Genomic DNA, 59,466 nt, shown 5'->3' with positions numbered 1-59,466 from the left:
ACTGTCGGTAGCATTGGGTTACTGGAAAACAACCGTTATTTTTAACAGCTATCCGAAAGCCCCGTGCTGCTGTTAAGGTGTCAGGGGGAGGTTTGGCAACCGTTGCAGTACACAAAGGCATGCTCAGATGAGTTTGGTAGAGAAGAACTAGAGGACTTGGTGGTTGAATGCCTTCTCAGAAGCTGTTAGCTTCCAAAAGAGGAAGTGAGTCATATACGTACACAGTGTATGTCCATATGAATGTTACTAATCTACGTTTAGGATTTCAGCTCTATTAATAGCCACCTCACACACACACACACACACACACAGGCCTCAAATATCACATCCACTGCCACAAAGTGAAAGCCGTCGCCCTCACTGCCTCACTATTTTTGTCACGAGCACAAAGAGCGGTTTGTTTTGTAGGTGGCCAGCTGGTGTTTTGATGGTTCTCCTGTCGCTTTTCCTCGCTTTCACAGACGTGCCAGACTTCAGAGGAGATCCCTCCACGCTCACCCTGCTGTTGATTCGGCATCAGGGAGGGAAGCTGGTGTGCTGGCCCGGCGTCACCACTGATGTCACAACTCCTTTCTCGTCTTCCTCTCGCTCGCAGGTTCAATCCCACCCACCCCCACCCTGGCTGCCGCAGCCTCAGTCTCTTGCAGAGGAAAGGTGCTTGAATCCCTCACATCTCCTCCACTGCCGCCACTAGCAACATGTCGCCCTTCCTGCGCATCGGATTCTCCAACTTTGAGATTGACCCGGGTCTGGCGTACCACGAGGAGGTCCTGAGCCCCTACTGTGCCGTCTACATGAAGGAGGCCGTCGACACAGGTGGGCAGCTGTCATATGTACCATTTCCTATTATTAGTTATTGTTGTTAGTTTTTATTGTTGTCGTAGTAGCAGTTGTATTATTTAGTTCAAAACTGAAAGTTTTAAATAGGGAATAATTCACAAACAAACAACAAAAAATAAGCAGGAAAAAACATTTAAATAGGATGTTTTATTGGCTGGCACAGTCTTTGTGAACGTGCTCATCCTTTGATTAATGCTGAAAAATGAATGTTTACATCATTGTCGAGTATTAGGTTTTGATAAATGGCGTGTCTAATAAATAGCGCAGTGAGTCAAACAAAAAAAAATCACAAGTGATTAAATCTTTGCTGCTTCACATTTCTCATGTCAGTTTCCCCTTTTGTGTGTGTGAGAAATGTGTTTACGGAAAAACAGGGTACAGTCAAACTGACAATCCCTGTTCATAAACTTCCACTTTATAAATAAAGTTTAGTCCTCTAGTGTTGCTCCAAGACTGAAGCTAAAGCAGTCAAGAAGCACGTTGACATCGTTCAAAGCCTTGAAGCTTTTTCACAGAAAAGCACAGGAAGTGCAGGCCGACAACGGGTCTCGTCACCTACTCCAAAAAGACGTCGTCAGCAGATGTTTTCAGGCACACATGGCAGCTACAGCGGCATCGGCGGGGGGATGAGCCGATGATGAAGACCACTTTGGGAGTCAGAGGCTTAGCGGGTTTTATTGTGGAGGCATGTGGCCGTTATGCAAGTGGATCTGTGCAATGTTATGCGCAGGAAAATGAGCAGATGTCAATGAGAGCCGATAATCATGCGGATCTATCGGGCAGAAGGTCAAAGGTTTAGACGGTGTGTTTGGCAACCTGTGAGGTTTAGCTATGTTAAATAGATCTGCCTGCTCCTCACCAGTGGAAGATTGTTCTACTGTATTTCAAACAAGGAAGGACATGACCAACATCAAACCAAATCAATAATTATTATAACCCTTTTAAAACTGCTGTGCTCCCCCCGCCCCCAGAAAAGGGTCAGGTTTACAAGCAGAAGAAGCCCACCATGTACCCCCCCTGGAGCAGCACCTTTGACGCGCACGTGCACCACGGGCGCATCATGCACGTGATGGTGAAGGACCGCACGGCCGAGCTGAAGTCCGAGGCCACCGTCGCTCTGGACTCGCTGGCGACACGCTGCAAGAAGGAGAGCGGCACGCTGGAGATGTGGGTGCGTGTTTGTTTGTCACACAAACCTTGAGATCATTTTATTCCATTGTTTAAACTGTTATTTACTGGAATATTAATTGGTAGTGCTTGGAATAGATAAAGAAGCCTTGGGAGCATATTCATCTTCACTGTCTCTATCCTAGAGCTAAAATTGAGTACAAGAACTTGACCATGTTGAATATCATTTCTAATAACTTGGTTTACCTTAACATAATTGGCAATGAATAGTTTGTCCATTTGTCGTGTTAAATTAACCCCGTAGATATTTTATGGTTTGCGCATCCCATTTCAAGTCATATTTATCATGTATGGCCTTAGTTGGGTGGTAGTTAAATGTTAAGATTTGTGTTTTCCTTAGATTAAGCTTATATCCTGAGTAAAAACCAAACATTTCCAAATGGTTTATCAGTCTTGGCAGGCTCTGATCTGGGCCCCCCATATAGCAGATGACATCATCTGCAAAAAGTCCAATAATATGTTTTTCACCATCAATCCGTATTCCAGTTAATTCTGTGCTTTGTCTAAATTGCTGTGCCAGGGGTTCAATAAAAATTGCAAAGAGGGTTGGTGAAAGGCAGCAGCCCTGTCTGGTGGACCTCTGAAGTGCTATGCTCTCAGTTAGGCTACCATTTATTTTTATTCGTGCAGTTGGTTTTTGGTACAATGTTTTAATGCATGTGATTGCCTTCTCATTTAATCCAAATATCTTGAGCACTTGGAAAAGGAAGGACCAATTCACACTATTGAATGTCTTATCTGCATCCAGGCTTATTAATGCAGCTTTAATATTATGATGCTTGACATGGTCAATAATGTGTAGTGTTCTACTAATGCTGTCATGAGCTTGATAAAGCCTGTTTGGTCCTCGTCTAAGAGGTCACTCATAATTTGTTCATATCTCTTTGCTATGATTGACGTATACAGTTTATAATCAACATTTAGCACTGAGATGGGTCTATATCCTGAGCAGGTCTGATTATCCTTTCCCTTGGAAATGACTGAAATCAAGGCCTCGTTCCATGATGGTGGGAGTACACCGTGCTCAAGTGTATAGTTAAAGGAGGACTGTAACAACGGAACAAGCTGCGTCTCAAATTTGTTGTACCATTCGGACGGCATCACTACCAGGAGATTTTAGGTTTCCTAATGGCCTTCTCTATTTCTCTATTAGAAATAGGTGCTGTCAAAAAGGCATTCTGTTTTATCCCTATTTCAGGTAAATCCAGTGTTTCCAAAAATGATCATTTGATCAATGTTTGCTGACAGGGGTTGACCATAAAGATCATTATAGTAAAATAGTAAAATACTTTTAATCTCTTTTAGGTTATAAGTCAGGTTATTTGTAGATGGGTCTCTAATTTTATAAATCGTCCCTCTTTGTCAATAATTACTTTTGTACTTTCAAATCTCACCGACTTGGATATGAGTATGACCACACCCCTCCTGTTACTCTGCCAAAAAAATCTATAGAATACACTCTGATAACCAAATCCTTTTAGCTTCTCATTTTCCTGTTGAGACAGATGAGTCTCCTGTAGATATATAATATGAGCCTTATTCTTACGCAATTTGGTCATGACTTTGCACCGCTTAACTGGGCTATTTAGACCGTTCACATTTAACGTTAATATTTTTGTTAATATTTTTGTAATATTTTGCATTCTGCAGTCAAGGCCCCAAAACGTAGAAAACATATGAACCATCACACAAAACCACACAAAACCCTGAGATACCGAAGAAAGGGGATGTACCTAGCCATCTCCCTTGGTCCCTGTTGGTGGGAGGAGGGGAAAAAACTTCCAAAAAGAAGTGCCCCTCCCTAGCACACCCCAGAAATGGGGATTCACTAGAAGGGTCCAACATTCAGCACCCTGCAAGTAAATTCCCACCATCAGCTCCATATTTATGTTGCTGTTAGTCATCAGTTTTTTCGTACATTGATGGCTCTTGAACATTAGCCATTCCTAGTTATTTAAACTCCCTGGCATCATCAAAAGTGCGTGCCTCTAACACAAACAGCTACTGTGGCTTTATAACCACGAGTGCATCGAATAACTTTATACCAGACTTGAGAGCATCTATCACAACCAATAATATCAACCTGCCACCAAGGTAGTATATGAATATGAATGTAACCAGCTGTTCTACTTATCCAAGGTTTAGAACTTTGATTGATTGTTGGATTCTTTTGAATTCCGTGAGCCTTTCCTTCGCCCCTTGTGCAGTTGTGCCTGCCGCGCCGATCTGTTTCCATGGCAGCAGCTTCCTCAATTGCCCCTCCACTGCGGTCGCCACATCCTCCCTCGTTATAGTCACCTTGATGCCCCGTTTATCCAGATCCTGGGCTGCCTTCCTTGCACTCTCGTAGATTTTGAGGCCCGTTTCCCAATGCACTCTCATCTTCGTGTAGGGTGTCTGGAAGCTGATGCCTCTCTGCTTCAGAGCTGCCTTTATTGGACCATATGCCTTGTGCTTTTCCAAAACATCAGCAGCGTAGTCGTTGTCAAAGTAGAGTCGCCTGCCGTCGAAGTCGATCTTACTCTGCCAAGCCTTCCGCAGCACCATCTCCTTCACTCTGAACTGTAGAAAATTCACCACGATTGACCTGGTGGCTGCGGGCGTGTTGGATTTAGGGCCGAGTGCCCGGTGAGCTCGCTGTATTTGTAGGTCGACCCCGTCCGGCAGCATGAGGTGTTTTTGGAGCAGTCTGTTCACAAATTCGACAGTTGACATCCCCTTCGCCTCCTCTGGCACCCCATAAATTGGAATATTGTTTTTCTGCGACCGGCTCTCCAGCTCAACAATTTTTTTCCGCATGCCGTCTCCTTCCTCTTGGCTAGCAGCATGTCCTTGCTCTGCAGCTCTTTTATAACCTCGTTTTTAAAATTTGCTTCATTGCTTTCTTAAGCCTGCTTTTGAAGTCACCGAGCCGCTGACTCAAGGTGTCTTTAAAGTCTTTAAACTCCTGCAGTGCAAGACCTTGGCCCCGCTAGCTTCTGTAGTTGTCGTCGTTGTCGTCGTCGTCGTCGTCGTCGTTTCTCCATTCATCTTTCTCCGCCATTTCCTGTGTTTCAGTTGCCTTCTTTCTAGTTAAATGACTCCTTTGCTTATTCGCTCCTTTCATAATCGAGTAGAAGCAACTACATATAGTGCCAGTTTAAATTAATTGGAGGTACTTTTGAATGCCGATGGTGGGGAGCTCACACTTACACGTCCATCTTGCTAGCGTGCCACCGGAAGTCCTCCCAAGTTCATAATTTTATAAGGTTAATAGATTATTAGAAAACCTATCTAAAAATCAAAACTAAAATCTCTTCCTGTGCTGTTAACTACTCACTTCAGAGAGCAGCACAAACTGGGTCTAACAAGGACAGAAAAACGATGCAGTTCCGTTAGTAAGTGATAAGAATATCCACTTATTGTTTTTCTTTGTCTTTCTGTTTATTTAGACACATACACAAATGCACATAATTAAGACATTGTGATTTTCAGGGTGTCCATGAATGCATCTCGCGTCCGTCTCGTGAAAATTAGGAAGTGTTGTCCCGAGGGGGACTCAAGACGTGTTTTGTGCATTGGAGATGCAGATATGTTGTTGTTGACGGCTGTTTAATGAAGTTGTAAAAGAGCGTCACACTTTGTTTGAATGTGTGGGGAACGACACTGTACTTCCGTCTGCCGTTATTACAGAGAGCTATGGTTTGACATGATGCTCATGCATTCATACCCCAAAAATGTTAACATGGTTAATTAAATAAATTAGTTACACACTATTTTGACAGCTGTACTTATAATACACAACCGAGTGGTATGTAGTATGCGCTTAAGAAGCGTTACAATGCCATCTACAAACAGAGTTGGAACGACAAGCTAGACATAGAGTATAATATATAGACATACTGCGTATAGCCTTCTAATGTTATAATGTGTTTATGAGCGAGGGCAAACAGGTAACGCCAAAAAACCCCCCAAACAGTGGCAAATCTATCTGTGGCGGTCCAAATGTATTTATGGCGGGCCACCACAAATAAACTAGCGAATGGGAAACATGGGTTACTCACGTTCAACCTCAGACTGATTCATGAGTTGATGAAGAGGTGCATCCTAACACTTGCATGCCGCACATCAAACATCACCACTGCGCTTTTTAATCGCCATCTCGTCTCTTTTTCTGTCTCAGTTGGACTTAAAGCCACAGGGCCGCTTGTTAATGGAGGCCAGATATTATCTGGAGAAAAGTGGTGAGTGTCTTTACAAACACACACACACATTTTTCTATGTTTGGATTAAATTACGTAATTCATACCGTGAATAGCTGTTAATAATCCAATGTCGTTTGGTTGCCAGATAGAGAAACTAAATAAAGTTTTTACCTACTTTTGAAATAATTTTTATAAATAATGTCATAATTTCATAGTTAATTTATAATATTATTAATATACATAATATTTATATTATATAATGTATATTAATATATATTTTATAATATTTTAAATTATGTTAAAATCCAACAATTATAATAATTATCTAACCAAATGGGCAAGTACAGGGTTAAAACAAGAATATTTAATATTTTTATAGGTAGTGAATTCCCCCCACAAGAAATTTTCAAGATACGATATTTCATGGAAAGAAACACTTTTGGGCAAAAATCATTCCATATGGAGTAATGCAATTCTGAGGCAAAAAAGAGCAAATATTTACCTGAAAGGACAAAAAAAAGTCCCCAGGTACCTTATAGGGTTAAATAACAAATAAATCTATTGAGTTGTGTCAATCTAAAAATAGAAATTATTGCTTGCGTGTTCCCTGACATTAACAACAGGCTGAGCAGGTTGCTGGAGCAGAAGCCAACCCACAGCATCACGGCTAAGATGAGCAGGTTCCATGGCGCCCTTCTGTAGCGCGCCACTTCCTGTGGGACTTGTGAACAAATAGTGCCACTCTGCTCGGAATGATGCCAACTTCTTTGAACGTCTGCGTTTCAGACGTGTCGGGGCAGGCCGAAGGCGAGCCAGAGCGAGAGGGTCTGTTTGCTCTCCACCAGCGACGCGGAGCCATCAAACAGGCCAAAATTCATGTGGTAAAATGTCACGAGTTCAGCGCCACCTTCTTCCCTCAGCCCACCTTCTGCTCCGTCTGCAAAGAGTTTGTCTGGTACGCCACTACCGTCTTTTTACTCACACCAAAGAAAACCAATACATGATGCTTGTCTGCCTGCAGGGGGCTCAACAAGCAAGGTTACCAGTGCAGACGTGAGTGTCACACAGTGTTTTACGTTGGTTTGATCCATGAGCTATCTGTCAACGCACCGTCTGTCTTGTTGGTAGAGTGCAACGCAGCCATCCACAAAAAATGCATCGACAAAGTCATCGCCAAATGCACGGGGTCGGCCATCAACAGCAAGGAGACCATGGTAACCGTGAGCTCGAAGCAAGTATGTCGTTCACTCTCTTACCTTGTCTGTGTGTCAGATCCACAAGGAGCGCTTCAAGATTGACATGCCGCACAGGTTCAAAGTGTACAACTACAAGAGTCCCACCTTCTGTGAACACTGTGGGACCCTCCTGTGGGGGCTGGCCAAGCAGGGGCTGAAATGTGAAGGTGAGAGCATACACGTGTGCATACGTACGCCACCATTTGGGGCACATTCATCATCACCTGCAGGTGTTTGTGTGCAGAGTGTGGCATGAATGTCCACCACAAGTGTCAGAAGAAAGTGGCCAACTTGTGTGGTGTCAACCAAAAGCTGATGGCAGAAGCTCTGGCCTTAATCGAGAGCAAACAGCAGGCCAAGAGCACTAGAGAAACGGACATTGTTGGTCGGGAAGGCCCGGTAGGTGTCAGCCAGCCGGGAATGATCCGAGCTCTGAGTGCAGTCCACGTGAATTCAGCTGTTTCAGTGTCGCCTGCTAGCAAAGGTACGCCCTTTGACCCTGTTAGTGGGGTTCCAGAACGCCTCCAACACTCCGCTTCCTGCAGAGTTGCAGGGTGTTTCCTGGGAGGGGCCAGCAGACACCAGCGAGCTGCACGTCGACGAGGAGGAGCCGCTGTACAATTTTCCCAAGAAGGATCAGCCCAAATTTTCCATTGATGACTTCGTCCTGCACAAGATGCTTGGGAAGGGCAGCTTTGGCAAGGTGGAGATTCCCAAACCAAAGAGTCCTATTTTCGGAAAGAAGACGTCAATGTTATTGTTTTTGCAGGTGTTTTTAGCCGAGCTGAAGAAGAGCGGGCAGTTTTTTGCTGTCAAAGCTCTGAAGAAGGACGTGGTGCTGATGGACGATGACGTGGAGTGCACCATGGTGGAGAGGAGGGTCCTCTCTTTAGCCTGGGAAAACCCCTTCCTCACACACCTGTACTGCACCTTCCAGACAAAGGTACCCTTGTATCCCCCAAACCCCTTTTCTTCTGCCCTGAAGTCACACTCTGGTGCCTGTGCCCAGGAGAACCTGTTTTTTGTGATGGAGTACCTGAATGGAGGCGATCTCATGTTCCACATCCAGAACTGCCACAAGTTTGACCTGCACAGATCCACGTACGTGGCCCGTGCCGAGACACACCGTCCTCCAGAACTGGTCCCCCACGGCCCGCATTTCTGTCTTCCTCTTCCTGCAGATTCTATGCGGCTGAGATCGTCTGCGGTCTTCAGTTCCTCCACTCCAGAGGCGTCATTTACAGGTTGGGATCAATCGGCACTCAGACAAAATGAAAAGATTCTTACCCGCTGCGTCTCTGCAGGGATCTGAAGCTGGACAATGTGCTGCTGGACTCCGAGGGGCATATCAAGATTGCAGACTTTGGCATGTGCAAGGAGAGAATGCAAGAGGAATCGAGGACGTCCACCTTCTGTGGGACACCGGACTACATCGCCCCCGAGGTTAGGACACACAGTGTAACAGTTAATCAGATGATCGAGTTGGAACGTCCCACTGTGGGGTGTGAGTGTCTCTTCAGGAACATTGGAGCACAGGTTGTTGCTCCTTCCTGAATGAACAATCGTGTTTGTGTGCTGGGTGTCAGATCCTGCTGGGTCAGAAGTACAACAGCTCAGTGGACTGGTGGTCGTTTGGGGTTCTGCTGTATGAGATGCTCATCGGTCAGTCTCCCTTCCATGGCCGGGACGAGGAGGAGCTCTTTCAGTCCATACGCACAGACAACCCCATGTACCCCCGCTGGCTCACCAAAGACACCAAGGACATCCTGGTCAAGGTCAGATTGAGCAGTGGTTTTGTCCTTATTCCATACTGTGCCACATCAGTACTTATGTGTTTGTTGTGCAGCTCTTTGTCAGGGAGCCTGAGGGGCGTCTGGGAGTCAAGGGGAACATCCGGAGGCACAGTTTCTTCAGCGCCACCGACTGGAACGCGCTGGAACTACGGCAGGTGGAACCGCCCTTCAGACCAACCTTGGTAACTCTTCCTGTTGTGAATCTGCCATTGCTGTGGCTCCTGTAGTCTTGCACTTGTGGCGCCACCCATTGCTCTCACCATCTTGTATTATGGACAGAGACTTTGTGTGGATGGAAGCTTTTCCACCCCAGAGTGGTAATGACATGTGGCACTGCCTGAATGTCTGTGTGCTTGCAGACATCGCCCAGCGACTGCAGCAACTTTGACAAGGAGTTCATCAACGAGAAGCCTCGTCTGTCGTGCGCCGACCGGACACTCATCAACAGTGTGGACCAGACCATGTTCTGGAACTTCTCCTTTGTCAACCCGGGCATGGCTCATGTCGCGGTGCATTGATGAGACTTTAAACGCTCCATGATGTGACAACCACCGAGTGAGTGGTGTGACCCGTGATGTCTGGAGCCAAGTAAGACAAAAACTGACACAAGTCATAAAGAATGTCATTAAAGTAGAAACTACTATATAACCTTTGTTCTTATCAATGATGCTACATGTGGACTCATTTACCTCAGGTCGTTTGTCTGTTGATTCTTAGTCACACAGGTCGTGGTGGTCTACAAAGGTTGACTGGTGGCGACTGGACTCATTTCATCATTTCATTTTTAGTCCAAAAGGCTTCTTCAGTTAAAAATGTAGGATGGAGTAGGAGTCCTTCCTCCATCGTTCCTGGAGTAGGAAGGATGGAGTTTCCCTATTTATGTCTGCTGGGGGTGGTCACAGTCGGGTGGTTGTTGTGCTGGGTGCCTGTCACAGCTGGCGAACGGCCGCCCTGCAGAAGAGCTCGTTGGTGGCCTCCCTTCCCGTGCACTGACCGTTTTTGCGGGAGCGATATTGGGACATACAGTGCATCGGGAAAGTATTCACAGCGCTTCACTTTTTCTACATTTTGTCATGTTACAGCCTCATTCCAAACTGTATTAAATTAACCTCTTACCTCAAAATTCTACACAAAATACTCCATTATGACAATGTGAAAAAAGGTTTTTTTGACATGTTTTGAATTTATTAAAAATAGAAAACAAAAAAATCACATTTACATAAGTATTCACAGCCTTTGCCATGAAGCTCAAAATTGAGCTCAGGTGCATCTTTTTTCCACTGATCATCCTTGAGATCTTTCTACAGCTTAATTGGAGTCCACCTGCAGTAAATTCAGTTGATTGGACATGATTTGGAAATATAATAACTGTCTACATAAGGTCCCACAGTTGACTGTGCATGTCAGAGCACAAACACCAAGCATGAAGTCAAAAGAACTGTCTGTAGACCTGCGAGACAGGATTGTCTTGAGGCACAAATCTGGGGAAGGATACAGAAAAAATTCTGCTGCTTTGAAGGTCCCAATGAGCACAGTGGCCTCCATTATTCGTAAATGGAAGACGTTTGGAACCACCAGGACTCTTCCTAGAGCTGGCCGGCCTTCTAAACTGAGCGATCGGGGAAGAAGGGCCTTAGTCAGGGAGGTGACCAAGGCCCCGATGGTCACTCTGTCAGAGCTCCAGCGTTCCTCTGTGGAGAGAGGAGAGCCTTCCAGAAGGACAACCATCTCTGCAGCAATCCACCAATCAGGCCTGTATGGTAGAGTGGCCATTAATTTAATTCAGTTTGGAATGAGGCTGTAACATGACAAAATGTAGAAAAAGTGAAGCGCTGTGAATACTTTCCGGATGCACTATATCTGCTCATAAATCGGATGATAATTGATGGCGGTATGTTGTCCTCAACAGACAATAATAAGAGTCCACTTTTCTTGATTCAACCTTTTGTGGATTTACCTCGGGTGTGTTAGTAATGGATGTATAAATAATCCTGTTCATGTCGTTGACCTGTTTACATTTGATCTGCTACTGTTCCTCAGAGGGTTGCACCGAGTCATGGGAAATAAAATGTCTTTTTTGTTTGAACAAAACAGCTAAGCGAAGCAAGGATGGTGTATTTGTGCAGAAGTAAGATTCCCATGCCTCAACATGTTCATGTTTTGTGAAAAATAACTTGAAGCAAAGCTATTCCGCAGGATGCAGTGATGTGATTTGGTGAGAAAAGGTGAGTGTTTAAATAATAAATGAGTGATGTTGACACCTACAAGCAGGCACAATATAATGATCTCTAATGAATTCTCTTTCTTTCCTCGTCAAAGTGCAGGTGTCATCAACTCCAGCCTCCCTGTACAGTAGGTCAGCTCACAGTAGTTCACTCATTTCCAGTAGGGGGAAGCAGATCCACACGATTGGACTGTGCTGTTTATAGAAAACCATTATTGGCTAGCTGAAATTAAAAATAGTGGTTTCGGAGAAGAGATTGTACAAATAATGACTATATTCTTAATTACAAGTTAAGACTGAATGAGATTTTATGTGTTAATGTCTGTCACTCACTCATGGCTTATGCAAAGCGGGTGCTCAGGGTTTCCAGGCTCTGAGCAGGAAGAGGGGTGGGAAATAGGGTGCTGCCACGATGCCCCTTATTGCTATAGCTTAGAAACTTCAGGACTTACAGACCCTTTAACACGCACAACAGTCTACATGATTTTTAGAACTGTTTAAACACAAACATCCACACAGTAGTAGCATGTCCTTTACCATTTATTGTGTTTACATTCCTCAAGGTGTTCAACAGTCGGGATGCTAGGTTACATGCTCTGCTTGGGAGAGCCTCAAACAGAAACGTGTGTCACATGTCTTCCCTTCGTGGCATAGAAACAAGTGGATGGCTCAGGGTTCCTTCTTTGTAGGTTCCTATCAGCGTTTGGTACGGTTCAGACAGACCTGCATAGGGAAGGAAAAGCTCAGCCAAACACTGAAGAGACTTTGCTCAATATTCAGGAGGCAACACGGTGTGACTGACTGTAGGCAGGTTCTCAGCGCCTCCTGGTGGTGCCAGGAGCGCTGCTACAGTTGCGGCTCAGCTGGGGGAAGTGGACGGTGGGCGTCCGAGAGGTCGGGCCGTACAGGCCGAGGTTTCGGGCTGCTGCGGACTTCCTGGGCATCTTCACACAAGGGAACGGCGAGAAGACCTGCGCTATCGTAGTGGTGGCGGCGGACGTGAAGGATGGTGCGGACAGGGATGGAGGGATGCAAGTTCGAGATGATGAGCCGATGGACGAAAGCGATGGCGTGAAGGGGGAGGCTGTTTTGTAGAAGCGGGAGCCCTGGAGAGGTGTGGATGAAGTGGGGTGATGAGCGGGGCTTCGGGTTGGGGTAGAAGGTGGCGTGGAAGAGGAGGACGGCTCTGCGGATGCCAATGTAGACACCGATGAAAGTGAGGGACTCGGAGTGGAAGGTGAAGTGACACAGGGGTCAATGGAGGTGTGAAGCGGCGGTGGAGGCGCAATGGCGGCAAAGTGTCTGTTGGAGCTCTCAGAAGTGCTCGAGTCCTTGTGTCTGCTGGAAGATGGAGGCGGCAGCAGAGGGACAGGCTGTGTATGAGAGGTCATGTTTGTAGGTTTGTCCTCCAGGTCCATGGAATCCAGTTGCACCTCCACCTCCCCCACCTCCGTCCCATCAGGAAGATTCTGCCCAGGATCTTCACATGGTGGGCCCGGGGGTGAAGACTCGGAGGAGACGCTCCCCTCCGCCAAGCCCTCACCGCCTCTCCCCTCCTCTGGCTTCACATTCTCCTCATCCAGTTCCTCCGAATTGCCAAACCCCAGCTGAGCTCGAGCCCTCGCCACATTCCTCCGATGAGCTCGCACGTGTGCTCGCCAGGGAGACCCCGCCCCGCCTCCCGAGCTCCCTGAAGACACGCTACTGTTGGAGGGCCGAGAACCGCAGTGCTGCCTGCATGGAGAGCCTCGTGTCTGGGATGACGGAGCAGGTGGGATCCCCGGTAGAGTGGAGGTGGAAGTCCAAGGAGCGCCGATGGGCTTCCGACCCAGAAACAGATGGTTGATGACGGTGCTGGAGGGGTTGAGTTGGGAGGCCAGGACGCGTGTGGCTGGACACTTGTCTGTCAATCAAACAAGGGACAAAATTAGCCCCTAAATCCACCACCAGGTGGTGCACTCACACAGAAGATGACTTCTTTTGTAAATGCAGCAGCAGATTAGTGGGAGACATTTTAGTTTTGTACCATGTGACCAGTAACAGGACCACATTGGGGAAAAAAAGGAGATGACCAGAATAATATATGCACATAGAAGCTTGCCTGAGAGAAGAAAGTCCTACATTTACAAGAATAAAGCCACCCATTTAGAAAAAAAATAGTCCTAAATTTACGAGAAAAAAAGTTGTTGACCAAGGCCAAAGGTCACATAAGGCCCCCCTTTCATAGGTGTCTCAGGCTATGCCTGCAACAAAGTTACAAGTTTTTTTTCACATAAATGTGCAACTTTATTGTTGTAATAATATGAGTTTCTTCAGGTAAATTTACAACTTGGTCTTATTTTGGAAATCTGAGATTACTCTGTGGCAACAAGCATTGCCAGAGACAGATAAGAAAAGGCGGGGCCTAATCTAGGGGGCGGGGTAAAGAAGGCAGACAAGCTAATTGGTTTGTGCTCAACTGCTGTTTTGCTGCCACGTTAGAAATAAAAGCTTGCCGAAAGCAGGAAGGAACGTTTCCTTCCTGAAGAGTCATGCTCTATTTTACCTCTGACATGACTTTATTGTCGCAATATTACAATTTTACTTTACTTTTCTTTATTCTCATAACTTTACGACTCTTTCCATCCATGAGAGAGACGTCAACAAACTCTTCAGGAGACAGAACCCCCGGAAAGCAGCTGGACCGGACTCTGTGTCTCTGTCCGCCTTGAAGCACTGCGCTGATCAGCTGTCTCAAGTGTTCACAGATATCTGCAACACCTCACTGGAGACATGCCACGTGCCTGCCTGCTTCAAGACCTCAACCATCATCCCTGTTCCCAAAAAGCCAAGGACCACAGGACTTAATGACTTCAGACCCGTCGCCCTGACCTCCATGGTCATGGTCCTTTGAGCGCCTTGTGCTCTCACACCTGAAAGTCATCACTGACCCTCTCCTAGACCCCCTGCAGTTTGCCTACAGAGCCAACAGGTCTGTAGACGATGCAGTCAACTTGGCCCTCCACTTCATCCTCCAGCACCTGGACTCCGCAGGAACTTACGCTAGGATCCTGTTTGTGGATTTCAGCTCTGCCCTTCAATACCATCTTCCCAACTCTGCTCCAGGAAAAGCTCTCCCAGCTGAGCGTGCCTGACTCCACCTGCAGGTGGATTACAGACTTCCTGTCTGACAGCTGGGGAAGCTGGGGAAACACGTCTCTGATACAAAAACCATCAGCACCAAATCCCAGGGCTGCGTTCTTTCTCCTCTGGTCTTCTCCCTGTACACAAACAGTTGCACCTCCAGTCACCAGTCTGTCAAGCTCCTGATGTTTGCGGACGACACCACCCTCATCAGTCTCATCTCTGACGGCGACGAGTCCGCCTACAGGTGGGAGGTTGACCATCTGGCAACTTGGTGCAACCTGAACAACCTGGAGCTCAACGCCCTAAAAACAGTGGAGATGGTTGTGGACAACAGGAAGAACTCAGCCTCTCCTGTCCCCATCACCCTCTGTGACTCTACAATTGGCATTGTGGAGTCCTTCCGCTTCCTGGGTAACATCATCTCCCAGGACCTCAAGTGGGAGCCGAACATCAGCTCCCTCATCAAGAAGGCTCAGCAGAGGATGTACTTCCTACGGCAGCTGAAGAAATTCAGCCTGCCAAAGACAATGATGGTGCACTTCTACACCTCCATCATTGAGTCCATCCTCACCTCCTCCATCACCATCTGGTACGCTGCTGCCACTGCTAAGGACAAAGGCAGGCTGCAGCGTGTCATTCGGTCTGCAGAGAAGGTGATTGGCTGCAAGTTCCCGTCCCTCCAAGATCTGTATGCCTCCAGGACCCTGAGGCGTGCAGAAAAGATTGTGGCCGATGCCTCTCACCCCGGACATAGAATCTTCGAGACGCTCCCCTCTGGCAGGAGGCTGCGGTCCATCAGGACCAAAACCTCACGCCGCAAGAACAGTTTCTTCCCGTCTGCTGTCATCCTCATCAACAAGGCCCAGAACCCCACCTGACACTCTTCACACCCCACCTCTGCCTCATCCTGCAACTTTGACACTCACTCTATGCGTTACATTAACGCTCAGTTTGGACTCTTTTGAAATAACTATCAGACTGTGTTTCCGGAATAAAAAACAAAAAACAGACTGTGTACATATATTTATACTGGATATTTTGTATTTTCATTTTTAATAGATTTGTCTGCACCTACTTCACCAAAACAAATTCCTAGTATGTGTTTGATCATAACTGGCAATAAACAATTTCTGATTCTGATTCTTTACCGCTTCATTCTCGTATATTTACGACTTTATTCTTGTAACTTTAGGACTTTTTTCCTTTGTGACTGTCATCACCGTACGACGTTATCAGAACTCTCGTAAATGTATGACTTTATTGTCAGAACTTTATGACTTTAATCTTGAAAATTGTTGATTTTATTCTCCGAACTTTACGACTTCTTCTTGTAACTTTACAACTTTATTCTCATAACTTTACCACTTCATTCTCGGATATTTACAACTTTATTTTTATAACTTTAGGACTTCCTTTGTGACTGTCATCACTTTACGACTTTTTTTATCAGAACTCTTGTAAATTTATGACTTCTCAGAACTTGTCGACTTTAATCTAAAAAAAATTGGGTTTTATTCTCTGAACTTTACGACTTCTTCTTGTAATTTTACAACTTCATTCTCATATATTTACGGCTTTAGTCTTGTAACTTTCGGACTTTTTTCCTTTGTGACTGTCATCACTTAACAACTTTTTTTTATCAGAACTCTCGTAAATGTATGACTTTATTCTTAGTACTTTACGACTTTAATCTTGAAAATTGTTGATTTTATTCTCCAAACTTTATGACTTCTTCATGTAACATTACAATTTTATTCTCATAACTTTATTCTTGTATATTTACGACTTTATTCTTGTAACTTTGACTTCTTTCTTCATAACTTTACAACTTTTTCTCAGGAATCTTGTAACTGTGTGACTTTGTCATAACTTTACGGCTTTTTTTAAAATCACAACTTTGCAATTTTATTCTTGGAAATGTATGACTTTATTCTCCCAACTTTACCACATCATTGTTGTATATTTACTACTGTTTTCCTCATAACATTACGACTTAAATCACGTAAATTTATGATTTTATTCTCCAGACTCTACAACTTTATCCCGTATCTTTACAACTTTATTGTCATCACTTTACCACCTCATTCTTGTATATTTACAATTGTACAATTTAAAATTGTAACATTGACTTTTTTCCTTATAACTTTAGAACTTTATTCTCCTAACTTTGAGTTTTTCTTGTAACTTTACTACATTTTTTTATTGTAAATTCACTTAATTCTTGAAACTTTACAACTATATTGTAATAACTTTTTTCTGGTAAAATAACGATTTTTGTCTCTTGTAATCTCTTTTCTTTTTATGTGGCCCTAATCCTCCCTGGTAGGAAAGAAAGGCTGTTGATTATATGAAATTTGGACCCGATGGAGTTAAAAATGATTTTTGTGTTTGTTAGCTGCAGTGAAGACCGTCTCCATATGATAGAAACCACTTTTTAAGGCCTTGGAGAAGTGGAAGGTGTTGGTTATTTCACTGATTTACAGCCTTTAGTTAGGATCAGAAGCCGCCCTCACACACCTACTTTAAGTCCACCCACTGAAGCAGACCGGCCTCTCACCTGTGCGTATGCATAGCTGCATGGCCTGCTGCTGCTGCCGCCTCTTGATGCGAGTGTACTGCTTCTTGAGCGCGCTGATGTCCGTGCTCATCCTCTCCATCATCATGCTGTTGATGGCCGCCTGATGCTCCGCCCTGGCGCCCCCAGCTCCTCCCACCGCTCCCGGACTCAGCTCTGCGATGTTCCCGAGCTCGACTCGCTGGTCTGGAAGGAAGCAACAATCAGTTGCTCGTCTTTCTGCACATATAAAAAAGCGATGCGCTGACCTTTCAGGTGTTTGTGGTAGCGCTGGAGCTCTGGTGCCAGCAGGCCTAGCGGGCCCAGACAGCCCAGCGCCGTCATCATGGAGTCTTCATCGGCCACGTTGACATCGTCGTCATCACTCTCCCGGCCACTGTGATTGCTGCTGATGAAAACACACAAACCTTGTCACTTAAACGCACAAGTTCCTGTTTCATGTGCGACCTTGCTCACCTTCCGTTGGGCCTGACCGACATGGGGAAGGGCGTGATGTTGTAGGTGTATTTCTCCCGGAGCTCAGCCAGCTGAGGGAAGGGGAAGGGCGCCATGCAGTAGACCTCCTTAAAGGATGGAGAGATTGTAATAGCACCACCTGTTACCCAAGTCTGTTTATTTGTGTGACTTCACCTGTATGAGCTCAGGAGGATGAATGAGGTTGTGATCCAGCATCTCCTGAGTCAGACAACCCATGATGCTGTAGAACTCATCAGCCGTCTGACAGTACATGATCCTCCTGGACGGACAACATAATTTCATTCACCGATGTTACAATGATGGTCAGAAGTGCAATGAAGTAGAAGCGAAATGATCCACCCACTCTCCCAGTCTCTCCCAGATGGCGAGGGCCACCCGAAACAGCACCTCCGAGCCCTCAAAGAAAACCGAGTCCCATATCTTGAGCACGGTGGGCGCTGGCAAGCAGGTGGCAAACATGGTGAGGAACCACTGCATGGTGAAGACGTTGGTGAGCGGCGGCTCGTAGCTGCCTGGTGAGTGGGACGTTAGTGCCGGGTGAGTTAGCACCACGCATGGGTTCCCAAACTCTGCTATACCCCTCCAGACATTTGACCTGAAGTCCAAGCGCACTGTGTAACTCCAGTCATGCTGTTTTTCCATCTTTATTCCCCTTCCCCCTGTAACAATTGACATCCGCCACTTTGGAAGCTAGGTTTTAGAGGAAATGATCGTGACATACCACCCGCCTCCCTGTTGGCCGCCCTCTGGAGGTGGTGCAGGTGCTGGGACAACCTGGGAAGCTTCACTCGCAGCAGGTCTCGGAACACCGCCATGTCCACTGATGGAGACAGATACCGTTTAGCCACAAACGTCCTGACAGGTACAGTGGTGTGAAAAGTGTTTGGCCCCTTCCTGATTTCCTCTTTTTTTCGTGTTTGTCACAAATGTTTTAATGTTTCACATCATCCAAGAAATGTAAATATTAGTAAAGAACAACACAAAATGCAGTTTTCTCGTGAAACTTTTTATGAAGGGAGAAAAAATATCCAAAGCTACATGACCCTGTGTGGAATGCTGAATCCTATTGAGATGCTGTGGCATGACCTTCAAAAGGCTTCATGCTGGAAAAGCCTCCAATGTGGCTGAATGACAACAATTCCTTCACAGCGCTGGAAGAGACTCATTGCAAGTTATCACAAACGCTTGATTGCAGTTGTTGCTGCGAAGGGTGGCCTTACCACTTATTAGCTTTAGGGGGATATCACTTTTTCACACAGGGACACGGAGCTTTGGACTTTTTCTCCCTTCATAATAAAAAGTTGTATTTCAAAACTGCATTTTGTGTTGAGCTGTGTTGTCGTGGACTAACTATTCATTTTAAAATGTGTTATAAAATATGAATAGATTTGTATTTACCTGACAGCGCCCGCAGGTTGTTAGCAAAGTAACTCTCAGGAAGCACTTTGTCAATCAGGTAGATCATCACCTGAGCACACAACAGAAGGACTTGTAGTTTGGATGAAAAAAAGAGTGTAGATAAAAAGTTGAGGTCACCTTCAACGCATCGCTCTCGCCCCCCTCCGTCACCTCCAGAATGAGCGCTGCCAGCACGTTGAAGCCTTGGCAGTAGCCCACCGTTTTGTTCCAGCGGGCGTAGGCCAGCAGCACACGCTTTAGCACCACCCTGTCCTGCTCCCCCTCCTGGCCACAGTAAGAACTGCAGCCTGTCCTGTGGAGGTCCTGGAGATGAGACACGCTTAAGATTATTGACGCCGTCATTTTCCGCATCCCCCAGTTTGCTGGTTACCTTGACGATCTGAATGCCCAACGAGTCGTCGTCTGGGTTGCTGCGCTCGTTGAAAGCAAAACGAAGCGTCTTGTCCCAATCGATGGAGATGGTGTGCAGGTACTGGTCAGCCAGTGTCAGCCAAACCTGCACACACGAACGCCACTGCTGCAAACCTCCCTTTCTGTTTCTGCATCCTGCTGGGATAGGACTCACCCTCTTCCTCCATTCTTTGGGGATTCCAGTGGGAAGTCTGGCCACGGCTTTAAGGGCGTCGTACCACTGCACCGCACACAAAACAAAACCTTTTAACCTCGCACCTTCAGTAGACCCTGGTGCTGGTCTTGGTTCCAAGACCACATGCGGATAGTGAAAAACTGCAAGTAATTACTGCAGTAATCCCTCATTTATCACGGAACATTGGGTCCAGACACAACCGTGATGAGTAAATTTTACACAAAATTGGATTCCTTATTCATTCATTCATTCATTCATTGTCTACCACTTATCCTCACGAGGGTCGCGGGGGGTGCTGGAGCCTATCCCAGCTGTACACCCTGGACTGGTCGCCAGCCAATCACAGACAAACAACCATTCCGACCCACATTCATACCTACAGTGCATCCGGAAAGTATTCACAGTGCTTCACTTTTTCTACATTTTGTCATGTTACAGCCTCATTCCAAACTGTATTAAATTAATCTCTTACCTCAAAATTCTACACAAAATACTCCATTATGACAATGTGAAAAAGTTTTTTTTTTACTTTTTTTAGAATTTATTAAAAATAGAAAACTAAGAAATCACATTTACATAAGTATTCACAGCCTTTGCCATGAAGCTCAAAATTGAGCTCAGGTGCATCTTTTTTCCACTGATCATCCTTGAGATCTTTCTACAGCTTAATTGGAGTCCACCTGCAGTAAATTCAGTTGATTGGACATGATTTGGAAATATAATAACTGTCTATATAAGGTCCCACAGTTGACTGTGCATGTCAGAGCACAAATACCAAGCATGAAGTCAAAAGAACTGTCTGTAGACCTGCGAGACAGGATTGTCTTGAGGCACAAATCTGGGGAAGGATACAGAAAAATTTCTGCTGCTTTGAAGGTCCCAATGAGCACAGTGGCCTCCATTATTCGTAAATGGAAGACGTTTGGAACAACCAGGACTCTTCCTAGAGCTGGCCGGCCTTCTAAACTGAGCGATCGGGGAAGAAGGGCCTTAGTCAGGGAGGTGACCAAGGCCCCGATGGTCACTCTGTCAGAGCTCCAGCGTTCCTCTGTGGAGAGAGGAGAGCCTTCCAGAAGGACAACCATCTCTGCAGCAATCCACCAATCAGGCCTGTATGGTAGAGTGGCCAGACGAAAGCCACTCCTTAGTAAAAGGAACATGGCAGCCCGTCTGGAATTTGCCAAAAAGCACTGAATGACTCTCAGACCATGAGAAACAAAATTCTCTGGTCTGATGAGACAAAGATTGAACTCTTTGGTGTGAATGCCAGGCGTCATGTTTGGAGGAAACCAGGCACTGCTCATCACCAGGCCAATACCATCCCTACAGTGAAGCATGGTGGTGGCAGCATCATGCTGTGGGGATGTTTTTCAGCAGCAGGAACTGGCAGACTAGTCAGGATAGAAGGAAAATGAATGCAGCAATATATAGAGATATCCTGGATGAAAACCTGCTCCAGAGCGCTCTTGACCTCAGTAGACTGGCCATGTACCTTGACCATATAGACAGTAGACATTAGCACACAGCCAAGATCTCAAAAGATTGGCTTCAGAACCACTCCGTGAATGTCCTGGAGTGGCCCAGCCAGAGTCCAGACTTGAATCCGATCGAACATCTCTGGAGAGATCTGAAAATGGCTGTGCACAGACGTCTCCCATCCAACCTGATGGAGCTTGAGACTTATTGCAAAGAAGAATGGGCAAAACTGCCTAAAGATAGGTGTGCTAAACTTGTGGGATCATATTCAAAAAGACTTGAGGCTGTAATTGCTGCCAAAGGTGGATCAACAAAGTATTAAGCAAAGGCTGTGAATACTTATGTAAATGTGATTTTTGCTTTCTATTTTTAATAAATTCAAAACATGTCAAAAAAAACTTTTTTCATATTGTCATAATGGAGTATTTTGTGTAGAATTTTGAGGTAAGAGATTAATTTAATACAGTTTGGAATGAGGCTGTAACATGACAAAATGTAGAAAAAGTGAAGCGCTGTGAATACTTTCCGGATGCACTGTATGGACAATTTGGAGTTGCCAATTAACCTAGCATGTTTTTGGAATGGGGGTGGAAACCGGAGTACCCGGAGTAAACCCACGCATGAACGGGGAGAAAATGCAAACTCCACACAGATGGCAGAGGGTGGAATTGATCCCTGGTCTCCTCACTGTGAGGTCTGCGCGCTAACCACTCGACTGCCGTACAGCCCTCCTTATTTATAAATTAAATATATTCTAAATGTTTAAAAGGGTATTTAGAAGGTTGTAAACATATTAGAGCCCTCTCAACATGAAATAACACCCCATAGTCACCTTTCCACCCCAGTAGCCAATATAGTAGATTTAGAAGAGAAAATAAGATATTTAACACAAAGTTGAGTTTTAGCTTGACATAAGGATTACTGTGCTTGTTGGGTCATTCAAACCTGCAAGAAAAGCCTGCCTGCGATCAAGACTGGTGCATGTGCATGATTTATTAATATATATTTTTAAAAAAGCGATCGAGTGAAGCTGTGAAATTGAAAGCGCAGAAGAACGGCTTTTTGTCATTTCAAGGACAAACAAAGCGTGAAATCTCACTGATCATCAATGAAGCATTGTAAGACACTTTAGCTGACTCATCGCCTATTTGTAAATCATTACTCATTTATAGTCAATGAAATGGGTTTTGGAAAAAACTAACCAGTTTTTTAACCCATTGGAAATCACAGGAGGTTAATACTCCATATAAGTCTGACTCATTGTCCTCTTACAAACAACATTAAACTCATCACGCAGCAACTTAACACCCAAATATGTACCAATATGAGTTTAACAAATGTTTTCCCATAATGCATTTAGTTTGACCAAAGCATTTCATTGGAGGACAGGCAGCATAGGAAATGGATGGATGGCACTGCAATGTTGCCTCTGTCCACCAGAGGGAGCCATGGTGGCCAACGTCATTGCAGCACACCAATGAATGCGTTGCTCAGACACATTGCACTATGGATGTATTGCATAATGCAAACTATTGACTAGGACTATTGGTACACGTTTGTATATTTCTCATATATATACTGTTACATAGGCAATCTCCAGTGGGTTGACAAGCTCATGATTGGCTCCTGCCAAAAAAAGCGCTACCATTTCCTCACTGACTCGCAACAGTGCTTAAACAATTCGTAGAAGAGATGTCAGGAGATGAGAATTTATCCACGAGTTATCTGAACAAGCCACAGGTTGAAGTAGCGGCATGAAATACTGGTGTATATTTTATATGCCATGCGAGTTTTCACCTGCTGGAATCCATTCTTCCCCATGGAAGGCTCAATGGTGAACTTCAGCCTTGTGTCCACTCCTGTCAACACAAACACACTGCAGTTATGATAGGACATCACTGACTTTACAGGGGAGCCCCCCCACCCCAAAATCAGAAGGTTAGAGTTGGATGCCAAATCCAAACAAAGATGGAGTCACATAACGTAGGAACTTCCACACTAATCAGCCATTGGATGTTTCAGGTCAGAGATTAAAACTAGAAAACCTGCATGGTTCGTCTCGGTCGCTTTGTCCGGCGCCATTCCTGTTGGTGTTCCTCTCTGCTGAGAGCTTTGGAGGAGGATTAAGGCGGAAGCTACGCCCACTCTGGCTGCCAATCACAGATTAGTGGTGCACTATACTCAACCTTTCTAAAGCTAATACTGTGTTATTACTGTTATTATTAGCAATGCATCTTCCAGGCATCTTTCTAATGATGTGCTTAACTGTGATTTGACACAAAATCAGATCTATTCGTTGTCAGCCCCTGGGGAGTGGGGGCAAACTGGCATGTAAATTGCGGGATTGCTATGGTATGTTGCGATGCATTCGTGACGTCATCGCTCCGCATTTACACCTTACAAAGCGTAATCTAATCAACGCGTAAACGAGTATTTGTTCCGTGTTCGGGTCACCTGGCTCCAGCGTGCACAGCAGCCGGGGGGCGCTCCTCGATATGCCGTTCCTCTTCTTGAGGACGCTGCTGAGGATATTGCCGACCCCTCCCGTCGCCTGCTGCTGCTGCCGCTGCCTGCCGCCCGCCCGCGGCCTCCTGCCGGCGACGGACGCCGAGGAGGAAGCGGCGGCGGCGAGCCGCTCCTGCCGCATGCTGACCCAAAAGAAGTCCGTCCAGTCAGCTCATGGTTCCGATCCTTGTGGACGTCTTGCTCGGAAACGGCCCGAACAACCTGATCGATCCCGGCCCTCGCCTTTCTCTCTCACGCGCTCTCGCAAACAAACTAACAAAGGACGACGACTTCCGCGTTTAACACGAACACACAGTGAAGCTTCTGGAAACAAAATGCTCCGATTTAGGAGTGCAAACTCGAGCGATAGAAATGAGGCTGATCCTCTTCCTCGTCTTCTCTTCTTCCTCCTCCTCCTTTTAGCATCATCAGGAGGAGGTGCAAGGATGCTGAGCAGCATCCGGATGGAGGGAGAAGATGCAGCACAAGGGTGAGCTCATCCTTTCACTTCCTGTTTTAGCCTCCACATCAGGACTGTTTTCAGTTTTATCCCAGCCTAGCGCTTCATTAGGTACCCAACCTGATGACATCCAATGGAAACATTTCCAAAGACAAGGATCCTCCAGCAGCATGGAACTCCATTTGATTTGACTCATTAAAAAGTAGTTTTGGACTTGAACCTGAATTTGGTTGGATGCATGTTTTATTGAAAAATAACACATAGAACAGGACTCGAACCCGCACATCTGCCAGAAAAGGCAGCAGCTGTACCATTACACCATTTACTTTGCACACTTGCCACACTTGCCACCCCATGCAAAAGGTATGCTAATTGGAGTGAATATACTTTGACAGGTGTCCAGGGCTCAGCTGTTCCTGATATTTGGACTCGAACCAAGTAGGGTGAAAAAGGAGCGTGGACTTTTCTTACGTCTTTTCTGCGAGACAGCCTGCAGGCACGCTGTGACGATGTCGTAGTTCTTATGCAGTTTGTGGATGAGGCGATCTCGCCGCTTCAGATGGCGAATGAGCTTGGCCGACTGCACGCCCGTGCGGTACTTCACCTCCTGGATGATGGCACGCAGCTCCTCCGGCGCTGAAACACATACACACACACACACTGCAAGTTGATGGAACAAAATGGACGTTAGCCAGCATACCAGGGTTTCCATGCCTATGCTAGCCAAGTAAATCAGTAGTGGTATAATATTGTAATATCTGTGACTTTGTGTGTTTGGGCCTTTAATAGGGCGGGGCTTGGAAGGTGACAGTGCCACGTCACAAGTGAGAGAGTGAGACTGGTTATAGTGTGAGGTGAGTGAGAGTGTGGACAGAGCGCTAGCAAGGAGCGAATGGTGTGCGTGTGTTGCCGTGGGTTGTGGCCCACAGCAGCCTGGGTGTGAGTGAACTGTAAAAAGGTTGACCGCTATTAATAAAGCGACTGAAGTGGATCGGCGACGTGAGTGTCTTCCTTACCACAACCAGGGGCATTACAATACAGTAAAGTCTCGTTATATCGATATCGGTTAAAACGAATTACTACTTATTACGATACTATTTTCATTTCCCGGCAAATTTCTAGTCTTTTATGATATAATTAGCTCCGTTAGTATGATACACGGTTATTATGATAATCCGGTTACTACGATGCCCTTTTCATCTCCCGCCCCACATAGCTGGCCAAACACATGCCTGTATAGAATCTATACACACGAGAGAAACCACGAACGCAGTTGGTTCTTCTGTTGCAGGTCCTTCCATCATATTTCTCCTCTCTTGTAGAGCAGTATTGGATGACATTTTTAGCTAATTGGTTTTTTAATTGTTTTTTAGCCTTATGCATTATTTTAGCTGTTTGAAGATTAACTATATCAGCAAGTTTAAGTATTTGTGATATTAGAAATAAGGAGTTAGTATGTTCTCTGAGGCATTATGAATTATCCTTACTGACCTTTTTTGCAGTACATTTAGCGAGTGAAGATTGCTTTTATAGTTATTAGCCCATATTTCCACACAATAAGTAAGATATGGTAGAACCAGACAGCAATAAAGAGTGTGGAGTTGTATATTTGTGCTATGAGGTTTCCAGCTCATATTTTCATCTATTGTGATCCCCAGAAATTTATTTTCGTTCACCCTTTCAATGTCCACACCGCCCATTTGTATTTGCTGGTGTGTGTCCTTTCTGCTGTTACCAAACAGCATGATTTTAGTTTTACTTAGGTTCAAGGACAATCTATTATCATCAAACCATCTTTTTAGTGTGACCATTTCTTCTCTGACCTTTCTAATGATTTTGTCTGTACTCCCTCTAGAACAAAAAGCAGTGGTATTATCTGCAAATAATACAAGCTTTAAAACTTTCGTAACTTTGGAGATATCATTGATGTACAAGTTCAACAGTTTTGGTCCAAGTATTGACCCCTGGGGAACTCCGCACGTAATATATGAACTTGCAGATGTGTATTCTCCTAGCTGTACGTAATGCTTCCTATCAGCTAAGTAGCTTTGGACCCAGTTCAGAACTAATCTTCTTATTCCGTACCTTTCTAATTTAGTTATTAGGATGATGTCAGATCCATGAATACTGCGGCTGCACACTTCCTCTGATCTATAGCGTTAGTGATTTCCTCCGTAATTTTAATCAGTGGTATGGCGGTGGAAATGTCAGCTCTGTATCCATACTGACTTTCTGATAGTAATTCATTCGCATTAATAAATTTATCCAGCCTATTGTTGAATAGCTTCTCAATAAATTTGGAGAATTGTGGTAGTAAAGAGACTGGCCGATTTTTTTGTAAATTGGTGTTTATCACCATTTTTAAAAATTAGAACAACCTTTGCTGTTTTCATTTCTTGGGGGAAATCTTCCGGTCTGAAAAGATAAATTGCTGATGTACATCAGCGGTTCTACGATCTCGTTAACTACTGTTTTTATAGTGTCCATTTCGATTCCATTACAATCAGTTGATGTTTGTGCTTTACAATTTTTGACAATGTCGATGATTTCCTTTTTTGTTACATCTGTCAGAAACATAGACTTAGGATTCCTTTTTATTGTTTCATTCCTTTCCTCGCTTGTTCTTTGTTTTGCAATCCCTTCTTCTAGTTTGGGACCAATATTGACAAAGTAGTGATTGAACTTTTCAAATGTCTCATCCATATCATCATTATAGGTGTTTCCCACCATGAAATAATTAGGGTAATCTGTCTTCTTGTTACTTTTCCTGATAATACTATTTAGTATGCCCCAGGTTGCTCAAATATTGTTTTTGTGCTTGTCTAGTAGTTGGCTATAATATTCCTTCTTACATGCTCTTTGGATTGTAGTCAACTTATTTTTATACATGTTGTATGTTCTTTCTGATTCTTTGGTCTGTTGAATGATGAATTTCCTGTATAGTGTGGTTTACATGGTTTGTGTCACTGACAATGTTCAGCTGTGGGCGGTGTTTTGTCCTACTGTGTTCGTCGGTCGGTAAACGCACCACAGTGAGCGTCATGTTGCCTCAGTTGAGCTTTACTATTTTATGACTTCTCTGACACTTTCTTGAGCTTCATCCATTTCTCCGGGTTGATGCGGTGCGTGAATGCATAGAGGTGAGGTTTTGGTTCCATTGTAGGAGCTGTGCAGTTGTTTGTGCACCTTTTCGCTAAGTGGAGCTCCTTTGTTCATTGGTGCTAACATTAGCATTCAAGCTGTCTGACCAACTATTGTTCTAATAAGCGTCATGTTTATTTAATTTCCTTGTTGATTTCTGTATTTAATGTGCCTTGGCTAATCATTATGTTTATATAATATGAGTTACGTTACTTATCGTTTATTTGTGTATTTGTATTGTATGTGCGTTGTTACAGTACCACAGCATAAAGCCTTAATAAATCCACCAGAGGAAACCTGCCGTGTTCTTTGACTTGAACACACCTTTATATCTTTGACTGCTCCAGAGCAGTGGATCCTTGGAGACATTCTCACCACGCCGAGAACGCTCTCCTTTTCAATTTATGCGACTGCGGCATTGTTATTGTATTTGTTTTACAGTGTTTGTGAATGGCACCCTCCATACCAACAGGGGGCGGCAGAGAGCCGTACCAGGGAGCTCAATTTGCAGCGGGATGCTGCACTCAAATTTAAAAAGGACAGAAGAAAAGGGGGTACATTTCCTGTAGGCGTGCCCGGGGAGATAAGTAGACTTACTGAAGTGTAAGCACCAAAGTGTGCAAACTGAAACACAGCCTGTGGAGTATTTAACTTGACCCCCTCCGCCCTCAACCCGCAGTCCTGCCTGTGTTTACTCAGTGAGGAAACAATAGCATTAGCATTCGCTGTCAACACACTCATTAGCCTTGGCATCCTCGTCCGGTTGGCTTCGGACTTAAAAAGAATATATACTGCGGGATCAAAGCCCAGTCTTCAAGCGGAGCACCCCCTGCTGGCGTAGAGAGGTACAGTTACTCCTGCAGAAGCATGTTGAAATACTTTGTCCACACACTAAATGAACAAGTTCAATTATGTCACACTACTTCGGAGAAAGTATGCAATAAAAATGTTTACTGACACCTTTAAAAGCCAAAATTGATAATAATAATAAGCAGTAGGTGTTTCTATAGCAACATAAAACATATTACTTTCATTTAACGCCAAAGATGTAAATACGTTCATGTGTGTTTCTCCGACCTTTCTGGGACAGGTAGTGGACCTGGTGCCTCCTGGTGTGCTTCTCCTGGAACTCCTGGAGGAAACTGGACCCCGTGTTGCATCGACCCAGAAATCCTTCCGGTCCAGACGCCTCGGTGGAACTGTCCCAGCTGTCCACGTTCCTCCTGCCGCCACTGTAAGTCTCGTAGAGCTCCACCAGCAGGCGGTCCACGATGGACGTCCTCGGGGTTCGGACGTCTGGGTCGCAGCTGGAGACCACCGAGCCGGAGGGGACCTCCTGCAGCTGCGCGGGGGACGATGGTGCTCCATCGGGCGCCTCGGTGGAACTCGTCCACTGCTGGAAGCCGGAGAAGTCTTCCGAGTTGACGAGGTTGTCCTCGGCGTCACATATGTCAACTTCCAGCAGTTCGCTGGCGTGTAACTTCACCTCAGACGCCATGTTTGCCTTGACAGAGGTGACGTCAACTAGCCCAACACCGGGAAAGTTTGTCGGCGAGAAGATTGTGGAGTCTCCATTCCTCACATTGGAAACTTTTCTAGCTTCCTTTCTCAACATTTCACTTCCCCGCCTGCCCGCCAGCACCGGGCCGGCCCCTTCATCCAAACTTTAATGCCTTGCACGGCAGGTAAGACTGCTTTCATTGGCCAATCCCAGCCCGTCTCCAAAACACCAAACCGACCAATCCGGTTTGTGCTTGTTGAGCCACTGTAGTTAGAAGACGCGGCAAGTTAGTCATGTGACAAATAACTAAATCTTTACAAGGTAAAGGTACACTGTTAGGTCAGGGGTGTCCAAAGTGCGGCTTGGGCCATTTGGGGTCCGCGGCACATTGTATACATGGAATTATACAAAAAAATATATTGATACTAATAACCAGTGTTGAACTATAAACCGGCATATTTCTCAAAAACATTATGTAATTAATGTGAAACAATATATAAATATTTGTACCTAAATATTTGTATACTACAGAGATATCCACTTTTGTTTTATGGTTACTCCAAATAAAAGGATTTGACAAACCGTAGTCCCGCCCCCAACAGTGTGTTGACCAATCAGGTCCTCTTTTTGGTTTCTGAGTGAGTTAACACTTGGACAACAGACAAAACTCCAGAAAGAAAAGATTGTTTCAGATGCTTTTTCAATAGTTTATTGTTAAAATGATGTAAAATGTTTTAGGATTGAATTGTAACAAAAACAAAACAACTTTCCTTGTGTTTCATGGACGGTGTGCACCAGTGCTGTGAGGAAGCTACACAGTAAAGCCATCCTCATGCGTTGCTGGTGTGTCAGGCTGCGCCCTCGAGCGGGCTCGCTGAGACCTCTCCAAAGAGCTCCTCGTCTGCCAGCATGCTCTGAAGGCACACAAGGATGAGAAATGGCGTCCAAGTGAGGATGCCGGCGTTCATGGACAACTCACGGTCAGATTGTTGATCCCCTCAGAAAAAGCTCCGATTTGTCTCACGGTGCCCTCCGAGTCGTCCATCTGGCCAACGACAAACACGTCAGCATGCTGGCACGTAAGCCAGCAAACGCCCCAAAATGACAGACCTGCTCCAGCTGCTCCAGGTTGTCCTGGCAGAGCCGCACTCCCGCGTGAATGCCCCCGTCCGTGTCCATCGGACACACCAACTCCTCGCCGTCATCCTGACGTTTCCTTCTGAGCGTGCCGAAGCCACCAAACGACAGACGTCGGGGCTGCAACACCCAAACAGCAGATGAGGGTGACGAGGCGCAGCGCCTTCAAAGGCGGTCCCCTGGGACCACACCCACCTTGACCTTGGCGGAGGCGGTGAGCACGGCATAGTCAGGGTTCTCCAGACATTCCTGCTTGAGCCCCTGAGCCTCGGCACCGACTAGCAGGTGGAAGTGTGTGGCCAGGTGGCGCCGCAGGAGAGTCTTGCTGGGGGGAATGTTGAGCAGCAGGGCGAGTGCCTCCACAGTGAAGCGCGGCTCTAGCACCTTCTCAGAGGAACCGCAACCCGTTAGCTACGTAGTAGCCATCGCCACACCCCGCCCACCTCACCATGAGCCCGCCATGAACGCCGCTGCCTCTCAGGTTGGGAGCGTACTCGGCCAGGTCCACCGAGCGCAGCCACTCCATCACCCTGTGGTTGGTCCACTGGCACACATCGGCCGGACTCATGTGGTTCTACATCAGAGCCCAGAGCAAAGACCACACAGCTAAGTGGGCGGGCCCAAGTGGCTTCCAGGGACCTCATGGGTGTTACCTCGTCAGAGGGGCGTCGCCTGAGGCAGCCGGGCTCGAAGGAGTTGAGGCGGAGGACCTGGATGGCTCGTTTCACGCTCAGGTGATGAAGAACACTGCCCACCTTCAACGACAGGAGGTCCTCCTGGACAAGACAGGAAGTCGCCTGGTCACCGAACCTTTCACAGTAAAATGTCTTTTCTATCACATTCAACATTTTCACAATAAGACACAACCTTTTTACAATAAAAGGTCTTTTCTCACATTTAGTTTTTTCCACAGCAAAATGTCTTTTCCTGCACGTTCAACCTTGTCAAAATAAAATGTCTTTTCCGTCACATTCAACCTTTTCACAATAAAACAAAATTTCACACATTTTGGCTTTTCACAATAAAATGTATTTTCCTGGACTTTCAACCTTTTCCCAATAATACACCAAACCTTCGACAATAAAGCATCTTCCCACGCATTTCAGCATTTCACAATAAAATGCATTATCCTGCACATTCAAACATTTCAAAATAAAACATCTTATTTCTTTTCCTGCACTAACAAAAAGGTCTTCACCATTGGATTCAAAATTTTCACAATAAAATGTCTTTTCCTGCACATTCAACCTTTTCACAATAAAACACCAACCTTTTCAGAATGAATGTCTTTTCACAATAAAATGTCCTTTACTGCTAATTCAACCATTTCACAATAAAACGTCTTATTGTAACGTATAACATGTCTTTACTCACAATGTCAACATTTTCACAATAAAACGTTTCGCATATTTAAGCTTTTCACAACAAAATGTCTTTTCCCTGCACAGTCAACCTTTTCGTAATAAAATATATTTTCCAGAGAAGAACCTGGGCCTTTCACAATAAAAGGCGTTTAAGACATAAGCATGCAGCGCTATGCTAGCTCACCACGGTCATGCAGTGCAGAATGCGTCCGTCCACGCGCGCTTCGTCAAAGTGACTTTTGTATTGCGGCAGGCCGATGTCGTCCAGCCAGCCTGAAAAACATGAAGGACTCGGTCTGATGTCCTTTGGGACAACCTTTGGGTCTTCACGGGTTACTTACGAGTCACCCAGTGGTGGTCCAGTTTGCCTTTGGGGTCGTCCCAGGCGCTGAGGGCCTGCAGGGCCAGCTGGAGCTTCTTCCTGTGCAGCGGATGCTTCATACCGAGCTCCTGAGGAGGACAGGAGTCACATGGAGCAGACAAGAAGCGAGGCTGTCCTACCTTCTCCAGATCGTGTTGGGACGCCTGCAGGAGGGTCTGTCCAGACTGGATCCAGTTGTGACCCGGTGCTGCATAAAAGCTGAGGCCCTGCTCGTGGAGCCACTCGCAGACGTCGTCTTTGGTCCAGCGGGAGAAGGGGACATCTCCATCGCTTTTAGAGTCACAGGACCAACCCAGACGAGGGCCGGCTGTGGCTCGGACACCGCCTCGCCTGAAGTCCATGTGGGCGTGGTCGTCAAGGTTCAAAGAAGTGGAGTGGCTCCTCTTCAGCCTGAGGACCAGAGCCAAAACATCAACGCATGCTAGGACCACCCGGACCTGCTCGGTACCTGCCGAAGAACTTCCTCAAGCCTCGGGACTTCTTTTTGGCCTCTGGTGGGGAGGGGGGCGGAGCTCCGGCCTGGCTTTTCCGCGAGGGCGTGCCGGCCAAGTCCAAATGTTCCGCTCCTTTACGCTTCGTCTCGGCTGGAAGGTGTGTTGAACACATCGGCGTTAACACGCAACACAAGTGGTTAGAGAAAACAAAGGAAGTCTGGACTCGCCAAGGTCGGGGGTGCTCCTCGTCTGCTTGCCCCCACGCAGCTTGAAGAAACCGCGACCCAAGGATGCGCGGACCCTCTTGGTCCCGAAAGCATCGTCGCTTGCTGACTTTGAAGCTCCTGATTTGTTTTTAGCCTTTGGGGGGAATCGGTTAAAACATGTCAACATGTGTGCAGGTTGGCATTGAGACCACTAGAAGGCAGACGAGCTGGCAGCTCTTACCTGCTCGCTGCTGGTAGCGCCATCCGGTGGTCTGAAATGACAGCTACTTGCTTATGTTTGGACTTTGGACAAATAATGGACGCACCCACAAAACCCCCCAAAAAACTGGATCTTATGTGGCCCCACTACTTGACATCAAAGTCTAGCGTGAGTGTGGCCAGCGCATCCTGGGCGTTTCACAGTAATACGATAAATACAGAGCAGTATGAGGGAACCACTAGGGGTCACCATTCATTCTTATATCCCCTTTCAGATAGCACCATCAAACCATTCCCTTAATGAGTTACCATAGAAAGCTACATGATTTCCAATGTAAGCAACCAAAAGAAGACATGTTGGTGTTGTACCTCTCTGCTACCTGCAGCTGTCGCTCTCGGTCTAATTCCTTCATCTCGTCCAGCACGGCGATGCAGGGGCTGGACTGCAAAGTGGGAACAAAACAAGATTAAGTGGACATATTTTCCCCCCAATTCATAAACCAAACAGGAGCTTTGTGTTCCCAGTTAAAAACAAAAAGGAAGTCACAGTCTGGCCTTGGAGGAGGTTGTGTTTACCTCCAGCGAGCTCCTTCCTGTCTCCAACTCCAGTGTGACTCCGTCAGGAAGCGAGGGATCATCTGGAATGTCATGGTAGTCGTCTTCCTTTGGCCTCCCTGAGGGGACACGGTTCAATTCCCTACGTGGGCAAAAGTATCTGGACGTGCTGTGACAGGAATAACCGACCTTGCGGGTTCCCGTGAACTTTCTTTGCCTGCGTCGTCTCCAACTCGTGAATCCTTCGCTCCTGTCCAACACAAGAGGTCACCGTCATCGTCCGCGGCGTGACATAAGAGACGGCTTCCGTGTGCCCCACCTTCTCATCGTTGGCCGCCATCAGCGACTCCAGCAGGGTCTTCATATTTGACATTTCTACATCTGAGGGGAATAAAAAACGTTTTACCGTGGACTTCAAACACACATAAGGTGTTTTATTTCATGGAGGAAGAAGTCCATCCGATCTCTAATTGTCAGACTAGCATGTGCAGAAGAGCAATGTGCTTTCACGTTCGAGTCTTCAAAAGTGTCCAATAGGAGCAGAAAAAGGCAACAAAGCTGGCAACACCGATCCCTCCTGCAATGTGTTCTTCTTCTCTGGCAGGTCAGGAGTGTGAAGAAGCCGTGTCGTGTGATGGACAAAGCGAAATGAAAAGAACCACGCCCACCTCTCTCTCCCACCTCCGTCCTCAGCCCGCTCCCTTCCTTCAGCCTCCGAAGCTCTGCCTCTCGCTCGACCAGCTCCTTCTGCAGCAGCTGCAGCTCCTCCTGCACACCAAACACAACGTCACACGGCGGCACCACCCTGCCACCAAACAACGCAGTCCAACCTGCCATGAAGGTGCCACACGTGGAAGCACGCATGTCCAGAGTGGGGAAAGTCAGCAAAGCGGTGAAGAGGAAGCAGCAGGTTTAGATGACCTTCAGGGCCAAACGGCAGAAGAGGATGAGGAGGAGGAGAGGTTATGGATCAAACCTTGTTCACCTCTGCTCCGGTGAAACACTCCCGCTTTGGAGGCTTACCATATTAAAGATTCGAAAGGTGCAGCAGAGAAGAAGAAGAGGGATTGATGGAAGGTCAGAGCAGGTTTTGTCAAGAACCTTCATGGTACACGCCACAATGCTCACCTTGGAAGCTTTGACCTTGGCCTCACACTGCAGCCGCTCGCTCTCGATGTCGGCCACACGGAAGCGCAGCTGGCTCACTTCCTGGTACAAACCCTGCGGAGGACGACACACAAGCACACGTTCCCTCAGGAGGAACATGATTCTTTTATGTCGGCCCCCGAAAGAAACACATGATCTTCTCTATATCAGAGTCAGCCAGGGTGCAGAAACTTCCCAGAATGAGATTTGGAAGAGATGATGGTATGGGAAAGGGGTGGGGATGGGGGCATGGTGGGGACGGGTGGGATGATCTGGCAGGAAACAGCTGCCGGAGAACACGGCGGGTTCTTTTTTTGTAACCCCATAGCACATGATGCTGACGCCAGCATGTCCTCCAGCCGGGTGAGATGGACCTCAAAACAATGGCCTGGTAGGCCAGTCAGGAGGAGAACAGACTGGAGGTGCCATTTACAAAAAAAAAAAAACTTTGAGGCGTGTGGGACTTCAGGAATGGAATGAAACATCATCTCAGCTCAGCACACCCTCATCATCCGCCAATCACGCTCACGGGGAGGCTGGAATTCAATCGTGTCGGGATGCTAATTACTTTTTGCTAGCAAACACTGCTGCCATGCTCGTTTAACATCGCCTCATTGCCTACCAAGTAGCAGGGTGTATGCCATTCATCATTTATGAGTTATCATTGGATTTATTTAAACTCATTCAATACCAAAGACATATTTATTTGTTTTTATGTATTTTTTTATGTATTTATACGTCATTCAGAGGTTTTTTGCGCAAGAGGTAGCAGAAGGTTATGCATTGTAGGGACATTTTCACACATGCACACGCGTGCACACACGTAGTTTAGTTTCAAATGTGAAAATGGTAAATAGTTGTTGATGTTATATGTGTAAATAAACGGTTATTGGGATGTTTTTGTGTTGTTTATGTCGGTATCGTTGTTTAGATATTTCAGCTGTCACAAAAGCAAAACATATTTGTGTCAAAGTGGAAGTTATGCATGAAATGTACCTTTTCGCAAAAAGCTGCTTTTCTCCCCTTTATAGTCGGGAACTGCTTTTTTCCTGAAACTTACCAATGTTCTACTGCTGATTACTAAAGAACTGAAAAAGGTCGAAACAAACTACTTTTTTCTGCTGAAAGACGGGCGGGAGTATCATCTTTTGTTAGGCTCCATGTTCATATAGCCATAGAAGACAATATTCTGTGTGCCTTGAAAGATCAGAGTTGAAAACGGTCTAAAAAGGCCGCTATTAAAAGTGTTACATTCTGACAAATGACCGGGATTGAATGAATTAAAGTCTTTAAAGAACTATTCTATGTCACAACATTTCCTCAAAATAAGAAGGCATTGTTTTTGAACAAACTGATCATGTTTTTCTTTTTTTTTTTTTAAATACAGTAATCACCCGTTTATCATGGCCAAAACTGACCATGATAAGTGAAACTTCGCTTATGTATGAATGCAATATTTTTTAAACCCATTGTAAACGATGCCCTTGGATCCCTGTTGCCAGGCAGTTTTCACACGTGGATGTGCTGATATTTTTGATAAACCATAGGATGGCCTTTTATTGTATGACATGTTTGCTAGCTCTGAGCCTTAAAAGAATTGAGTGTTGTTTTTGTTTTACATTCTTACGTCATGATCCCTGTGATCCCTCTCCACGGCGCTCAGCTTTAGCTTCAGGCTGGACACCTCCGTCAGCAGCTCCAGCTTCTGGGTCTCCAGCGCCGAGCGGGTCAACAGCTCCTTTGGGGGGGTGGGGGGGGTTGGACATCGTTAAGCGGCAGTTAAACGAGCGCTCTCACATCTGCCGTTGAAGAGGGGATACCTTTTGAAGCAGCTCCTCGGTGGCACAGAGTTTCTCCCTGTGAAGCTCCAGGGAGTTGTCCAGGTCTCGGATCTTCTCACCTTGCACCTCCACCTGGTCTGTGAGAACACTGACCTGCAGAAGGGTGGAAGGGAGGACATGCGGGTGTGCTTTTGCAGTCAAAATGAAGACCAGTTCAACAAACCTGAAGAATAAGACATTCCTTGTCACTCTCCAGGCGGGTCAGACGTTCTTGGTAGACCGTGGCCGTTGCGCCGTGGCCGTTGGTCTGCAATAATAAAAAGACTGAGTTTGTTTTTGTGGTGAAAACCTAATTAGATCTCCTCCCAGTGTTCTGTTCTGATAGGAGAAGCTGACAACACTCGCATGAGACAGCAAAGCAAACAGACGGGAAGTCAAAGCAAAGCCACTTTTGGAAAATGGGAATTTCCTTCTCTGGAAGCTCCATCACTCACTCAGCACATCATAGCAAATGTTTAACGAGGCCACGGCGCTGCTTTCTAAGGCCTGCTTAGCGTCCTCACGTGTGTCCTACTCCTTGCCTTGACGTACTCTGGACAAGGTCCAGATAAGCCAGTGTGGGAGGGGCTTAACCTCCTGGATGCTTTACCATTCTCCCATGCAGCCACTCGGCCAGACCCTCCGCTGTGGAGTCGGGGATCTGACAGCGGAGGTTGTCCCGCTCCTCACTGTCCATGACTTCCAAAGCCGCCCACAGGTCCTCCAGCAGGTGCAGCACCCGTAGGCCCCCCAGGAAAGGCAATGAGGGCGACTGGCAGTCAAAAAGCCCGTTGGAGTAGTCTATGGCCTTGGAGCCTGCAAGTGAAAGAGCCACTTACATCATTGGAAACACCAGCAATAATAGAAAAAAAGTCCTTTGTGGAAAAGGCAGGGGAATTTAACGTTAGCTGTACTTTCTGCAGAAACAAATGGGGGGGAGGTTACTTGGCCGGTATCATATGATCAACTGACTCCTTCCCATTGGAAAGGTCACAGATCAGCGGAAAAGTGAAGCCTGTGCTGCTAAAGCTTGAATAATCATTAGCTTGCGTCACGCCGTGGAACAATGGAAAGTTAGCAGGAAGCCATCCAGCAGCCGCAGCAGCTCTTCCAGGGCTCACATTCAGAGGTGTCACGTTACACGGCAGGTAGGAGCGGAATGAGGGCTCCCACTGCCAGGCTTTCCAGATGTCTTCCCACGTTACCTGCAATGATGCCGTCCATTTGCTCCAAAGCGGCCGCCAACATCTCGCTGGCGTCCGACATCATGGTCTACTCCTGCGGCCTGAGGGGGAAGAAAGAGAAAGGAAGAGCAGATTAGTCCTTCCATGCAAGAAAAATAATGCTGGCTTTTTCATCCAGCGTTCTTATCCTGCCTTTGCCAGACTTTACAGCAACGACTGCCAGATAGAGAAGATGTGATTGGTGACGGCTGCAGAGGCTTGGCCATCATGCAGAAGACCAATTCTTATTTATATGAATAATACATTCATTATTATTGATTAACTATTAGAAATTATTTATTATATTTACTCTTTTAAAGTTTTCCCCATCATAAATTGCTCTGATCAACGCATTCATCGAGGTGCTGCAATAACGTCAGCCTTGCTCTGACCTTATCGTATATGGTAATGGTAATGGTTTTATTTCATTTGAACATGCATCAGATTACAATTGAGTGCACCATATATTCAGTTCACAGTTCCACATGTCCAAAAGGAGTAGGAAGAAGCAAAGCTTATTAAATCCTACCCCTCCATCTGGTACTTTTACAATCAGTAACATTTTACAACAGTTACATTTGTTCACTTCCTGCTTTCCATAATACAGTTTAAGGTTGTTTTTTTGCATATATAATAATGCACCTCGTACCGAAGTACGAGGTGATATGACCATACAATGACATAATGGGTATCATAGTAACTGTCAATATAGTGATATATATAGCACATCATGACTGGTTCAAAACTCTTCATCCTTGTATTTAGCAAACATCAACTGCTTGTATTGTTTCTTGAATTCGCTCATCATTGTGCATTGTTTGAGGTCCTTACTCAATCCATTCCATAGTTTGATTCCACATGCTGAAATGCTATGTCTTTTTAACGTAGTCCTAGCATATAAGTGTTTTTTCAAATTTAGTTCTTTGTGATTTTAGAAATGAGGAGTTAGTATCTTCCCTGTAGGAGGCATTATGAATTATCCTTACTGACCTTCTTTGCAGTACATTTAGCGAGTGAAGATTGCTTTTATAGTTATTACCCCATATTTCCACACAATAAGTAAGATATGGTAGAACCAGAGAGCAATAAAGAGTGTGGAGTGATTTCTGATTGAGAACAAATTTTGCTTTGTTCAATATTGAAATATTTCTGGCCACCTTATGTTGTATATTTGTGCTATGAGGTTTCCAGCTCATATTTTCATCTATTGTGATCCCCAGAAATTTATTTTCGTTCACCCTTTCAATGTCCACACCGCCCATTTGTATTTGCTGGTGTGTGTCCTTTCTGCTGTTACCAAACAGCATGATTTTAGTTTTACTTAGGTTCAAGGACAATCTATTATCATCAAACCATCTTTTTAGTGTGACCATTTCTTCTCTGACCTTTCTAGATTTCGTCTGTACTCCCTCCAGAACAAAAAGCAGTGGTATCATCCGCAAATAATACCAGCTTTAAGACTTTCGTAACTTTGGAAATATCATTGACGTACAAGTTGAACAGTTTTGGCCCCAGTATTGACCCCTGGGGAACTCCGCACGTAATATATGAACTTGCAGATGTGTATTCTCCTAGCTGTACGTATTGCTTCCTATCAGCTAAGTAGCTTTTGACCCAGTTCAGAACTAATCTTCTTATTCCGTACCTTTCTAATTTAGTTATTAGGATGATGTCAGATCCATGAATACTGCGGCTGCACACTTCCTCTGATCTATAGCGTTAGTGATTTCCTTCGTAATTTTAATCAGTGGTATGGCGGTGGAAATGTCAGCTCTGTATCCATACTGAATTTCTGATAGTAATTCTTTCGCATTAATAAATTTATCCAGCCTATTGTTGAATAGCTTCTCAATAAATTTGGAGAATTGTGGTAGTAAGGAAACTGGCCGATTTTTTTGTAAATTGGTGTTCATCACCATTTTTAAAAATTAGAACAACCTTTGCTGTTTTCATTTCTTGGGGGAAATCTTCCGGTCTGAAAAGATAAATTGCTGATGTACATCAGCGGTTCTACGATCTCGTTAACTACTGTTTTTATAGTGTCCATTTCGATTCCATTACAATCAGTTGATGTTTGTGCTTTACAATTTTTGACAATGTCGATGATTTCCTTTTTTGTTACATCTGTCAGAAACATAGACTTAGGATTCCTTTTTATTGTTTCATTCCTTTCCTTGCTTGTCCTTTGTTTCGGAATCCCTTCTTCTAGTTTGGGACCAATATTGAACTTAGTAGTTATTGAACTTTTCAACTGTCTCATCCATATCATCATTATAGGTGTTTCCTACCATGAAATAATTAGGGTAGTCTGTGTTCTTGTTACTTTTCCTGATAATACTATTTAGTATGCCCCAGGTTGCTCGAATATTGTTTTTGTGCTTGGCTAGTAGTTGGCTATAATATTCCTTCTTACATGCTCTTAGGATTGAATTCATTAAGTTGTTGTGTGATGAGTTTAGTATTCTTTTCAACCGGTCTGAGCCGGTGCTGCCATAATTAATGTTGATTGTGATTAACGGGAAAGGAGGTTAAGGGTGCAGACAAGTCTGAACTGATAAATATTAAGTAACTCTGACAAATGTGTAAAATTACTACAGCTTCTGCTTGCATGTAAACACTCCCATGAAAAATCATCCACACCTCACTCGTTGATGCTGGGAACACACCAACGCAGGTTGGAAGTTGCATCTTCTCTGTAGAGTAGCCCCATGGTAGCCTCAAAACAACTGTCACATGACCTGAGAACAAAGATTGTTCAACATCATGTTGAACAACATTTGTATCAAAAGCTGGCTCAGTGATTTCAGCTGTCAGGCTCCACTCTGAGGAACATAGTGAGGAAATGGAAGACCACAGTTCTAGTTAAAGCCTGGAATGGCTGGCCAAGAAAAATCTCAGATTAGCAGAAGCCAAGGATGGTGAGAACAGTCAAAGTCCACCCACAGACCAGCTCCAAAGACCTACAACATCATCTTGGTGAAGATGGTGTCACTGTCCATCCTTCAACTATTCACTGCACTTTGGACTTTGGATGCTGTGCGGAAGAGTCATGCAGAAGAAGCCTTTTCTGCACACATGCCACAAACAGACACTTGAGGTATGCTGAAGCACATTTGGACAAGCCAGCTTCATTTTGGAATAAGTTGCTGTGGACTGATGAAACTAAAATGGAGTTATTTGGACATGTCCAAATAATAATAAATATGTCCAAATAACATATCAAGGAGCGGTATGCACGGCGGATGAAGAACACAGCATTCCGAGACAAACACTTGCTACCCACAGTAACATTTGGTGGTGGTTCCATCATGCTGTGGGCTTGTGTGGCCAGTGCAGGTACTGGAAATCGTCTTCAAGTTGAAGGTGGCATGGATTCCAGTCAGTATCAGCGGATTCTTGGCAACAGTGTTCAAGAATCAGTGACAAAGTTGAAGTTGAGGCTGGATACATCCAACAACACAATGACCCTAAACACTGCTCTAATTCTACTACGTAATTCATGCACAGGAACAAGTACAAGGTTCTGGAATGGCCATCTCAGTCCCCTGACCTAAATATTACTGAAAATCTGTGGTGTGATTTAAAGTGGGCTGTCCATGCTCGGTAACCATCAAACCTGACTCAACTGGAGATGTTTTGGAGGGAGGAATGGTCCAAAATACCTTCAACTAGAATCCAGACCCTCACTGGACACTATAGGAAAGGTTTATTTCTGTATGTATTGCATGTATTGCATGTATGAGCATGTATTGCTCTTCTCAACAAGCAAGGGTGCTATTGAAAGAAAAGAAAGTTCATTTGTACTTGTAAACATATTTATTTTGCCATGATTCTCCCATGGGGAGGTGTCGCTGCCCCTTCGTTGCCCTGGCATGTCACACTGGCAGCATCACATGACATGTCACACATCACATGACTCTGCCGATGCTTATCACTAAAAAACAATGTTTTTTTTTTAGTGATCCGTAACCATAACTAAAGTGTGTGGAGCATGAATACAGAGGCTCTCCTTGTTACGTTCCTTCTTTGGAAGGGGGCTCGGACCACAAGCTTTACCTCATTTCCTGCATCGTTAGTGTGGCAGGATCAAGCCCCCCGGCTGATTTCAATTGCATGGAAAGACCACAAATGCAAAAATGTCAATGTTGTGCGGGATTGATTTCTTTCTCTGCAGGTTTTTCCGCAGGATGATGGAAAAGCTTCAGCAGCTCTCACTGGGGTACAAGCTCTATTTGGTCAGCTGCTATCCTTCTACCCCACCCCCTCCCAACCAGGAGAAAAATAAATCTTATCCCCTACACATCGACTTGTTGTCTCTTTTCTTGCGTGCTAACCCTGGGCATGACTAATTGGATCTGTGGGAAAGGCTAATTGTTTTTCTTCCTGTGTGAATCCTGCTTTTGTGTCACAAAATAGATCACGTTAACAACGCACACAGGCTTCTTCATTGAGGAGCATTTTACTTGATTATAGAATAATCCTGGATCACATCGGAAGAAAATAATGATCTACCATGAGAGCTTTTATGATATTATTGCATTATTTTATGAAAACAGAGTACTTGCTCAAGCTAGAGACGGATTGATGGCATAGAAGGATGACCCTCCCCCCCGCACATTCCTCAGCACTCCCAAAACAGCCGTGCCTGGTACCGACATCCCTGCTGACCTGCAATCCGTTCACACTGAGAAACGACACACATCGCCTCACTTTCAACAGCTTCCACGCCAGCTATTATTTTGCCACCTTGTTTCTGTGCGATGACCCCTTGTTAGCAATGGAAAAAAACAATAACAAAAAAACTAAACTCGCTTTGTTAGAGTTCACACTCATGTAAAAGTGCATTTTACAAATGCACCGCACCCACAGCCTACCTTGGCCTCCACGTTTGATAGCAATAATATACTTTAACTTCCACCAGATGTATGGATTGAAGGGGGAGGGCTGGCGCAGGGGATTATTTGACCCAGCGTCGAGTGGTCTGCGTCTGGAACACACACACACTAATGAGCAGGTCCAGCTGCAGTACAGATGTAGGGCAGGAGTAGTAAAAACGAGTTCACGGATGAAAGTAAAGTGAGTTTTCAGTGATGTTTGTTTCTTTCAATATAAACACATGAAGGTGTCCTGCAAGGATCAATCAGTGGCCCCTTGGTTAATATTTTTGCTTAATTTGTCATTCATACCATTCATTCATTTTCTACCGCTTATCCTCACAAGGGCCACTGGGGGTGCTGGAGTCTATCACAGCTGTCTTAGGACGAGAGGCGGGGTACACCCTGGACTGGTGGCCAGCCAATCGAAGGGTACATATAGACAAACAACCATTCACACCGACACACATTCATACCTATGGACAATTTGGAGTGGCCAATTAACCTAGCATGTTTTTGGAATGTGGAAGGAAACCGAAGTCTCCAGAGAAATCCCACGCATGCACGGGGAGAACATGCAAACTTGTAAATCATACCATGCTTGCTAATTTGGTGTCTTTCTATCGCCAAAGTTTGTGAAATCAGATTACTTCACCGATAAATGATGGAACACAATGATGTCTACCTTGTCGTTCCAACTCTGTCCAGCAGATGGCATTGTAACTCTTCACTCAGCACTTCTACTTAAAGTGGGCCTATTATGCACATTTTCGGCCCTTTGTATTGAGTTGTGGACTGCTATAGAGCAGCTACACACAATAACCCACACAGAAAGCTTTCTAGATTTTTTAGAGCTTTATAGATATTCCAGCTGTATTGCCTTGGATTTCCAAAATGCTGTTTTAATTTATTCCACCCACGTCCCACCTCTGGGCACGCCCACTCCTCTGTGATTGGTCCCACTTACCTTGAAAACGCCCATACAAAAAAGGACGGGTCACTGTGACATCACAGAGAACAAGTGTTAGAAAAAAATCTCTGAAACTCTCGGCCATCTCTGTGTGGAGTTTGCATGTTCTCCCCGTGCATGCGTGGGTTTTCCGCGGGTACTCCGGTTTCCTCCCACATTCCAAAAACATGCTAGGTGAATTGGCAACTCCAAATTGTATGTTGTCCAATTGTCCAATTGTATGAATGAGCGTGTGTATGTGTATGTTTGTCTATATGTGCCCTGTGATTGGCTGGCGACCAGTCCATGGTGAATGAATGATTATCGTGGCTGACATGTGTTCTGACCAAAACATAGACAGCACAACGCATGACCCATTATTATGGTAATGCCCATTCAGCGCTAACAACAAACACAACATTTTAACAGTTAGCTTCAAAGCACTCTGCTGATTTTGTGTTATGAGGCGCATGCCCGCATGTCCATTACTACCCGACACTCAATAACCAACAAAGGCCCAACAAAACTTCCAGCTTTTCCAACTTTTCCAATAAAATGCTGTTCTCAAAATAGCCATCATCCAGCTGTTAATTATTTCTGTTTGGTTTGGTAGCTAGCCAAACGCATGTGAAAGACTGTTTACAGTCCAGTTTCAGTGGACTTTAGCTGCTGAGGTCAGACCCATTGAGGGAAACAACAGACTTTCTTGCCTCACAAACAACTCTTTGTGTCCCTGACGCTCCAACGCACTGATCTCATGCCGTAAAGTTTTTCCACATGGCCCCAGTTCCATGGCTGTGGAGTGGGGGTGTGCAGGGGAGATGGTGGTGGTGGGACCTCAGTGCTGGACAGAAGCAGGCCAACAGCAACAGTCAGTTATGAAGAAGAGCGCACAGAAGCTTCCCTTCTTTTCTGCTGTCACGACTCAGCAGATAACTCAAAAGGTCCTCCTCGGGACAGAACCATAAAAGGGATGGAAGCGTCCCCACAGTCGGGAAGGGGCTCGCGTGGGCCCGCCAGGAAGTGCTTCCTGCACACTGGTCTTCCTCTGATGGAGGGGGGTTGCACAAATTCTCACCACTCAATCCTGCTCGGATGACGGGAAAAACTGAGATAGACCACGTGACAAAGAACAGCCTTTAATTGCCGGCAAACTATGTCCAATTCGGGTAAGATTATAATGTAATTTCCAAAACATGTAAACAAGTCAATGACTCGTGACTTGAAAGCCACGGCACCATAAGAGTGACGCGGCAAGTCTGCTTGGAGGAGGTTCAGGATGAAATCTGGACAGGTAATATTTTCCCGATTTGGCGCTACCCCTTTTCCATCACTCATTAGCACTTAAAAAAAGGCACTGTCTGCAGTAGCTTGTTCTTCCAACAGCATACTATAGATGGCATAATCATGCTGCTTTTTATATGCACCTAGCACAACTGTCTTGTTTATGCAATGTAACAGTTCATCAATATAGCGACATATAATGACATCATGTGCGTCTACCTGGGAGGTGGGCAAACTTTCAGACTCGCGGGCTTAAATTGGATTAAAAAAATTTGCTGCAGGTCCCATCTGTACATAGATACAAACAGACCAACATACTTGCTTATGGTGCATCAAAACCAAAACAACACATCCACGGCAAGTTAACATATCATATGAATCAACAACTAAGTGCTAAAAATAACACCTAACTTCAAATTGTTATTTTTGGGTAGTAAAGCCGCAACGTCAATATGAACTATGAACAATAAAACATTAGATGTCAACAATTTGTTAACTCCTCCTTGTTTACTTCTCTGACGGCCTAATCAACATGTCTTGCAATCTAGCAAAAATGCGACAAACATGGCAAAATGTTGGGAGAAAGAGGACCACAGCATACCTTGCTGCGAGAATAGATGTTTTTTTGGCATCGGTATTTCGTGTAGATATTTGTTTGTATGCCCACATGGTGCAGTAGGTAGGCTACTTTGACGTGTTGTTTGGATGGCTTTTTTTTGTACAAGCTAAGGATTGCATTAAAGGACTATTTTGCCGACTCAAGTTTCCCACAATAGCACTGCAAATCATGTTGCCGTGATAAAGGTTTTAAAAAAAGGAATTTGGAAATGCCCGATGGGCCGGATTAAGACACTTGGCCCATGCCTGGTCTACCGCCTCATAAACCGCACCTAGGTAAATAACTTCACATCCAAAAACAGATACAAAACCTCAGTTTTACGTGTCCAAATCTCTGGCCATAGCTAAGCACCATGGCCAATTATGCAAATGAGACGATGATGAAATTGACTCCCCAGCACCACAGATAGATCACAGTTCTGTGGGAAAGACTGCTGTGTGCACCAATCAATTCGGGCCAAACTAGTTTGCTGCCAAAACAGGTTTACTCTCATAAAACCAAAAACAAAAAGTAAACATTGATGGAGTGAGGAAAGTTAGCACTTCCTTCACTTTTCGAGCAGTTAATGAGTAGGCTGGAGTGAATTTACATTTTAACTGCTTTCTCGTGCATTTGACTGTGCAAACATGTCATATAAAACCCAGCCATTAGCCAATTTGATCTCATCTGCATCTTGCCAGCTGTATGCTGCAAACGGCCAGCAACACTGGCTCCATAAGTGTGACAGTTGGACTTTTCTGGAGCCAAGCTGAGCCTGACTGTTGTTTACATTCAAAATAGTTGAAAAAAAATACCTCCAATGTATTGTTATGACAACAACAATTTACTCCTACTGAAGAAAAATTCCAGCAGCAAATATTGACTGGGTTACTTTGAAAGTAGAGTACTGGACCAGTAACACATTAATGTATTTAAATGTATTTTACATCGCATAAAAAGCTTAATGCTGTCAGATCTTAATCAATGAAACATAGTCGACGTGGGGTGTGACTGAGATTTCACGCTGACTAATTTAGCTAGCTAATTAACAGCATTTAACAGTACGTGCAGTGCTTCAAAGGACACTGGAAAATTTTAAAGAACTTACAAGTTTTCGCGAGGGGAAATGTTCCAATAAATTCCTCTTTAATAACTTTTCAGCGCAGCTTCATCGTAGACAATCGCCGTCCCAATGAGTTCCTCCTCACTAGACTGAAGTTCTTCATCCTGCCGGAGAGACGCAGTTAATGGCGACGTCAAGTTTCACTTTACGCAGCAAGGCGCAGACCAGAAGTTGAACGTTGGCCTTCAAAATAAAACATACCGATTAAATATATAACTACGTATGGTAAAATACATCCGTTGGCTTTAAAACATCACTTATTTGTGTTGCTATAAAGATAAATACATATTTGAGTCATTCAATTGCATAAAAAGTTAATTTACCCACCGGAAGTTAAGGTAACCTTCACTTGCACCTCAATGTTTGATACCTTTTGTGTTTATTTGCGCCTTCAAAATAAAATATCTTGTGCTGAGTAAACAAAAAATATTAGTTTGCTTTAAAACATACGTTTTGAAACAAATACTGTAAATATACATATCTAACTCATTCGACGATTTACTAAATATGACACTAATGTATGCTTAATTCTTATTGTAATTACAATATCGTTTGTGTTTGATTAAGGCTGAAATATTTAGAATTTAGATGCTGTATTTTTTTTATGGCGTGTGCCATTTGTTTTATTTCGCCGTTGTTGTGCCTCACATTGAAAATGCATAATCACCAGCAGGGGGCGGTAGAGGTGTTTCTATTATTTTGATAGCGTCCGGTGACCTGTCACAAACGTCTATTCAAACCCATGGCAGGCGATGAAGACGCTGTCACCTGATCCAACAGCATTAAGAATATTGTAATATTTGCTCAACAGCATCCTGTAAATGTTGTCTAAAATGACTGTTACCCTCATGCAGAGAGTCACTTTACTGTCAGTATGTATTCCTCTTAATATTATTGGCATCTCTTAGATGAAATAGTGTTGATTAAATGTGGCTGGGCTTCTAACACATGTACCTGTTGCTCTCAAGGAGCGTTTCACCCACCAATCATCATCTCCGAGGATGCTGTCCTAATGTTGCCTGTCACGCAGTGGCCATGGCAACCTTGTTGCTTGGAAGTACCTTTAAAGCAGTGATATTTTTCATCTTTAGATAATGATTTCTTTGCAAGGTGAGCGTTTGGAAAACTACATGGCTTTGAAATGAAGTCAAGTTGTAGATGCTGAGCTTGGGGCTGAGGTCAAGAGCTTTGGATGGAGTATCCAGCGGTGCAAACACAGAATGTTATCCATATTATCACTCACTCAAGAGTCTCAAAAAGCTGCAGTCAACAAGCCACGAGGTGACGTGTGCCTTATAGAAAGAAGCATATAGAATAAAAACAACATCTGCATGTTTTGGACAATCAGTAAGAATAAAGATGAAGAAAAAAGTGGACATGATGTTGGATGAAAAAAATCTAATAATTTACCGCTATTATTATTATTATTATGATTTCTGAGGTCACTTGAGGGCATCTTCCTTCAACAAAAGGAGGATTTAAGTCAAGCGTAAAAATGAAATAACGTGGCAAAAATAATGTTGTTTTAGGAGCATAACATTGAAATATTAAAGAAGATGTTTTGAAGTTGTCGTATGCAAGTAATCAAAACAACAAATAAAGTTGTAACTTTTGGAACATTACGACAAGGAAAAAGTTATATTGCTACAAGAATAAAGTCAAAACATAAATATCATGGCAATAAAGTCATAATTATCGGAAGAAAATTTACAAAAAGGAAGTTAAAAGAGTTGAAAAAACAAACAGCAGAAATGGAAAAACAGCTGGAATATTCCAAGAATAAAGTCAAAATATTATGTGAAAAAAGTCCTATTCTAAAGGGAAGAAAAGTTAAAAATGGGACAAGGATGAATTTGTGAAAGCTGAGCAAATATCAGTCCCTCATCTTCGAGGGCCAGCAAAGAAGCTGGACAGCCTGGTTGGTTCCAGGGGCTTCCCTGGAAGTCACTCTGTAGAACACTGGGGATGCGACCCGCAAGAAGCTGAAGGCCTGAGATGCCGGTTGTGCTTTCAAGCACCAGTGAGGTGCCGTGACTAAAACAGTGATGAAGTCGGGTGTCCACTTGAAAACCCCACAGTCAAAGCTGCATTTTTTTGTTTTTGAGTATGTGGCCCTCGATGGAAAATATTTAGACACCCTTGGAAAATAATCAAGGAGCTGAGCGTGTCCATAAAATGCGGCCTCAACTGTCGATCCTGTGTGCGCATGAAACACACGGACCGACTGTGTATCTCCACACACCAACAAAGTGAAGACACAACACAATGGCTAATCACATGCAACATGTATTAAAGCTAACATGACAAGATGCCATCAGTTCACTTTCATTCCATTTACGCCATCAAGCTCTCCTGCACCAGTGAAGGTTGGCTGAACAAAGACAGGGACGCAAATAGCTCGCCCCATCAGGCACTGAGACCCCCCCTCCCCCCAGCTCCTGACAACCCCTAATTATCTTCAGCAGGCTAATGACAATATGCCAGATTGCACCGACCATTGCTGCTCTCTGAGTGAAGTCAGTGAAGAGTAGGGATGTTCCCACCAGGGTTTTATGCTACCGATCCCGATAATCCATGAGTGAAAACGGGAAATACCAATACGGATCACACAGATGCAGTGTATATGTTTAAATGTGCTACTGGCTATATGAGGGCTCACCAAGGTTTTTTCTTGTGAGAGCTACTTATACAAAATAAAAATGGCCAAGAGCTACGCATTTTGGGAACATTTATTTTATAGCTTATTTCAAGCCAAACTTGTTTACCAGCACATGAACAAACTACTGCTATGAGCGGGGGCGGAGCTGATCAGCCGATATCAATACCGTGCTTTTTCACCAATATTGGCCGATACCGATCGGTGGCCGATCGATCGGAACACCCTTAGTGAAGAGTGAAGAAGTCTGTCTCAACGTCCAACCTCCACTCCACCGAACAGTCTGGACCTCCATTTGTACACCTCGTAATCTAACCATCGGTATGTCTGTTCAACAACAACGCCATTTACCAACTATCCCTAAGCAAATCCCTCTGCACATCAGTTCATCAATCCTCTCATCTCGTCATCCTTCACTCCATCTGTCTGTCCATCTATCTCTTTGTGCATCCACCTATCTGTCCACCCATTCCATCCGACAGTCCACACATCCATGGGTCCCTATATCAATCCAAACATATCATGCATATCAAACATCATCATGCATGACTCTATCAGTTCTTCAGTCCCTTTGTCCATCTACCAAGCCATCCATCTACTCATCCAACAGTTCATACATCCATCAGTAGCTCCAGCAATCCAACCATCATCCATCCCTCGACCATCTATCCATTGGTAAATCCCTTGGTCCATCCATCCCTATAGTGCCTTCCTCTATCTATCCTGTCAGTTCTTCAGTCCTGTTGACCATCCACCTGTTTACCCAAAGTCCACACATCCATCAGTCACGCCAATGATCTGTTGATCTGTACGCCAAACCACCCATATCTCCCATTTAGCCACGACTTAATCAGTCCAACTATCCCTTCATCACTCATTGCATCCACATCAGTCCATCCAAACATCTGGCAGCGTTCTGCATCCATCTACCAACCATCAACCATCCACCTGCCCAAACGTCCGTGTCACAGACTAATTGCTGGTGTCGTTTCCTGTGCCAGGTGGATTGGAGTGAAGCCTAACACTCCCCTTGCACTGGAGTCAATCAAGGCGTAATGACAAAACAAGGAACACTGAAGTGAGTACACGCACACTGTACTGATCATTGCAACGCAAATGACTTCAACAATGCTGCTTGAGTGACCTCATTGTCTGTGACACTCTGCTGTGTAGTCAAGCTTTGGATTTAATGAGAGCACAAAACAAAGGAGTCATTTGTCCAACAGTTCTTTTTGCTTCCCTCACATGTAAACATAACATGCAGAGATAAAAGATTGGTTTCCCGGCAACCTGGAGATGTAATATTGAGATTTTGAAGGATGCGGGAGACGGCTAGCAGGCTTTGTTCCACCTCCCATCAAAGATGTTCTTCCACCCCAAATGATGTATCTATTTAAAGGCACCACCACACATACAAAACCATCCTTATCAGGACGTCTTCACTCACTGAAGAGATTGTGCGCCTCTTTGAGGGAAGAGCTTTCACGAACAAGAGAAGCAAAACAGGATGACGGCGAGCGCCCCTGTGCAGGCCTGGCTATCAGGTCACATGATCAGACACAGTTAATTGGGTCTCAGGGATGTCACAATGCACAAATGGGATTTACGTCGATCTAAAAACTCTAAATATCAAATATACAGTGGTGTGGTTTCTTTTTTTTGTCACTTAAATGTTGCAGATTATCGTAATGTAAATGTTAGTCAATGACAACATAACTGGGTTGCATGGTGGGGGGGTGGTTAGCATGTAGGCCACACAGTCAGGAGAGACCTGCGTTCGATTCTCCGCTTGGGCATCTCTGTGTGGAGTTTGCATGTTCTCTCTGTGCGTTTTCTCCAGGCACTCCAGTTTCCTTGAGAAAAAATCCAAACCCACATGGCCCTGTATGAAATAGTACCTGCCCCTTAAAACATATCCTAACTGAGATCTATTAGTGTTGAAAGGTTGTAAGCCATTTCTAAAGTTTTGGGACTCCAGCCAACCACAATGAGAGTCATTATCCACAAATGACCAAAACATGGAACAGTGGCGAACCTTCCCAGGAGTGGCCATCCAACCAAAATGAACCCAAGAGAGCAGCGGCAATTAGAGGTCACAAAAGACCCCACAACAACATCCAAAGAAGTGCAGGTTTCACTTGCCTCAGTTAAGGTCAGTGATCGTGACTCCAGCATAAGAAAGACACTGGGCAAAAACGGTTTCAAGACCAAAACCACTGCTGAACAAAAAGAACAGCGCTCCTCCTTCACAGAGCTGGAAGAGACTCATTGCAAGTTATCACAAACGCTTGATTGCAGTTGTTGCTGTTAAGGGTGGCCCAACCACTCATTAGCTATAGGGGGGTCATTTTTTCACACAGGGACATGGAGATATGTACCTTTTTCTTGCTTACTAATAGTTTCATTTAAAAACTACAGTTGTGTTGACATTGACTAATATTACATTTGTGTGATGATCTGAAACATGGCGTGGCGTACAAAAAATACATGGTTTACGTTTCATGTTTCTAAACGATCATATTTTAGTGAAAAATGCATGTTCACGTACATCTTCCATAGGTTCCTGTCTGTGCAGGAGGGGTTAATAAAGCAATAACGTCTCCTGACAGCTGACGAGGAAGGTGATGGAATTATTATTGTTGCGCCGCAGCATAGCAACCTCTTTGTTGTGTTAATCTTTGCACGACATGATGTGGCACTCAAGCTCTCTGGCAAGGTAAAAAAAACCATAGAAACGTAAAAGAAACATGATCAGGAAATGAAAGGAAAGAATGAAGCATTTTGTGTATTTGGGCTGTCTAAATGTTCCTGGGCTCTCACTGCATGCGTACACCCAGGAAATCTTTCAAAGATTGTCTGCCCTCAGTTAACACGGACCTGTTACCACACTTTGAGTTAATTAAAACAGACGGTTTTTGGAATCCAAGGAAATCCAGCTGGAATAGGTGCAGATTCTGGAAGATCTAGAAAGCTTTCTGTGTGGGTTATTGTGTGTAGCTGCTCTATAGGAGTCCACAAGTCAATACAAGTGGCCAAAAATGAGCATAATAGTTCCCCTTTCATCTTTTCTGCTATTTTGCTAGTGTTGATGTGAAGTGGGTATTTGTATTTGTATTTGTTAAAGTATAATTCTTCATGATAATTATATTGATTATGGCCTTCAAAGAGAATCTGAGAGACTTTGTTAGATTACAAAGTTTCTGTGTTATTGTGTGTCACTGCTCTATAGGAGTTCACAACAAAAATGAGCATAATAGATCCCCCATAAGATAAAAAGTTGTAATGCAATTTTCCGAGAATAAACCGGTAATATCCTGGGTGATTTTACTAGCATGTCACAAAGGTGAAATGCAGTTTTTTCGTTTGATTCTTTCATTTTCACCAGCAAATACAAACAGACGGTGTACACATTGAAAGGGTGAAGGAAAATACATTTCTGGGGATCACAATAGATGAAAATATGAGCTTGAAACCTCATATTACAAATATACAACATAAGGTGGCCAGAAATATTTCAATATTGAACAAAGCAAAATTTGTTCTCAATCAGAAATCACTCCACACTCTTTATATATATACAGGGCAGGCAGGGGAGTGGACAATGCCAAATTGTTCATACTGGAGGCCAACCATGCACATCTGGAGACCCCTAATTCCATTGCTCGGCTCCTGTTCACAGACTTCTCATCAGCATTCAATAACATGCAACCACACCTTCTTGCTCAAAAGTTAATTACCCGCTTCAAACTAGATCATCAGCTCACCTTGCGGATTATGGATTTTTTAACTGACTGTTCACAAAGGGTGCTTGTTAACAGTTTATACTCCGACACCCTTCATAGCTCTGGCTCCCCCCAGGGCTGCGTTTTATCACCACTCCTCTTCATTCTCTATACTGACGACTGTAGGTCTAGCCAGCCGCATTGCCACCTCGTAAAGTTTGCTGATGACACAGTTCTACTTTCTCTGCTTTCTGCACCAAATCCACACCATAGCTCCGTTCTTCAGGACTTTGTCACCTGGTGTGACAACATTTGTCTGCAACTCAATCCAACCAAGACCAAAGAGGTGATTGTGACATACAGCAGCAAGCAGAGACAACTTGCAGAGGCCATAACTATCACCATCGAGGGGGGTGGGGTGGGGGCGGTGGAGGTGGTTGAGGAGTATAGGTATCTGGGCACTATACTTGATGGCATTTTGATCTTTTCGTTCATTTCATGGTTTTATTCACTGCATCTACAGGACCGGACTTGCTTATTCAGTATTTCAAGAGTTTGCTCCAAAATCATTGGCCATCCTGTGAGAGCTCTTTCTCTACACTGCGATCAGCAAATAACCCGGACTGCACATAGGATCCTACAGGACCCCTCCCACGCGCTACACGCCGTGTTTGAGTGCTTTCCATCAGGTCGGAGACTAAGATGCCCACGATGTAGAACACAAAGGAGGAGGGCTACCTTTGTCTCTACAGCAGTCCAGCTTCTGAACTTGGACCCCTCCCTATCCAGAGTTTGCACAACCTCCATTTAGCTTGTTATACTTTTTCATTCATTCATTCATTCATTCATTTTCTACCGCTTATGATCACGAGGGTCGCGGGGGGTGCTGGAGCCTATCCCAGCTGTCTTCGGGCAACAGGCGGGGTACACCCTGGACTGGTCGCCAGGGCTTGGGCTTGTTATACTTTTTAAATTTTATTTAATTGCTATTTATTCTTTCAGGTATGTGTGTGTACAGTAGTGTCTGCTCTTTTACTTGTCCTTGTCTGCTTCTTACATTTTTATTCCATATGCTGCTCCCTGTGTCCTTTAAATTGCCCCTCGGGGATAAATAAAGTGTTTTTGAACTTGAACTACAAGAGAGGAAAAATATCAGGGAAGAACTAAATTTGAAACACTTATATGCTAGGACTACGTTAAAAAGACATAGCATTTTAGTATGTGCAATCAAACTATGGAATGGATTGAGTAAGGAAATCAAACAATGCACAACGATGAGCCAATTCAAGAAACAATACAAGCAGTTGATGTTTGCTAAAAACAAGGATGAGGAGTCTTGAACCAGTCATGATGTGCTATATGTATCACTATATTGACAGTTACTATGGTACCCATCATGCCATTGTATGGTCATATCACCTTGTACTTCAGTACGTGACAAAAAAAACTATATTAGGAAAGCAGGAAGTGAACAAATATAACAGTTACTGATTGTAAAAGTACCAGATGGAGGGGTAGGATTTAATAAGCTTTGCTTCTTCCTACTCCTTTTGGACATGTGGAACTGTGAACTGATTATGTGATGCACTCAATTGTAATCTGATGCATGTTCAAATGAAATAAAACTATTACCATTACCATTACCATTTGGCCCGCACTGGAAAAAGTTTGGACACTCTTGTCCTAATACATAATACCTCGAACTCACACATCCCTGTTATTGGCTTGATTGCCCATCTGGACTCTTTTACTCACTGATGGAATTCAAGCGCCTGATTTGCTGCATCTTTTGCTGCGTGTTGTCCCAAACATCAGTACATGCAACGTGATGAATAGCTCCAGTGTTAGCGACTTTGTTTTTGTGCTTTCGCATGATGTTGCTTGATTAGAACAAAGTGGCATACTTAAATGTTTAGCAGGAATTCTTTTGTACTGATGCCACTTTATAAGAAAATGAAAGCAGTCACAGACACTTGAGTGTCTGAATGCGTGCATTTACCGAGTGCAAGGTCACAATCGTGCAAAATTAAATGGCTCGCCACTCAACATATGGACAGATGCACACAGAACAAAGATAATTGGCCTTGTGGCATGTATATTACTATTTGTCATAGCTAACATTACACACAACAGTGCACCGGGAAGTGTCAACCTTGTGTGATTTAGACCCGCCCCCGTTACGGGCCCCGCCTTCCTCCTCACAGTGACATGTTTGTGCTTCGTTACGCCGCTCCTCTAACCTTTCCATGCGATGCGTTCACTGCCCTCCTGCTTTTTGGTCAGCCTCGGCGTGCCAGTCTTCACAAGACCAGGAAGAGTCTTGTGAAGGAGAGACTGATGGGGGTGAATGACTGATTACTCATCATGTTGTGTTGCATAAGTTGTAGCTCACGGGGATGGACAGTCAACAAAATGAAAGATCACAAATGTGCGCCGCAACCAGGAAATGCAGTGGCGGCACGGAGAACTGTGTGGTCCACAGTGGAGCACAATAGCTACCCTTTAAGAATTGCTGGATTGTTACTGTCACGATCGGGCTTCACCCCCTCGTGACAGCCTTCTTAGTTTTCGTCTTTTCCTCTGTTCCTCGTTCGTGCCCTTATTTTGGTATTCACTTCCTTTGTTGCTCTGTTCTATTTTCCCTTCCTTTCAATTATCTCCCGCACCTGTTTCATATTTTCTGTTGCCTATTTGGTCCAGGTGCGCGCTCCTTCCTTTGTCGATTCATTGTCTTGTGTTGAGTTTTGCCATACTAGTGCGCCATCCTGCTGCATCGCAAAAATAAATACATTTTACCTGCATTTTGGTCCTAATCTCTGCATCCTGAAGTCGAACCTTACAACTCTCAAGCCGCATCGTGACAGTTATGCTAGTGTGCGCAATGCGTTATGGGTAATCGGTAAAAACATGCTAGGTTAATTGGCTCCAAATTGTCCATAGGTATGAATGTGAGTGTGAATGGTTGTTTGTCTATACGTATGTGCCCTGTGATTGGCTGGCCACCAGTCCAGGGTGTACCCCGCCTCTTGCCCCAAAACAGCTGGAATAGGCTCTAGCACCCCCATAAGCGGTAGAAAATGAATGAATTAATGTTTTGGCCCCACTTCTGTTTCTTATTCTGCATGTTGAAGCTCAACTTAGAACCTTCTTAAGCTCCAACGATGCAAAATTTTCAAAACTGGTCTTAACATTTAGATCAGGAGTGGACTTGAGAAAGATGTCAAACATCTCTTAACGCCATCAAATGTCTTAGCCAGTCTCCATTAATGAGACGAGTGCCTTTATTAGGGGGGTCTGCTGCTCCGTTTCTCAGGTCTCATTTAATCCAGACACCGTGCCAAATGGCAGAATGAGCACTGATTCATGCAAGTGTCGAAAATAATGCACTGCTGGTTCCCATGCCGCCACAATGCTATTCATTAGCCTCTCTCTCTGTCTCTGGGAGGTTCAGCTGATTAGATTGGTCTTTGCCTTCTCAGAGTCATGTTCTCCATCATGAGCGTGGAATCATCCGTCTGAGAGAGTAATGTTTGCGGGCTGTCGGGGGGACTCGCTCAAAAGCCCCGCCACAGACACGAATTTGCTATGTCTCAGCATTCGGTCCTTGGTGGCTCTGGGCGAGCTTGGGTGCTTTAAAGCTGGCGCCTTGGTGAAATGAAGGGTGAAGCCTAACCGATATCCATTCCTCTTGCTTTTACTTTGGAAGCTACCTATCCCTAAGGATGCATGATGTTTATCATATGATGATATGGATGAGTCTTTGGTCGATGGGGGTGAAGGATAGGACGGGGACATCCTGAATAAATGTACTTGTGCGCTGGGTTTTTGTCCTTCCGGCTAGGCTAAATCTACGTGCTGCCAGCCTCTTTCAACAGCCATTATCCATTACGACCTTCTGCTTGCGTTCCAACCTTTGGATGTGCTATGGTAAATGCAAGGTTGCGGTTGTCCGGCTAATCGAGGTGTCGTTGGCACCATGGACCCCCCCGTAATGATTGCCACCAGTGATCCACAGCTAATGCCACCGCCCTCCTTCAATGTCAGGAAACACACAAGGCTGTTTGCCGCCATAACCCCAACGCTGCCTTTTCTATACTGTTTAACTGCTAATGAAGTAGCTCAGAGATTACCAGGAAGCCATTATGTGATTGGGGTCACTAATCACTATGCCCAGAAGCCTGCGTGACATAAAGTATATGTTGGAATGTCTGAGGGAGTTTGGTTACTCCCTTTTCCACTGGAGAAAACTTTGGTGCTGGTCAGTGGTGTCATTAGGCCTAAAATGTTCTTAAGCCCCCCTAAATAATTTGATATTTTTGATAGATTTTTTTTTTTGATAGATTTTTTTTTTTTTTACAAAAAGTAAAATTTTTTTTTTACAGTCAAATTTAATTTCCACTTGAGAAAACTTTGGTGCTGGTCAGTGGCATCATTAGGCCTATTTTAGGGGGTCTTAAGCCCCGCTATATGATTTGATATTTTTAATAGATTTTTTTAATTGATTTTTTTTAAACAAAAGAAATTCTGACAAATTTCATATAATAGGGCAAAAGCAGGCTAATAAGCAAGCCATTACTAGCTAATACTAGTCCAACCCGTGTTGGCCGTGACCGGACTATACACCGGATTAATTTCCCCTTGTCCTGAGGAGACGTGTGATTACCTCACAAGGGATGGGAATCAGGGAGGGGGAATCAGCGTGAGTCACGCAATTTAAAGAATGTTTATTTTGTCAAACGTCCGGATGAAAAGCAATGACTAGCCTGGAGCTTTTATTCTGACGATGACTCATCTCCTGACATAATATCCCCAACTCAGCCTAGCAAGCTTTTGAAGCCAGAGCTGAGCCAAAAAACACGGCACCAGTTCCGCACCCCTATGGAACCACAAATGGAAAACCAAATCTCTGAAAAGCTACTGTGAACCAGCATAGCGGAAAGGGGTGAGAGAGAAAGCGAAGACGGGATGATGGCCTTCTCAGCGAGAACTTCAAAGGTGTCTCCCAAGTACAGTGTTTTTTAGGGGGGTGGGTCAGGGGGTGCTGATATTTGCTGCTGAAGTGACATCTTCACGCTGCCAAGGAAATGCCAGAGAAGATCACACATTATTTCTTTACGGTTAGTTGGATAGCAGAATGACAGAAAATCCCTGCTTTTGGCTCCCAAGACCACCTGGGGATTCTGCACTGAGACATAGCAACATTTGCAATAATAATCACTGTCGGAGTGATTAGATTAGATTAGATTAGATTAGATTAAACTGCAAAGTCGGCTTTGATAGTGCTGATGAGTTCATTGTGACAGTAGAGAAAGTAACACGCATGAGTTGGACAGCGACAAACTGAAATGTATGTAGATAGAGGTAGATAAAGGTAGATGAAGCTGCCGGATGTACACCAGTCGTGAGACTTCAAAAGTAGCCAGTGCTGTCAGAAGGTTTTTGACGAGGAGCAGTTAAGTAGCGCCACCTACGGTTAATGGCGGTTATTAACTTTTATTGACCACACACACCTGGCAAATATCAGAGACTCTGACTCAATGAATAGAAGCAGTATATGTAGAGCATATTTGCATATATCATCCATCAAGATGATATGGATGCTGAGTTTGGACTGACAATGGAAGAAATTTTTGGTTTGACTAGTTTTTATTTACACGTTGTTATTTAACATTTCAAATTTTCAACCCAGAAAGGAAAGTTTGAACCACTTCGAACTACGACCTATGTAGTGTAATTCATTATCTGAAATAGTGGTCGGTTGTAATGACAGGGTTTTAAAGTATTTCACCAACTCTGAAGGTTTTGCATACGAAATAAAATTATATTTCCATTTTTATTAGGGTTGTCACAAGATCTCGATTAGAACGTGAACATTTTTCTTTCAGAAAAAAAAAACAGACATGCGAGTACTAGGCCTACGATGACTACGATGAAATGACTCAATCACACAATAAATGAAAATAATAAAAAATACAATTTTGTGGCATTGGTTCACTGTGTGCATTGGTTTCACCACCTTGGCATACAGTCTTTTGTCTCAGTGGGCGGAAGCGGGGCCGCTAGCATACACACACGGAGTGCAGAAGATAATAGAAACCAAATTAGTCTCATGAAGTCACTAGTTCTTATTAAAGTTACCATGTATATAGTCTTGCATCTCCTTTGGGTTAATATAAGTCATGTTGTGACCGTTATTGTACAGTCATTCATAAATGGAGGGTGGAAAATGTTGCATATAATCTATACAGGGCTAAAAAAAAAGGTGACCTATCAATGGTACTGTGACCAATGGAGTAAATTTCTTGATACAATGCTCCAGTATTAAGTATAAGTGGTCACAAGCAGATAAACAACTCCAGTTTTAATTTAGTTTTGATTTATTTTCAACCCTCTTTTGTTTTTCTTCTTCAACTCAGACACACTGATCATCAGTCCGCCATCAAAAAATTATCTGAATCAATTTGTGTTTTTGTTATGCAAATTTGGAGTGGCCGGACCAGAGCAGGAGGGGATAGAAAAGAAGAAAACAGAAAACAAGAGTAGGGAGTGCCAGGACAAGATAGAGCCTTTTCTATTGCTGCTCTTTCCCTCTGGAATGCTCTCCACAAATTCATGTATGACTGTGCAGTCATAATCTTTCAAAGCCCTTGTCAAAAGCCACCTTTTTAAAAGTGCTTTTAAAGTTTGACCTTTTTGTATACTAAAATATCTTCCCAATTTTGTGTGCAAATTGTGTGGAAATGTATGTAAAGCGTTTCTAGTAAACACTATACAATTAAAATGTATTAATATTATTATTATTACAGTTTTGGAATGGAACAATGTGTGTGCACGTGTGTGTACACGTGTGCATGCATATTTCCCGACAATACATAATCTACTCCACGCTGTGATTTTTCCATCTATGATCCCTAAATGTACTGGAATTTTGCCCATCATTCATAATCCTTATGTGAAACATCAACACATATTTCCTTCCCTTTCCTGTGTGTTCTACCGAGAGAAAACTAGTTAGTATGAGCTAGCTCCTAGTCACTCCTGGGA

The 59,466-nt window shown here is 44.4% G+C and overlaps 3 protein-coding genes across 10 annotated transcripts; 1 reads left to right on the top strand and 2 right to left on the bottom strand.

Moving 5' to 3' along the window:
• The first annotated feature begins 329 nt into the window (after positions 1-329).
• On the top strand, positions 330-12,509 carry prkcq (protein kinase C, theta). The gene is made up of 16 exons (XM_078797771.1): positions 330-816; positions 1,812-2,011; positions 6,191-6,251; positions 6,999-7,167; positions 7,234-7,265; positions 7,341-7,426; positions 7,485-7,614; positions 7,692-7,931; positions 7,993-8,150; positions 8,217-8,390; positions 8,457-8,548; positions 8,629-8,691; positions 8,752-8,890; positions 9,034-9,222; positions 9,294-9,422; positions 9,600-12,509. The coding sequence occupies exons 1-16, from the start codon at positions 699-701 to the stop codon at positions 9,756-9,758; spliced, it is 2,139 nt and encodes a 712-aa protein (XP_078653897.1). The 5' UTR covers positions 330-698; the 3' UTR covers positions 9,759-12,509.
• On the bottom strand, positions 11,984-28,997 carry tbc1d30 (TBC1 domain family, member 30). 7 transcript variants are annotated; one of them, XM_078797741.1, is made up of 14 exons: positions 28,307-28,997; positions 24,560-24,724; positions 22,921-22,982; positions 19,432-19,692; positions 19,179-19,364; positions 19,041-19,110; positions 18,364-18,462; positions 17,986-18,154; positions 17,796-17,901; positions 17,622-17,728; positions 17,414-17,553; positions 17,148-17,351; positions 12,267-13,367; positions 11,984-12,187 (listed from the first exon to the last, which is right to left on the bottom strand). In XM_078797741.1, the coding sequence occupies exons 1-13, from the start codon at positions 28,842-28,844 to the stop codon at positions 12,280-12,282; spliced, it is 3,195 nt and encodes a 1,064-aa protein (XP_078653867.1). In that variant the 5' UTR covers positions 28,845-28,997; the 3' UTR covers positions 11,984-12,187; positions 12,267-12,279. The 7 variants fall into 7 exon arrangements, with proteins under 7 accessions (XP_078653867.1, XP_057921737.2, XP_057921740.2 ...); XM_058065754.2 differs by having other exon boundaries at positions 11,984-13,367; positions 19,432-19,557; positions 19,627-19,692; positions 28,307-28,994; XM_058065757.2 differs by having other exon boundaries at positions 11,984-13,367; positions 17,414-17,550; positions 19,432-19,557; positions 19,627-19,692; positions 28,307-28,993.
• A 399-nt stretch (positions 28,998-29,396) lies between these two features.
• On the bottom strand, positions 29,397-46,154 carry LOC131124861 (liprin-beta-1-like). Of its 2 annotated transcripts, XM_058065776.2 has the most exons (25): positions 46,030-46,148; positions 42,091-42,203; positions 37,199-37,278; positions 36,604-36,809; positions 36,178-36,261; positions 35,994-36,107; positions 35,801-35,911; positions 34,156-34,248; positions 33,696-33,795; positions 33,347-33,408; positions 33,217-33,277; positions 33,049-33,146; positions 32,842-32,915; positions 32,495-32,525; positions 32,275-32,407; positions 32,062-32,197; positions 31,733-32,003; positions 31,573-31,681; positions 31,416-31,504; positions 30,521-30,643; positions 30,316-30,441; positions 30,063-30,251; positions 29,841-29,987; positions 29,710-29,775; positions 29,397-29,644 (listed from the first exon to the last, which is right to left on the bottom strand). In XM_058065776.2, the coding sequence occupies exons 3-25, from the start codon at positions 37,260-37,262 to the stop codon at positions 29,579-29,581; spliced, it is 2,553 nt and encodes an 850-aa protein (XP_057921759.2). In that variant the 5' UTR covers positions 37,263-37,278; positions 42,091-42,203; positions 46,030-46,148; the 3' UTR covers positions 29,397-29,578. The 2 variants fall into 2 exon arrangements, with proteins under 2 accessions (XP_057921759.2, XP_057921757.2); XM_058065774.2 differs by lacking the exon at positions 42,091-42,203 and having other exon boundaries at positions 46,030-46,154.
• Between the last annotated feature and the right edge of the window lie 13,312 nt (positions 46,155-59,466).

Source organism: Doryrhamphus excisus, linkage group LG2 (assembly GCF_037039965.1).
Source record: "Doryrhamphus excisus strain RoL-2023G ecotype Guam linkage group LG2, RoL_Dexc_Guam_v1.1, whole genome shotgun sequence".
In the NCBI taxonomy this organism is placed as follows: domain Eukaryota; kingdom Metazoa; phylum Chordata; class Actinopteri; order Syngnathiformes; family Syngnathidae; genus Doryrhamphus; species Doryrhamphus excisus.
Note: the sequence above shows the minus strand (reverse complement) of the source record. Positions and strands in the feature narration are given on the sequence as shown.

Bases quoted from the DNA above. Each gene is read 5' to 3' on its own strand.
- prkcq (XM_078797771.1), top strand. From the start codon at position 699: ATGTCGCCCTTCCTGCGCATCGGATTCTCCAACTTTGAGATTGACCCG. The intron at 7,266-7,340 runs GTGAGTGTCACA...TCTTGTTGGTAG, and splicing joins GCAAGGTTACCAGTGCAGAC to AGTGCAACGCAGCCATCCAC. The intron at 9,423-9,599 runs GTAACTCTTCCT...GTGTGCTTGCAG, and splicing joins CGCCCTTCAGACCAACCTTG to ACATCGCCCAGCGACTGCAG.
- tbc1d30 (XM_078797741.1), bottom strand. From the start codon at position 28,844: ATGTTGAGAAAGGAAGCTAGAAAAGTTTCCAATGTGAGGAATGGAGAC. The intron at 19,111-19,178 runs GTGACCTCAACT...TTGTGTGCTCAG, and splicing joins GCGAGAGCGATGCGTTGAAG to GTGATGATCTACCTGATTGA. The intron at 13,368-17,147 runs GTGAGAGGCCGG...TTTGATTGACAG, and splicing joins GCAGCTATGCATACGCACAG to ACAAGTGTCCAGCCACACGC.
- LOC131124861 (XM_058065774.2), bottom strand. From the start codon at position 37,262: ATGATGTCGGACGCCAGCGAGATGTTGGCGGCCGCTTTGGAGCAAATG. The intron at 35,912-35,993 runs GTATCCCCTCTT...ACCCCCCCAAAG, and splicing joins CCGAGGAGCTGCTTCAAAAG to GAGCTGTTGACCCGCTCGGC. The intron at 31,682-31,732 runs GTAGGACAGCCT...TGTCCTCCTCAG, and splicing joins CCCAACACGATCTGGAGAAG to GAGCTCGGTATGAAGCATCC.